General features: G+C 42.2%; 3 protein-coding genes and 1 long non-coding RNA gene across 5 annotated transcripts; 1 reads left to right on the forward strand and 3 right to left on the reverse strand.

Moving 5' to 3' along the window:
• Positions 1 to 5,124: 5,124 nt before the first annotated feature.
• LOC141811224 (uncharacterized) lies at positions 5,125 to 12,171 on the reverse strand. Its single transcript, XM_074699206.1, has 9 exons — positions 12,117 to 12,171; positions 11,997 to 12,073; positions 10,560 to 10,725; positions 8,062 to 8,100; positions 7,667 to 7,746; positions 7,493 to 7,583; positions 7,288 to 7,395; positions 7,047 to 7,214; positions 5,125 to 6,187 (listed from the first exon to the last, which is right to left on the reverse strand). The coding sequence occupies exons 1-9, from the start codon at positions 12,169 to 12,171 to the stop codon at positions 6,051 to 6,053; spliced, it is 921 nt and encodes a 306-aa protein (XP_074555307.1). The 3' UTR covers positions 5,125 to 6,050.
• Positions 12,172 to 14,055: 1,884 nt separating this feature from the next.
• LOC141784363 (uncharacterized) lies at positions 14,056 to 17,781 on the reverse strand. The gene is made up of 3 exons (XR_012597435.1): positions 17,627 to 17,781; positions 15,502 to 15,555; positions 14,056 to 14,934 (listed from the first exon to the last, which is right to left on the reverse strand). It is a non-coding gene; the product is annotated as an uncharacterized LOC141784363 (long non-coding RNA).
• Positions 17,782 to 17,978: 197 nt separating this feature from the next.
• LOC141784575 (FHF complex subunit HOOK-interacting protein 1A-like) lies at positions 17,979 to 34,061 on the reverse strand. 2 transcript variants are annotated; one of them, XM_074662427.1, is made up of 19 exons: positions 33,809 to 34,061; positions 31,941 to 31,957; positions 31,373 to 31,407; positions 30,241 to 30,436; positions 29,496 to 29,694; positions 29,202 to 29,423; positions 28,942 to 29,104; positions 27,747 to 27,858; positions 24,864 to 24,965; positions 23,388 to 23,444; positions 23,226 to 23,312; positions 22,974 to 23,141; positions 22,818 to 22,897; positions 22,553 to 22,725; positions 22,365 to 22,470; positions 20,921 to 22,278; positions 20,649 to 20,827; positions 20,438 to 20,558; positions 17,979 to 19,335 (listed from the first exon to the last, which is right to left on the reverse strand). In XM_074662427.1, exons 4-19 carry the CDS (start codon positions 30,343 to 30,345, stop codon positions 19,103 to 19,105), a joined length of 3,465 nt encoding a protein of 1,154 aa, XP_074518528.1. In that variant the 5' UTR covers positions 30,346 to 30,436; positions 31,373 to 31,407; positions 31,941 to 31,957; positions 33,809 to 34,061; the 3' UTR covers positions 17,979 to 19,102. The 2 variants fall into 2 exon arrangements, with proteins under 2 accessions (XP_074518528.1, XP_074518529.1); XM_074662428.1 differs by lacking the exon at positions 31,941 to 31,957.
• A 1,573-nt stretch (positions 34,062 to 35,634) lies between these two features.
• LOC141784244 (uncharacterized) lies at positions 35,635 to 58,995 on the forward strand. Its single transcript, XM_074662016.1, has 17 exons — positions 35,635 to 36,083; positions 44,501 to 44,537; positions 47,412 to 47,452; positions 47,970 to 48,039; positions 49,634 to 49,769; positions 49,862 to 50,024; positions 50,103 to 51,263; positions 52,090 to 52,161; positions 54,658 to 54,898; positions 54,979 to 55,246; positions 55,366 to 55,566; positions 55,646 to 55,704; positions 55,783 to 56,018; positions 56,499 to 56,530; positions 56,652 to 56,826; positions 56,984 to 57,072; positions 57,151 to 58,995. Exons 1-17 carry the CDS (start codon positions 35,993 to 35,995, stop codon positions 57,256 to 57,258), a joined length of 3,180 nt encoding a protein of 1,059 aa, XP_074518117.1. The 5' UTR covers positions 35,635 to 35,992; the 3' UTR covers positions 57,259 to 58,995.
• The last annotated feature ends 1,953 nt before the right edge of the window (positions 58,996 to 60,948 follow it).

The raw sequence follows: 60,948 nt of genomic DNA on the forward strand, positions 1-60,948 counted from the left end.
CAAAAACTCGAAAATTGTTTTTGCAGATTAAACATTAAACGGTAAAAAAAGACTTAAATGTTTTTCAAACAGGTAAATTCTGTTTGTACAAACAGCATTTTGATTTGATTGATTTTGATTTGATTTGATTTTTATTTAGGTCAATTTGACAATAGAAAAATAAAAACAGAAGAAAGAAAAGTACAAGAACAAAGCAAATAGAAAATAAGGTACCATTCAAACAGGGACTGACCGAAAAGGTGTAGGCTGAAGCAAAGCTTACCTTTCCTACCCTTATCTTGTAAGAGTAAAATAAATAAATAAATAAATAAATATATATATATATATATATATATATATATATATATATATATATATATATATATATATATACTCTCTCTCAATTGTACACAAAACAATATAATACCTTCAATACGAGTATCTAAATAGATTTGTTTAGTTGACATCTATATACACATACATACATCTATATAAGCAAATATACATATTTTTATATAAGTATAAGAAACTAGACTTATGAATATATTCGACACAAGGACAATGGTACACAAGGACAGTGTAATACATTCAGTGTCAGCTGGACATACTTCAAACATACCTAAATATATAATTTTCGATTACATCTATATAAACATCTATACATCTATACAAGCATTTAAATAAACATATATATATATATATATATATATATATATATATATATATATATATATATATATATATATATATATATATATATATATATATATATATATATATGTATATATATGAAACTAGAATTATACACTTTCGTATTCCCAGATATATACTCTCCATATCAAACAATCAGTATGAGGTAAATGTAATTATTGGATGACACTTAGATATTAGGAAAAAATAGATATAGACGCATAATGTGAGCTAAACAAAATCACTACAACACATTTTAGTGTTATTTATATGAATTATATGAATAATGGAATATTTTTGTAATTATGAAACATATTATTGTATAGATTTAATATAGTAATATATAAGTATAGTGTTCATAGTTCAATTTTTACATATTTATATAAATAAATACACACATTTTTATGAGAATAATCATTCACGCAATATATACAGGTAACATGTAGGCATATATGTATAAAATTAATAATTAAATGTATTACTGTATACTTGTATCTCTTTATATACACTCAGTATGGGCTAAACAGTATTATTACATATTACATACGTTTCACCCTGATAGGCTGAATTTGATGGTTTCACTTCGTGGTGGGACACCCCTGCCTTTCCAAAGCCCTCGGTGACAGACTCAGGCGTGTCCCCAGTGGTGGGCTGCATCAGTGCGGCTCACATGACCCCGTGTGTTGATCAGATAAGAAGCACAGAGTGTGAACGGCTGCTGCTGCTTAGGATGTGACAGATATCACTCCACCATGACGATGAGGTAACGTTTTTATAAATTAACCTTTGTTTTCATTTCTGACTGAAACCTGTGGGAGAGGTCAGCTGATCTCTGACCCCCGTTTGAGGGTCAGAGGAACCAGACAAGAAGTCAAGAGACCTCAACTGTTAGGATGTTAATGTACACATGAATAAATGTGTGTGTGTGTGTGTGTGTGTGTGTGTGTGTGTGTGTGTGTGTGTGTGTGTGTGTGTGTGACAGAAAGAAGATGGTCTCCAGGTTCCTGCTGCTCACGGTGCTGATCTGCTCCGTCTGTGGTTAGTTTCTTTTGTGTCTCTCTCTTTATTTCTCCTTTCTTCTAGTTTAAAAATGATGAAATGAAACAAAAAGTAAAGTAAAGTCACATGATCCGGCCGCCTGCGGCACCTTAAACGTTCACCTTATCTCACTCTCACAGCCGACGTGACGCAACTTTGATAACGCTCTTCATCTTTCACAACAACACTCAGCTCACAGTTCATCACAGCCAGGAAAATATATGACAAAAAGATAAATACAACCGAGGCCGAGAGAAAAATACAGAAATGAAGAGTAGAAAAAAAGGAACAAAAGAAGGAAAGAAAACAGCAGATATAAGAAAAAAAAAGGACAGAAGGAGCAGTAAGATGCTTGGAAATCGTCGTAAAGAAAAAAGCTTAAAACTTTGTCTTTCTTGACATATCTTTGTACGATGCATTTTGAGAGGAACTTGCAAAACCTTTATAAAAACCGTGTCCTTGATGACGAGTTTGTAGCAACCACGTGGCAACTGTGTCAATTTGCCCCAGAGCAGAAAAAAATCTCCTTCCTGCTGAGTGTGCATAATACTTTTTTGTTGGTCAACTATTTATTATGGTCCTTGACTGCAGGAAGAGGGCACTGTTGTATTTCGTCCGTTTCTTTTGAACTCTTATCAGAACACCCCAGGATTGCGGAAAAATTCAATAAAATACCAGAATTGACCCCCCAACATCCCATAATATGCTCTCTAGCGCCACCTAGGCTCTAAAACGGCTCTAATGGTGGTAGGAATGTCATAGAGAGATAAAGCCAACATCAACATCGTCTCATTGAGTTGCACTGAAAAAGGTACCGAAGGGAACCACGGCTCTATCTGGCACAGGAAGCCACAATTTGCCTTTCAGCATAAGATTTTACTGCATTTTTACCCTTTCTGCAAAAATGATCTCCTCTTAAACCATAAGTGGTATAGGCTTGAAATTGGGTCACATGACAGACTACACCCTGCTTTACAAATGATGTGCGGGACTTTGACGCTTCGGACCCGGTTTTCAAATGACGAGCCCTTAAAGTTGGTGAACGCACAGAAGCCCTCTCAGCTCCCTCCATTTAAACACATAGGTTTGTACCCTCCACCTGGCGCAGGCTTTCACATTTTGGCCTCTAGACAAAAAAGTAAAAGTCGTAGAGTGGCAGCTCCAATCAAATTCAAAGCTCTTCAGGCTTACAAAACATTGACAATAATGGCTCCTGCCTACCTGGGGTCCCTCATCCAGGTCTACACTCCTTCTGGTCCTCTACGCTCTGCTTGTGAAAGACGCCTGGTGCTCCCAGCCCAGCACGGCTCCAAATCTCTAGCCAGACTCTTCTCCTCTGTTGTTCCCAAATGGTGAATGAATTACCTAACTCTATACAATCCACAGAGTCCCTTTCTACTTTAAGAGATGTCTGAAGACTCATCTGTTCAGGGAACACTTAGACCTTAATCTGACCCTTCTCCTCTCTGTCTCCTCTGCAGGGTTAGAGGTGAACGTGTCCCACAGCTCCTATCAGGCAGAGGAGAAGCAGAGCATCACCCTGGACTGGACCTTCACACCCAAACCTGACCCCTCTCTGGCGTTTCTTTCCATTTTGTGCAGCTTGACCAGAGATACAGATACAGTCCTGTTTCATTTTCAAGCGGGGGTGGAGATCCCGCAGGAGGATGAAGAGTTTTTAGGACGGGTCTGGTGTGACAAAGACCTCCTCAAAGATGGACGGATCAGACTTCATGTGTCCCCTCTCAGGATGAATGATTCAGGCCTGTACTCCTGTGAGGTGCACACAGAGTCTGGTACCGACATGAATGAATGTTATCTCACTGTTTCTGGTGAGTAACGGCTGTAAAAGTCATCACAACATCAGAAAAAGTTTAAAATCTGAAAACCTTAAACACACTTCATTTTTCTCAGCAGCAGCGAGTTGGCCCACATCAAAGGGAGACGACGAGGATATCTGGGTGATAGTCCTGGTCATTGTTTTAGTCCTGCTTTTAGCTGGTATTCTCTATGTCAGGGAACGTGTGTTTGGCCTGCCCCCAAGACGCCCCCTGCTGCGCTGAGGCTCCTCTTCTAACTGTGCCAAAAAATATCCGCACCTTACAGGCTTCAGTCCAACTGACAACAGCGACATCTGGTGGCCGACTGTACCAACAGCAACCCCTCAGGAGCAGGACTGAGGCACTGTCACTGTTTCAACCCGTGTCAGCGATCGAAGTTAAGAAACTGTCAGGTTGTATTAACCTCTTGATTAATTAAAATTACTTAAATTAAATCAATTACATACACTGACATACAACTAATGACTATTACTTCATAATCTACACATACTAAGGATCAAAGTGGCCATAGCCCATTATACTTTTTATACATATGGAATAACTCATTTATTACTGAGGTATGTCTTGTTTTCAATTTTACAATCTCCACTTCACTATCTGTACAAAATGCAAAAACACAAAATATGTATATATAGACAGTAAGGGGTTGATGTGCTTATGTTTTTGTTCATGTAAAGTTATTAATGACATCATTATACATTAAGATCAATTATGCATATTGTTAAACACCTTAAAATAACCATGTGAGTGTTTGTACATCTATCGATCTATCTATCTCTATATATATGTGAATGTCTAAATATCTATATCTATATCTAGATATAGATATGCAATTCCTCAAGTGGCCATAGGCGCTATATTTATATATATATATATATATATATATATATATATATATATATATATATATATATATATATATATATATATATATATATATATGTATATATATACAAGATGGAAATCAGAATTATCTCAATGCCAAAAGTGAGGAAGACAACCACTGACTCCAGCCTTTGTTTGAACCAGCATATCAAAGGACTAGCATTAAAGCGTTGATGGTTTTACCCGATACCTACTTGTATATATATACGTATATATATATATTTTATTTATCATGTAGAATTTCTTTATAACAACACCATTTTATACAAATAAAAAAAATGTTGATCACTAAGAAAAATGAATTACATGAACTCATGAAATCTGAGCTGGGAGTCTGAACAGCTGCTGTCAGCTTACCTGCTCAGGTACGTCAAATGGAAAAAGAAGAGGAGCTGATGTGTTAACGTCTAAGTGAAAGTAAAAGAGATCATTTCTGTGACAGTATCTATTTACAACTTACCTGAAAGCATGAGTCACACAGAATCATTATTTTAAGGTTTATTTCTTACTTTGTATTTTGTACAAAAACAAAACTTGTTTTAGTTAAAAATATGTTCAAAAAATACTTTCCCAATTCTAATACTATCTTACATGAAGACTTTCAAAACCTATAATGATTCTAAAAAATATTTTAAAAAGAATGAAACAGAGCTGAAATGTAAAAAACAGCAGGGTGTTTTGTTTTTTTTTTTGTTTGTTTTTTGTTGTTGTTGTTGTTTTTTAATCAAAGAGACTGAAATGATAGCATAAATGCTCGCTAACCCTCTAGGCTACAACTAAGTATTGGTCGTTGTCTGGCATGCTAGTCTGTTAGCTAACAAACAATAGAGCCATTTCAATTAGGTTAAGCTAATAGAAGCTATTGCTAATAGTTCTGTTGTGTGGTGGGCTACTTTGTTAGCCATCATTGTCTTTTTAAACTATAACATTTGTGCATTAGCCTGTTAGCAACAGAGTCTGGATGAACTGAAAAGGTGATGGTGCTAATAAATGTTTTAACTAATTTCAAGAAGATGCATCAGTATCATAAATGATTGCTTGTGCTAAGATACAAGCTAAAACATTTTTGCCTTGCTAGTTATTTTACTACAACTAGACCCTGCACTCCAAGAGGAGGCAACAGCAGCCAGAGTTTAGTTAGCTTGTTAGCAACATAATCTGTAAGTTTGAGGAACAGCACTTCAGAGTGAGAGCAGCGGGATGTGTTTGAAGCGGAATATGATTATTCTACAAAAGCTAGCTGATGCTCAAGGCTACTTGTTGGTTAGCTAACACATTTGCACAAAAAAATCAAACAGTCGATCATAATATATTAGATTCTTGCACCATCAACAAACGTCAGCTTTCATTCATTTTGAAGAAACTACAAAAGTTTGCCTTCTCTGAGGCTCCTGCTAAAATGTGCTTAGCTTTGTTTGTCTGATTAGCTAGCTAGCACTTGGCAAGAGACATAACAGTGGAGAAGATAGCTGCATCAAAACAACTGCCTTTGAGAGAAAAGTCCTGTTAAGTTTCGTTTGTGTAACGGAGAAAAATTCATTGGCTGAGACTTGTCCATTGGATGTTAAAGACGTAAGAGTCTCTGTTTCCTTGTTGAGTCCAGGCGTCATCAAGACGCTAGGATGAAGAGGACGAGAAGGAGAAAGGAGAGAAGGGAAGGACAGATGATGACGCCTCAGGGGAGGTGAGGAGCTGGTTGCTCAATGCCGGATCCTCAAGGTTTATCTCAACAAACGGGTCGCTGGAACAAACCGCTGAGGACAGAAATCACAACACCAAAAGTGAGAAAGACAACCACTGACTCCAGGCTTTGTTTGGACTAGCTTAGCAAAGCACTAGCATTGAAGTGTTAATGTTTTCCCTGATACCTCAAACACAAAATCTGAACAAGACATCTGGAGGTCGTTTTTAGGGTATCATTTCTAGAAAGAACATATAGCGCTATTATTTTATGGCTGAGTCTAACATCTCCTGTGAAAGACAAATAGAAAATAAATAGATCAAATAAAAGGAAGATCAGAGAAAATTAGAATAAATTAAGTCTGAACTCTGCTGCCTTCAAACAAAACTCATCAAGTCTTCTGAGTGACTGGCTTTTTATGTGAAAGCTAAAATTATTCATTATTATTTTAAACCGTATTTAAATGCAACACAGTGCTCCCCCTAACGTTAGCTCATTTAGCTCCTTAACAGACTCTGTCAGTTGCATAATAATAAAATGTATTTACGTGAAACTGGATGCCATGAGCAATACAACCCAGCAAGAGGTGGACCAAATGGAATAAATGGAGGTTGTTGCTATCAAAAGGATTTTTAGCTAAAGGCTAACAGCTTTTTTTTGTGGTAATATCGACTTAAATTCCTAATATCAGTCTTCACCATTATTTTGTGTATGAACTTGATGGTAATGTTCATCTCAGTCTTGTGATTTTGCCACAATTGGTGTTAATTCCATTTGCATGTTTGTTTATATTTTTGTCTGCATGGGAATTCCTGTGTATGAAGCATTATTGACCACTAGGGGGCAGTATGCATCCAGTCTCTGCCTTAATCACATTGGTAAAGCACTGGACGACAGGAAATCTGGTATTTGGTAAATTAAATTGGTCTTACACGGGTTGTTGTTGTTTTCGTTCTGCTGCTGCTCCTCTCCAACAGCGTCAAAGAAGAAGTTGGTGCTGTTGGTAGAGTGGTTGTCGGCCTGTTCGTCACCCAGTGAAGGACTGGAGTCACTGGAAGGCGGGGTCTCAGAACGGTTTAAGCCTGGTTGATCCTGTGGGGCTGAAGAGTGAAGAGTTGTGTTATAAGTTCTCTGTGACACACTGAGCTAACAAACTTGCACAAGATATCGTACTGTTGTCCCCGTTGGAAATCTTCTCCTCCGTCTGTAAAGTTGTGCCGTTGGCGACTGGTGTTGATGAAATGTCGTCAGTGATGACTTCGTCTTTCGGGGCGGGTTGTTCTGATGGGTACCACACAAACCAAAGCACACACACATGAGGATTCCCTGATTTTTAACCTCATTCTCAATCTACTGATTAAAGCTGGACCCCACGTACCCAGGTCGTCCAGGTAGACTTGTTCAAAGGTACCGGTGGGTTCATTGGGGTTGTTGGTAGGCACAGGACGCTGGAGGTCAAACGTGTACGTCTGAAACAAACAAACAGTGAGTGTTTAGAGATGTAGCCAGGTGTGACAACCTGAGAAACTGTGTAATCTCTGGAGTATCTTACCCTGGAGGCTCTGCGGAGGAGGTAGAGGATGATGCACAGAACAATGATCACCAGGATGATCAGCACCAGGATCACGTAAGCTACAGACACAGGTCCAGAGGGACAACTCAGTTTTTCCTTGTATACATTTTCCTTTCTAACTACTCTTTACTAAATGTTCAGTAACCTCGAGTTCAAAAAAACGTATCGCTAATTTTTTGTGATACATTTGTCCGGCACAGTGTAGACAAGCTAAGCATTCAGATGCTGCGTATCTGACTCATCATTTGACAGCTCAATAATGAGCCAATCTGACAGTCGTTGGCAGAGGTATTGGAGTAGAAATACATAATGAAAATAAAAGGTACTAGCTTGTAATTTTCAGAAATGAATGAACAATGACGCAATATTCTTACCCCAGGAGGAACCACCCGTTGGAGCGGCTTTAGTTGGAGCTGAAAGAGACGAACAGCAGTAGGTCAAGACCTCTCTTTAACTCTTTACCCCAAAAGAAAACTCAAAATCTCAATTTTTGTTTTATCTTGTCCAAACTTGAACCTCTTCCTATGCCTAATGAAGTAAAAACTCAACTCAACTTTATTTATAAAGCACTCTAAAAACAACCACAGCTGAAACAAAGTGCTGTACACAAAAGACGACAGAGGCACAAATAGATTAATAGAACAATGGCACAAGCACTAAAAAGACTTTTAATTTTTTCTTAAAAAACGATTTAAGAATAATAAAACCAACAACTCAAAACTGGAAAAAAACTCTTTCCCTGCTAAGCTTACATAAAAAAGGAGGAATTTTTGACAAACCCTTTTAAAACTGAAACCTTTTGACTCTCTGGTTATGTCTAAGCACCAAAGGTTAGGTCTAGGATGAAATAAGGAGGCTACACACTGACAGTGCCAAGCTCTTTCCGTGTCTCATTTTCATCTCGTAAAACTCAAACTTTTTAAACTTTCTTCACCTGTTTCAGGTCCAAATTAATCCCACTGTTTTCTAAATAACACAAAACCTATTTTGTATGATATCGAATGCTCATTTAATTCTTCAGGAATTTCACATGTAGTTGTAGAAAGCTTTAAAACAGACACAAAGCTTTTCTGTATATCTTTATACGCTGATGATATCGCTTTATACATCAACGCATCATAAACTGTGGTCTTTGGGGATTTTCTATGCAGAATCACATAGTGTGAAAGCTTTCTGCAAAACACAAAACAAAACTAAATACTCTTGCGAAAAAATGTTGTTTTTATGAAAACTAAAGCCCCTCTCTCTGTCTGTTTTGGATAAAAGAAAGAACATTTTCTTTATCATTACAAGAGTTTCAGCTGTTTTTAAGCTTAAATTGAACAAATATTGGTCTTTGCATCATCAAAAATGCATCTTATATCAAGAAAATTTAGGATAAATGAGTAGCATGACAACAACTTTCTGTTACTTACTGATAATTAAGTCATCTATAGACCATCTTCCAGATTACTCAAGTATGTTTTGCATATTAGAAATGCTGAACTGGCTTGTTTTTTTCATAATGAGTGGAAATTATCAAAATGTACAGTTTTACTCTCAGTGGGAAAAAAAAGACTAAGCAACATCGGGCCACATGTCCCCGTCCAGGCATGTTCTGGTGGCCACATGTCCAACAAAATGTGGCTCAGCCAGAAGCCAAAATATTTCAGGCCTGTAGCTCAGAGTAGAATGGCCCCTGGGTGGCGCTATGGAGCTTAATGTTTGAGCAACCAGTGATAGAAATGCACTACGGCTTTGACACTGAACCTCTGTGTGCATTTTCTCCCTGATCTAGCATTCTACAAGAGAACTAATACAATTTTCATGAAGTAGCCAAAATGGTCAACTTTGGCGGTCATTTCTGGCCACACCCATTGGGGTACCAAAAATCCATTTGTAAATTTTCATCATCACTGAGTGTCATATAAACAGGCCATCTTTGGAGTTGATCAGATGAAAAACCTAGGACAAGTTAAATGAAATACGTAGGCCAGAAATTGTGAAAATTTAATGTTTACGTCCAAATTGCAAACTTCCTGTTCATAATCCACTAGGGTCATAAGAGACTTTTTTGTGGATCTAGGCAAGATTGTTGTGCCCCAAAAATTCTAGGTCTGTAGCTTGAAGTAGCCAGAGAGGCTGCATGTTAAACCCCCTGGGTGGCGCTATGGAGCATTAAAGCATGGAGCATCCAATGTTTGAGCAACCAGCAATAGAAATGCACTCAGGCTGTGACACTTAACCTCCATGTGCATTTTGGTCCTAATCCAACATTGTACAAGAGAGCTACTAAGATTTTCATGAAGCAGCCAAAACGGTGAAGTTTGGCGGTCGTTTTTGGCCACACCCATTGAGGTACCAAAAATCCTAATATGATTCTTCATCATCAATGTGAGTAGTATATACATGGCAAGTTTGGAGTTGATCTAAGAAAAAACCTAGGAGTAGTTAGCACACAAAATTTCAGGGCTGGAGCTCAAAGTAGTCTGAGGGGGCTGCAGTTTTAAGGCCCTAGGGGGCGCTATGGAGCATTAACTTTTGGCCAAGCAATGGAATCACACATTTTTCGGCAAGATTAAATTTAGGGGCTGGTTGCGTTTGTGATTTGGGATTGTTTGGGGGAAAACAGCTCTGTGTGTGCGTGCCAGCGTCTTGTGTAAGCTGAAAAGGGAATACCAACCGTTGTATGAGAGCCTGTTTGAGGGTTTCAGTGTGTGTTTCGGTGTGTGTTTCAGTGTGTGTTTCAGTGTGTGTTTCAGTATGTATCAGTGTGTGTGTGCAGCAGCAGCCTGTTAGCGCTTACAGAGAGCATGAGGGCTGTGGTTTGACACACAGGAAGACGAGCGAGGGCGCGCAGCTCGCCATGATGCAGCCTGATATAGTGACTTACCTGAGGGTGATGAGGAGCTGAAGTGTGTCGTGGGAAGCTCTGTCGTCTTGTCCTCGGTTTTGGGCGGACTGACCGGGGTAGAGGTCTCTGCTCCTGCGCTGCTGTTGTCCTTCGTTGAGTTGTCAAAGTCATACGGATCTTCAGGATCGACTACTTCCTCTTCAGCCTGTGAAACGTCACACAGAGGCGTCAGTGTGTCAAAAAGATTCACTCCTTTGAATTTTGTAAACACAGACAATCATTTACATCATTTTATGACATCATCAAACTCTGCTTTCATGGCCTAAAAAGACGTTTTTATATTTACTCTGCATCCAAACACTTTATTAAAAACACAGTTTAAAAAACCTGCCAGATGTTTGGTGTAATTACAGCATCCGACCACTTTCCTCGTGGCGCTCTAACAACTTTTGTCTAAGGTCAAAGTTTCCTCTGTTTTTTCCTGTTTTGGTTCACGCGCTAGCAGCAGGCTCAAGTTGGTCCGTCATGAAACTGTCAAGAGGTTTATGACGAAGGATTTGTGAGCTTTATGGAAGAAAGTCAAGAAGTTTAACGAGAAATACATCAGGAAACAGATTCTTCAACAGCATGTATGCTAGCCCCTCCCATTGGTTGCAAGCAGACAAAATGGTCAGTGCTTCTGTCTTTTCTTTGCATTTGTTTATATGGACATTTGTTATGACCAAAAAATGTGATTTTATAAAGAATGTTTTGATAAAGGAGTCAATAAAGTATTTATTTATTTATTTATTTATTTATTGATTAATAATTAATTAATTCAAAATAATTAATCAGAAATTGATCAAAAATAAGCAATTAAAAATAAATTGATTTTATTTTAATTTAAAATGAATAAGAAGTAATTAATCAATAATTTATTAATCCAATAATAGTTGATTAATTTGAATTAATTAATAATAAATTCTTAATTACTTCATTAGAAATAAGCAATTGATAATAAATTAATTTGAAATAATTTATTAATGATAAACTTATAATAAATCAATTAGAAATAATTAATTAATAATTTATTAATTAGAAGTAATAAATTAATAGGCGATTTCCATTAAAGTCCAAGGTTGTCTGTTTTTATCAGTCAGGAAAGCAAAGTCAAGTGCTTTAGAGGTGCCCTCCCTCAGTCTTTGAAAGTGTGTGTGGGGGGGGGGGGGGGGGGGGGGGGGGCTGACCTGACTTTAAAAGACACTAACTTTAGCTTAGCATAAGGACTTGATGCAGGGGAAAGCAAAACTACCTCATGTCAAAGTTAATCCTGAAAATGTACACAGCGACATTTCAAGCTGTGGATGTCCTTTCTGGACCAATGATTTGATTACTCTGTGCTCCTAAAAGTATTAGAGGCTGGTTTCATCCTGGTGTTGACTGGATCTATAAGGAAAAACGGCTTGGCCCAGGTGTTACCACGAGTACATAATTTACCTCTGTTCCATTTCTGGAAGCGTTGCTCTGAAGAGAAGGCGTGGTCAGCTCAGCTTCTTTCAAAGTATGGTCTAAGTCTGTTTTTGGAGGAGAGACAGAGTTAGTCACAGGTTTTCAGACACTTTAAGACCATCTTGTGTGCGGGGCAGAGACAGGATGTGGGCGCTGTAACCATGGCTATGAGAAAACTCAGATTCTAAGCAGGGGTGCCACAAGACAGCAGAGTTAATAAGCAAAAAAAATGACAGAGCCAAACGAAACAGACTCATAGTTCACTGGACTGTAGCATTGAGATTTAACGGAAAGTAAAACAGAGCATCGTCTGCATATCGATAAACATTTGTTGTGTAGAGCATGAGATATCTTTGCACAGCTTTAGGCTAACGTAGCATTCTAGCTTCAAAGTGGCAAAAATGAAAGAACAAAACAGACAAAACAGCATTTTATAAGCTTTGATAGCCATCAGAAAGACAAGAGACAAGACGTCAGGACTCTCTTTGCTACATAGCTGCACTTGACCCCAATCAAAGATTGAGCAATTGGCACCAAATTCCCTTCAGACATAAAGGAGAGCTTGGATTAAAGCCATGAGACGTGACTTTTTAAGTTTGTCCAGCAGCTAAAGAATGCAAAGAAAGCAGAGAGGAGCAACAAAGAGAAGCATTAAATACCAAAAACTGCAAAGACACAAACTGTCTGTGAAACAAAACATTTGTTCAAATCAACGTACCGACGTTGTCATCAAACGGTGGTTCAGTAGTGATGTTGTCTTGTCCTCTTGAGAAAGCTAAAAGTGCTAAAGCTGAGACAGAAAAAAAAAACAGGATTTAAAAAGTTTCACCAAATGTTTGGGACAAAGAGACGACCTGGGAAGAAAGGAAGTGATGTGATGACGTTAACTTTTCAAACTTTCAAACTTTAACTTTTTTTATGAAGCCTGAGAATCATTTAGCTGTCGTTTCATGCTAACGTTTTGTTGTTAAGCAAACCGTACTGCTTCGATCGGAGGTGTGAAGCTGCATCTAGTTCACAGACGTGTGAAAAAAACAAACCTGGGTGTGAAAATGTGAGCAGATAAAGTTTTTCTTTTTTGAGTTTCATTTTCCAGTTTGTTCTTTTTATCGTAATTCCTCATTTGGGTCTTTTTAAACTTTAGCACACCGTGTTACACACCATGTTACTTCCTGACCACGCCAAGAAAGCTTCTTACTCTTTGGATTATTTATCAAATCAGGCGTCTGGATCTTTGTGTGAATCTAATCCCAGCTCAAGGCCTCGATGTTGTTTCTAAATCTGCGGTAGCTTTTTGATCGACACGATAAAGAGTGAAGCCGTTGAGGCTTTCGCAACCTGTGATTGCAACTGAACAATCTCAACTTGAAGGTTTGAATTTGACACAAAGGCAGGAGCTCTGATTGCCGTTGAAAAGTTTCCTGATCAGTGAAGAGAGTTTTTCTGTGTGTGACTGTAAAAACTGAGGGAAATGTCTCAGCTTGAAATCAGAAAGTTTGAAGTTTGTTGAGTAAAAGTTTGGTAGAAACTCACCGAAGACGCTGACACGACTCCAAGACTTGAACATGGTGATGTGTGTTCCTCTTCTTCTTTCTCTCGCTTTTTTCTAAAAATAACCTCCTAAAAACGGCTGTCCAGGATCCTTTTACTTTCTTTATTTTGTTCCTTTTTTGAGATCGCCTTCCTCTCTCTCTCGACTCTCACTTCTTCTTTGAGATATTTCTGCCTCTTGTTCTCTGTGTCGCTCATTTCCTCCGCCCACTTCCCTCACGCTTCACTGTGTCTTACATCCAACCTGCTGCTTTGGCTCCTTCTGTACTCGGAGTCTTCCAGGAGTTTTTGTGGCTGGATGTGTGAAAAACAAACTTCCAGTTCAGTTATTAGCATTCGGCTTTATTTGCATATAGAGGAGAGTATCATCTGCATACGGTGTAACATTTGTAGATTTGAACTGAAAGTATGTCAATGAAAGAAAAACTGCAAAGGACCAAGAAATGAACCCTGTGGAACTCCGGCTTTCACCTCCTTCTGTTTCTGGGCTTTTTTTACACCTCCTCCTATGATATATATTTTTTCTTGATCCTAACCTTTACCCTCCATTTCTCTACATCTCAACCCTCCATTTCTCTCCGTCCTCCAACCTGCGCCTTTACACCTCTCTGCGCGCTCTTTCAGAATCCGTCAGCGTTCAGGAAGTGAGTCACTGACCACAGAGCTGAGCCCTAGTTCGGCAGGATGCTCGCTCAGTTTTCAGCTTACTCTCCGTGCAACTGCTCAAAGCTGCTCTCTTGTCGTCATTTTATTTCACTCAGACTGTATTAAAAGATTTCATGAAGTCCGTGTGTCCTCATTTTTAAATCTGATTGTTTTTCTTGACTTGAAAACATTTCGTCGTTTGGTCCATTTTTGATCTTTGTTTGGATTTCAAGCCAAACCCAGAAACTGTTTAATCCTCAGATGATTTTTTAATCAATATTTCCAAACCACTTTGAGCCACAATTTATTTCACATGGGAAAATTACAGAGTTGTAACTTCATTTCGCCAGCAGGTGGCAGCATCACCTCACAGCAGAAACACAATGAACAGTTGGAGATAAGCAAAAGTTTAATTCAAAGGTTCAGTTTGGAGTTTTAATAAAAGCAGGAGCAACATTTTAACCACATTCATATTTCCACAAAGCAGATTGATTAAAATGTGAACGATGCATTCTTTGGTTTCTGGCGCCAAAATCTCTGGAAAACAGAAGCAGAAAGATCCAGAACACAGCAGCCGTGACGTGAAGCTTCGCTCTTCAGAGAGCGAGGATGGTCAAAACCAAGAAGGCCTGGCCCACGAGGACAGGGGGGAGGCTGGCAGAGGAGGGGGAACAGCCGTTTTTAGGAGGTTTTGTTGGAGCTGTAGTTGGAGTTGTTTTGTTGTTCGTAGCTGGAGGAAGAAGAGAAACAGGTCAGACTCCATCGCGTGGACTGTCATGTTTGGGGATGGGAACCTAAAGTGGTACTGGTACTCAACGGTACCAATTTTTGGTACTTTTTGGTGTCAATGTGCCAAAAAATATCAATTTGTTCAATAAAAAATGTTTTTTTTAATTTAACATATCTATTCTTTAACATATAACATTATAAAGCTGTGTTCATGTCAAGCGCTGTACTTTCTGGTACTTTTGACAGAATTCAGTCGGTACCTATAAAAGAACCTTATTTGGTACCCATCCCTAGTCATGTTACTAACCTGTTGATAACTAATAATGTTAGTCAGGAGATGATCCTCCAGCTGTTTTTAGCTTCACACAACTTTTTTCCCGGTCCAATCTTTTTCTTACATAATTTGAAATGATATATTTTCCAGTTTTAGCGTCTGAGATTTAAGTAAAGGCTCAAAATGATCTGAAACCATCAAATTCTGAAAAACACAAGTAAGAAAACAGTCTTTGAATAGCTGTGGATAATTTCAGTGTCTAAACGAACACAAACAGGAAGAGGTTGATGTCACCTGGATCTTTGGGCTTGGGTCCAGTATCGCCGTTTGCTAACATCACTGCACACCCTACAGGAAAACAAAGGAGGTATTAAATCCCAATTTAAAGACAAAAACAAAATCAAAAATGCACCAGGAGAGCCACACGTTCCTTCACAAAGGTGTCAGGTATGTGCTTTGTTTGGACTAAAAGGGTTCATGTCCGTGCACCAATATTTTATGGGAATTTTATAGAACGGAAATTAGATGCCACCATAGAAAGTGATATTTCAAGAAACAGTCCATGAGAACAGGAAACACACTGTGACCTGCTTTTTGGGGTTTTTTATGTGACCACATGTTCAAACCTCTGAGAGAGAAGACCACACACACACAGACCTGATTAATGATTGAAGCCGGAGGAAACATTGATTTGTGTGTTTTTTGTGGCCACACAAACTGACAAAGAGCGGGTGTCACCGTCACTGAAATGTTGGTGTCCTGTTAAAAAATATGGAACTTTATTTTCTAGATTAAAAAAAAAAGTAAGAGGTGCTAGAAGTATTTATTTATTTATTTTATTTTATTTTATTTTATTTCATTTTTTTCTATTTATTTATATTTTTATATTTATATTTATATATATATATATATATATATATATATATATATATATATATATATATATATATATATATATATATATATATATATTTTTATTTATTTATTTATCAATTTTTTTTTTTATTTAATTTTTTTATTTTTATTTTTTTTGGGGGGGGGGTATTTTTCTTCTGTCTTTTTTCTTTTTCTTTTCCCATTGTAAATTTTTTTTACTTTTGGTACTTTGACTCAACCTTACACGACTTAGTAAAAAAAAAAAGTTTAAAAATTTAAAAAACACAACAGATTTGCGTAATTCTGTTTCCATAAGGTTGGGAAATAAATATTTTTTGGTTTTTCATGTTTCTTGGGCAGGTCCCAAAAATTGTTTGAATTATCTGACCTGACTTTATGATTTTTAAGTAAAAAGGAAAAAAAAAAAAAAGTTCAAATTTAAAAAAAAAAAAGGGAAAAAATGAACTTTTTCTTTTGAACTTGCCCCAAAACAAAAATGAAAAAGAGAAATAAGTTTTATAAAACCTTTTTTACTGGGCATGGTTCATTTTTTTTCTCCTTTTGTCTCACCTGGAAACAGAGTTCCATAAAAAAAAATATACATAAAAATAAAATAAATATATACATTTTTTGTTTGTTTTTCAATAATGAAGAATAGTCTAGCCAACTAACCACAAGCTACAACAATATACTTCAACCTTCAACAACATCCAGTAATTAGCGCTGAAAATTCACTAAGATCTGGGTCTTAGACCTTCTGGATCATTCTCCCCCTGAGGACAAAGACGAGCAGGCTCAGATTAAGGTCTAAGTGTTCCCTGAACAGATGAGTTTTCAGACGTCTCTTAAAGTAGAAAGGGACTCTGTGGATCGTATAGAGTTAGGTAATTCATTCACCGTTTGGGAACAACAGAGGAGAAGAGTCTGGCTAGAGATTTGGAGCCGCGCTGGGCTGGGAGCACCAGGCGTCTTTCACAAGCAGAATTGTTAAAGATCATAATTAATAGGATGTAATTGAGCACATTTGATTTTAAAGACGATCTTTTTAAAGTATTAACGTTATCTTTATAGCGTTAGCAGGTTGGGAACGAGCTCTCTGAGAACCACGAGGTGTTGCTCTGGGTGTGGGGAAGTGGAGATGGTGCGAACGATGAGGTTTTGCTGCAAGGAGACTTGAGGCTGCAGTCAGCGAGGGGAAGTGGGCGCTGTTAGGGGAACTTAAGGTGACGTCTCCTTCTACTTTTATCCCTTTGTTTTACTAAAGCTCTCAGCGACGCCTCTTGCTCACACAGACGGTCTCTGTGAGGTCTTTGAGTTTGAGCTCATATGGTTAAAGTTAGCGAAGCTGAAGTTAAACAAACATGTCTGAGATTTATCCATGAAAAAAAACAAGACTGTGTGACCAGACATCCAAACTAGACTATATTTTTTAACTTTTAGATTAAGATCTTAAACCTGGCTTAAACTTAAAAACACATATAAAACACACTGCAGCAACATTTATAAGAGAATAAAATTAAAATTTCTGTCATCTTCGACTCACCGACAGCCAGTATCAGCAGGTAGATCTTCATCGTCATCATTTTCTTCGTCTTCACAGTCAAAGTTCCTCACTCGTCTGCCGCTCACAAATGCACGTCTGCACTCTCTGCTCTTTCATCTGCAACTGTCAACCAGCAAAAGCTGCAAAAAGGAGGAACTGCCAACCCACAGGGTGCTCAGGGAGTGTGTCGCATCAGCACCGAGTGTGTTTCCTGATGCTGAGCACACACACGCCCAAACTCATGTAGCTGTGAGATCGTGACATTGATTCACTCAACTGTGAAGAAAAACTTTCCCCTGAAACCCTGACAAAAAACAAAAACAAAAACAAAAACAGACACAGAGAGCGTTCACAAGCAGCAGGGTTTATTCTGACTGTTTACCTGGTGACAAAAACAAAATGTGTCAGGATTTTCATCATTTTGGCAGTTTATCCCCCTAAAGGGACTACAGACAGTTCATCTGATTGACCAGCAGGAGGCAGCACTGCTTTGCCCAGATTTGTTTCCAGTGATGTCCAGAAATTTCCTTTTCTTTTTTTAGTTTAAATATTCAAAAACTCAGCTTGGGAAATATCATATAACCCAGCGTCTTCATGTGACTTGAATGCAGCACAGGTGAACACCAGAGGGCGCCACAGTCAGCGTTTCCAAGTCAAAAAAAAGACGAGAAAGGAAGAAACTTCACGTCACATGAAAATAATGGAATGCACATTAAGAGGAGTGCAAAACAGATAAATCCAGATCATCCTAAAGTTTTTTGCACAAGACGTGATAAAAGACGCATCACTGTGCATCAAAAATCTCTGCAGGTTGAATTAAGGCCTTTTGATTTACATACATGTGTTTTTGTTTGCTTACGAAGACACATCAGGAGAACAGAAAGACACGACTGATCAGCATGTACAAAGAAAAAACACAACAAATACGTCTTTTTACTGCACAGGAGGGACTTCCTGCTTCAGTGGTGGATAACTACAGGTGATACTTCATGATAACAACCGTTAGGACAAAGACACTAAACAAAAACTAAACTCTGTTTTAAAATAAATACATTAAATTAACTCATTTCTGTGGTGGAACAGTGAAAAAGTACATCAGCAGTGCTCAGTGCCGTTTGCATAGTTTAACTCTGGAGCAACTTTTTTCAGAACTTAAGAAACGTTTTGCTCCAATCTCATAAATATAAAGGTAACACTGAGTTACGTTAAAATAATTTCCAATTGTTTTGATGTTTTTATAAATATAGTTATATATTCACATAATAAAAATGTTCAAGTGCTGCCAGGAATATAAACATAAATGCATAATATGTGCATTTTTAGTGCTTTCGATTCGAGGGGTTTTAGAAACAGTTCTGCAGTCGGTCTTTGAGCAGCTTCTTGGATTTCAGCAGTGTTTGTTTTTTTCTCAGTGTTGAACTAATACTAGTTTCTCCATGTTCTGTTCTGGACCGGTTTGCACCGATGACCCTCTCATTACTCCTCCGCGGAGCAGTCCAAAGTGATGCTGTGCTCCTGGGCGATGGCAGCCAGCTCTTTCAGGAACTCGGCGTACAGGACGATCGCAAACACTCTGCTCTTGGCTTGAGGGGGGATTTGGGGGCATGGGGGTAAAACCCCAAGGGGGGGCAGAGTCAGAGTGGTCCTCACTGAACCATTAGGGTGAGAGGGGTCCTGGATACCATTGCCTTCGTGTGACTCGAGGCACTCTGGAAAAGGGGAACAGTCTGTTATACAGTGATGCTGTATGAGAAGGAAGATTTGAATAGAAAGGGTGGTGTGCTGAATCCATGTGTCACAGATCCTGCTGGTTACACAGATCCAATAATCCCCAAACCCAGTGTTACTAAAGTTCAGACTTCCAGGGATCCCATGTTTCCAAGTTCCCAGGAGCCCAATTCCCAAATGTCTTTTGTTCCCAAAGTCTCACATTTCCATGGGTCTGAAGTCCAGTAATGCCTTCAGTTCTAGGGTACTACACCTCAAGAGTCCTACATACCCAGTACCATCAGTTTCTGAAGTCTAGTCGTGGTAATAAGGTAGAACAATTGCATTTTATTCATATTTGGCAAGATCAAGAGTCCATGGAACAGACAAGACCCAAGATCATCAGTCCCATTGGTCCTACACTCTGAGGACCCAGGTTCCTGAGGTCAAGTGCCCCAAGTTCCTTTTTTTTAGAGTCCAGTGACTCAAGAATCCTGAGTTCCTGAGGTTTGATTTTCTAGGTTTCTAATTTTGCAAGTGGTATGAGAGTCCAAAGCCCAATGGTTCATGGTCCCCAAAGACTCAAATTACTGTCCTACTGACTAGGGTTCTATGGTCCCCATGTTCCTCATGTTCCTCATGTTCCAAGGCTCATTGGTTACCAAGGTCTTACACTGTTTAATGTCTCTTTGCAAAGTGCTTATTTCTCCAAGATCTAACAGGGTCCAGGGTCTGACGCTCTAAGGATTCTGTGTTTTTAAGGAACTAAAGTGTCAGATTTTCCCCAAGGGTTTTATGTTCTCAGGATGTAAAGATGTGTCTTTGTATCACAGCCATCACTTTAAGGTAAACTGAGGTTTTCTTTCGAATGCTACACATGCTAACCCGGGATGTTTGACATCAATCAATCAATCAGTCAATCTATAATTACATGGCACCAAATCACAACAAACATAATTTTAAGACACTTTCCAAAGGACATTAACATGTCTAGAAACGTTAATGTTGATAAAAAAAACGTTATTGGACGAAACCCAACGTGAAGACCAGAGAAGGAGTCTCATGAAGTTAGGGTAGTGAATGTTTGTGTGTCTGTTCTCTCACCTCTGAACTTACTGTCCTGGTCTTTAACCAACAGGAACCTCCAGGCCTGGGTGACCAGGGCAGGATAGTCCGGCCTTGCAGCCACGTAGCGCTCGATCTGTGCGTGCACTGACACCAACACCTATAAACACACACACACGTCCTCATTCTCAGAGCTGCAGCACACACAGAAGTTTCACTTCGCTCAGTTTGTAACGGACGTGGTTTTTACCTGGTGCAGGGTTCGAACAGTGGGCTGGGTTTGTGGGTCTGTGGTGAGCAGGAAGGACCTCAGCAGAGGTTGTGGGTACGATGCCAGCTGGGAGAGGATGCCTGTCACCAGCAGGTTGACTGCGATGGAGTTTTCCAGAAGGTTCTCCAGCCTCGACAACAGGACGCTTACAAATGGACCTGGTGCATTATGGGAAAACATGAGGATTGTAAAACACGTCTTCCTCCACCACTGTAACATGTAACCACTCCACCATGTTTAAAAACACAGACCTGTAAACGGGACCTCGCTCTTCGCGTTAACGTCCTTACTGCTGCTTCTGCTCTCTTCCTCCTCCGGCTCCTCCTCCTCTTCCATCTCCACCTCTTCCACCTCTTTCCCTCTCCTCTCCCACAAAGTGCTGAAGGAAAAGTCTTCACAAAGTCCGTCCTCCTCCTCCAGTTTCTGCCTCAGCGCTCTGACTCGCCTCCTGAACACGCCGATGTCATCCGTGACGTTGTTGCAGTCTGGCTCCACCCCCAAAGAGAGCATGAGCTCGTAGTACTGGGTCAGGAAGTCGTTGTTGTTGTTGTTGATGTTGTTGGCGGGAAGGTTTAGAGGTTTGGCATCAGGAACCAAAGAGTCCGGTTCCTCGGGTTCTGGATGGCCGTTGGGTAGAGCGGTTGTTGGGGATTGTGGCGTTGGACGGTGTTTGTTGTGGTGTGTGTGCTGGTGGTGTGTGGTCAGTGTGTGACTGCGAGTAGCCATGGGGTCGCTCAGGTTGAATTTTAGCTTAGAGAGCTTTCCATCTTCATCAGTATCGTTGGATTCGCTGATGATGTCGTCCTTAGCGTCCAAACCGTTTGTGTAACCCAGATGTCCGTTTGGCTCTCCGTGTTCGTCTATCCTCTCCATCTCCTCTTCTCTTTCCTCCCTCCTTCTCCCAGTCTCCTTACCACTGTCCTCACTCCTTCGTTCCTCTCTCCCTCCATCCTCGCTCCGCCTCCTCGTCGACATTATACTGTTAACCGTTTCCAGCACCGTCCTCCCTGTCGTCGTTAGCATAGTTGTTATTTTTGTTGTCGCGCCAACTGTTGGAACTTGCTGTCCATTTGAGATGTTCCCACGCGCCCGTCGATTCGCTGCCATGATTCGCTCCAAAATTGCCGCCTTCGTGTCGTTCTTGGCGACGAGGTCGTAGACGAGGACGTCATCCTGAAACTCGGACTCCTCCACGTACGAGCCGTGCACCAGCCTCGTTGCAGTGCGCCGCAGTTCCTGGATGTGTCCCGGTGGTGACGGCGTGGAAACAGACCGGTCCACCTCCATGGTCGCGCTGCCGTTCATGAGGGGCGTGTTTATGACCCCAGGTGAAGACGGATCCTCTTCTGCAAAGATGTCATCCCACTCCAGCTCCAGAACAGAGCTGGCTCTTCCTGCGTGGTTGCTCGTGGAGACCGTGTCAGAGGAGGACAGGGTTGGGGAGAGGACTAAGGCCTGGGTGGTGGTTTCCAAAGAGCAGATGGAGTCGCTCTTTGCTCGCCTGATGATCTCTGCCTCACTCTCTCTGTCATTCGCTGGCGTGCTGGACCGGTATTCCTGAGGTAGAGGGTTGATGCCATCATACGGAGCTGACCAGAACCGGCACGCCCTGCAAGAAGAACCACGGCACTCATCAGAAACCCTTCGTACTCCTCACGGGTTTGTGTCAGGCTACTTTTGTTTGACTGGACCAACCTGTGGGACGTTGAGATGGCCTGACGGGCATCCCAGAGGTAATGAAGATAGTTCACATCCATCAGGAAGTCGGAGCCGCGGCAGTAACCAACGCTGTCTGACAGATCTGAAAGAGACAGAACCGTCACTCACGATGGAGCAGATCTTGTTATTCTTCAGCTTTCTGGACCTTTATCGATGGTACTGACCTGCTCCTTTAGGCCAGTGGATGTGCTCCGAGTGCCTGTTTGTGTTTTTGAAGCTGCCGGGGCACCAGGAGGGCATGAGGAGCAGGAAGGAGGCAGCGCTGGAGGAGTAGCAGTCCCTCTGCTTCAAGGACCACTGCTGCCTCCTGCTGAGGTGACTGCAGGGGATCAGGTACCTGAGGACACATGGGTGGACGGACTCCCTGATCAACCACGTCCATAATCAAGGATCTTCCTCACAAAGATCTGGTGAACCTGTGAGACTGACCTGAACACCAGCTGCAGCATGACGTCTTCACAGAAGAGACCAATCAGAGTCCTGAACAGAGCCAGCGACACCGTCCCCAACTGATGGACAGACACAGTCATCTTCAGCACATGGCAGAAGAGTGCATGAACAGGGGATTGTGGGTAAATGTGTTACCTGGAAAGGTGTATTGACCCTGCTGACCAGCGTGTCCAGAATGTGCACGTTATCATGCGTGTGCAGCAGGATGAAGGACAGGAACGTCTGGAGGAGGGCGGGCTCAGAGATGGAGCGCAGGAAGAGGTCCAGGTACGCCGTGGTGGTCATGACCTCCTCGATCGTCAGCTGCAAACATAGTAACGTGGACGGACAAGATCAGCTTCAGAGATACTGGGACACAGAATCAAAAAGGGGGGTTCTGTTTGGTACCTTGTGTAGAGCAGGAGCCAGAACTGGCACCAAGAAGCCGTTGTAGATGTAGTTCAGCAGCTGAGACCGGATGGATGGATGAGCGACCTGGAACAGAGACAGATACAGTTATTTGAAGCACTTTTTTGTTGCACTTGTGCTTTTTTTGTGTGTTGGTGTTACCTTTGCAACGGCACTGCAGAACTCCAGGGAGTGCAGGAAGTGGACCAGAGCTGGAACCTGTGGACGAAGCATCAGGAAAGATTTACAACAACCAATCAGACTTTTCACCGAACATGTCCTTACGCTGTCGATCGACTACTTTGCCATGAATGAAACACGGCTGTTTTTTCATAAATACCCAAGCTCCCTTAAGCATTACGTGACTGTCCTGATCCCTGATTTCTTCTCCAGCACATCCATGAGCTTTACTTTTGTTTTTGAGACGAATATCTCAACACTCGTCCACTGGATTTTAAAAAACTGTGGCTCCAGTATTCACTGATTGCCCGAATATCAATACCCAGAATTAATCAAGCATCAGTGTTGCGCCATAAACCATGTGTTTCCCTTCAGTTTCTTCTCATTTTACCCATCAGTTCAGGGCTTTTACACCTGAAAGACTCCTCATTGTCACTTTTATCTCCTCGCACATGGTAAGAAGACGCTGAACTACTTGGGGGGGGCTGATCAAGCTGCCATTTAGGAAAAAGACCTTAAAGGAAAATATTTTTCATACAAAACTGTACAGAAACTTTCCATCTTTGTGTGGACAGAAGTGGACACAAGCAACAAGATGTGCCTCTGTTGAGTTTCTCTTCCTTCTCCTACAGGCGCCCTATAGCTGTATTCGAAGCCCTTGTCACTTCCAATATGGCCGCTATAGCCGATCTGCTTCATTTCCTGTTTCAGAAACAGACTGGTGACGTCAGGGAGACTACGTCCATGTTTTATACAGTCTATGATCAGATCAAGTGTTACAGCCTACGTCCACCGGTGGTGTTCTTTGCACCAGTTGCCAGTTTGACCAGTTGCAGCCGTTGACGAAACAAAAGCCGTGTTTCCGCCAAGCAGACCGGCGCCAAGCAGACCGGTTCAGTTCGTCTCAGTACGGCGTGCATTTTGTGAGCTGGCCTACTTTTTGGGATCCCTTCGTATGGGAGCCAGACTGAACCGATCCGCTCTCGGAAGAGATGCAGATCGCTGCATGTCTTCATCGTTGCTCTTTGTTTACTGTGTCTTCTTTGTTGGATTTATAAGCGGGGTAAACTGTGTCGCGCTGCTACGGCATCACACTATTATTTCACAGCTGTGTCTTTCAGCATCTAGCTTACACACCGCCCACCACGAGAGGGCGCAGTTTACTGTGGAAACACAAACGGGATCAGGCTTAACTGTACCGAACAGGACTGAACCGACTCGGACTGCTTGGTGGAAACACGGCTAACAAGTCAAAATCATGGACTGGACAAAACATGAACGTAGTCTCCATGACGTCGCCCATTGGTGTCTGAAGCTTATTGATGGAAGTTGCTTTATCCAAAACACTGACTCAGCATAACTTCCTGTCAACCCAAGAAGGTGGATAATTGGAACTGGAGTTGGGATCACTCCTTTGAGAAAACCACCATCAGAAGAGGAGACCGAGGACCACGTTACCTGCTGCCAGTCCGCCGTGTCCAGACAGTGCCAGTCTTCGCTGTAGACCTGCAGCCTGGCCGGAAGAGACGAGTACAGACCGGACAGACCTGTGGCCAGCACCTGTAATCACACAAACACAAGCAGAGGTTTTTCTGCAAATTAAAATCCCAGAGTGGATTAGTGGCTTGTTTTATAAATAGCTGAAAACGAGGTCAGATATGAACTGAAACGAGGGAGAGGAGGAGAAAATGTGCTGAACATTATCGACTGAAAGGCTGATCGAGGGAAAAGTTTTCACCTTATTTGACTTTAATCTAAAGAGCAACGGTACACCTTATAGTAACTCTGAATTTAGTTTTCCTAGAGAGTCAGGAGCATGCAGTTAGCTCTCCTCTTTATGCTAAGCTAAGCTAACTGGCTGCCTTTGATAGTCTTATATATAAAAGACAGGAGCAGAGGAGTGTCACTCCTTTGACTCGTTAACGATAAGACGTGTTTTTCTCCAATATCTTGATCATTTCAGTAACGACAGAGTAAAAATGAAGGACAGAGGGAGGGAAACTGTCAACGTAAACAACAACAACAACAATGTAAACAGCTGCATCCATCATCTAACAAACAGGCGTCCGTCCAATCCTCAGCTGATATACTAATCCCTCTCCGCATACCAGCCAATCTCACGCTGCTTTACTAATCTGCTCCTGACATAAAGATTGAGGTCAGGGTGCAGTTACATGGGCTTAAATCTGACGCACACACACACACACACACACACACACACACACACACACTCACACACACACACACACACACACACACACACACAGGCAGCACGTGCTTCAGTTTTTCTGCCTGCATCTCTCTTCTCTCTCACAAACAGTCAAAGCAGACACAAGCAGTGATGTCATCAAACTGTTCGACACAGGAAGTACGAATCCCCCCAAAAATGTAAACAAAGCCAACCTTCATTATTATCTTTAAACAACATCTGTGACACTTTCAATAACTCCGAAAACTTGATTAGTTTAATCATGATAAAGAACCTTTCTTTGGTTGTTAGCAATGTTAGCGGCTAGTCCCCAACTTTGGCAAACACAGAAATATCTCAACAAGCTGTGAACATTTTTTGGTCTATATAAAAAACATATAAAAACATTAGCATGCTAAGGCTATCCTGAGTCGGATCGAGTGTTAAAGCCTTTGTCCACCATTGGTGTTTTTTGCACCAGCTGCCAGTTTGACCAGTTGTGGCCATTGACAAAACAAGTAAGGAAGTACGTATCACGCCAGAACCATGGACTGGACAAAACATGAACAGAGTCGCCATGACGTCAACCGTTGGTGTCTGACAAGATATATGAAGTAGTGAGAGTGCCAAATTACAAAAATAAATCTATAAAAGAAGAAAATAAATAAATGAATTGATAAATAAGATATATAAGAATCTATAGGAGAATAAAAAATGTAATAAAAAAAATATAATAATCTATAAAAGAAAAATTTAAAAAATAAATAAATAAATTATATAAGAATCTATAAACAAAATAAATGATGAATTAATAAATAAATTATATAAGAATGCATAAAAGAAAAGGCTAATAAAAGTATTAGTATTTATAATGCTTTTACTTTTCTTATAATACTTTTCTTTTGTGGATTCTTATTCTTTCATAGATTCTTATATATTTTTTATTTATTTATTTATTATTTCATACATTCATATATAATTTATTAATTAATAAATTAATTAATTTATTTATTCTTTTATAGATTTATTTTTGTAATTTGGCAATCTCACTACTCCATCAAGATGAGTCAAGCTGTACATTCCCACATACAAGGAATTTGTCTTATATAAATAATGAAAATGCAGATAGAATATAGAAAAAGTTAAGATATAAAATATACAAATATAAAGAAATATACATAAGAAAAAAATAATAAAAAAAAGGAATAAAAATAAAAAAATAAAATAAATAAAAAAAATTCAAAAAATTGAAACATTTACAAAAAACAAAAAAAATAATAATTATAATGAGAAACAGATGACACATCACTGTAGCTCGTACTGTGTGGGTTTAACTCTCAGGCACTTTTTGGTTTTCATTCTGTTTCTGTTTCCTGCAGAGAACAACAGTCCAATCGGAGTTCCTGTCTTAAACTCCACTGGCCGTGGTTTTAAACTTTGAACATTTCTAACTCAGTCTTGTTTGATCCACTGCGTTCGCCTCTCTGACTCTGTCATCCCCCTTTCTCTGTTTCTGCTGTCACACTCTGTCACATTCCCCGAGGAGGCAGACTGAGCTTGTTAGTTTATTACGTAACCTGTGATAATGAGATTACAATGCATGGTGGAGATGAATGGGGGAAAGGACTCATCCACTGCGCTGAAAAACCAAACGTCCACTCAGTTTAACAGCTTTTCATTCATGAATCATCTGTGTCTGTGAATTTCTGATTGGACTTTGTTTTTTTAACAGTTTTAAAGTCTTTTACAGCACAGCTCTGGATCACTGAGTTCATCTAACGAGTCAAAACAAACCTGAAAAACTGTCTTTGACGTTCTGCATCATCAGCTTCCTGGTTTTGTTGGGTTTGATTTTAATTACAGGAAAGAGGGGAGCAGTGAAGAGGACTTATCCTGTGGGTTTATCTGTGTAATCTACTGAGTGACGCTGATCCTCAACAAATCCTTGACAACTCTACGACTAGACAACGCTCCAGCAGACACAACACCACCATGAAACTTGCCAGAAAACAAAGTTAAAAAAAAAAAACGCTGTCTCAGAGGAGTCTGAGAGGAAGTCGTCAAGGTTTGGTGTTACAGAATCCAAACTCGCCATCTTTAAAGAAACATTAACAGCAGCAGAAGCTTGGGATTGTGGGTATTTTCACACTTACGGGACAGAAGTACGTGTTCTCTGCGATGTGCTGGGCGACTCGAGGATCAGCGGCCGACAAAGACATGATGAGCAGCAGAGCGTCTCTGGCCTGCTGACCAACACAGCCCTGCCTGAAGAGAGAGATGGGAGAAAGTTACGAATCCATCTAAAATAATACACCTTTAAAATAACGTGTGTATACCTGTGTGCACCTCAGTATGTTTGTGTCACTTATCAAAAATGAGTTTTTCTGTGTTAACACGTGATTGTATGTTTGTGTATCCCTACCTGTGTGTATGGTGTATAACTACTTGTGTGTATACCATTGTGTATCTTTACAAGTGTGTGTATACCTTTGTCCATCCCTGTTACCTGAGAGTTTTTATTTATGTATATGCTTTTGAATACATCCTCATATGTGTATATAAAGTTGTGTACCACCACCATTCAAGTCTGCCTGTGTATACCTTTGTGTATCCCTACCAGTGTGTGCACTTTTGCATGTATGTAGTTGTGTATCCCTAGCTGTGTATACCAACCTGTGGGTAAATACACTTGTGTATTCCTACCTGTGTGTGTACCTTCCTGTGTGTGTATACCATTGTGCATCTCTACCTGTGTGTGTACCTGTGTCTATAACAACCTGTGTTTTTATCGTCCTGTGTGTATATACCATTATGTATCTCTACCTGTGTGTATACCAACCTGTGTGTTAACCTTCCTCTGGGTATATACCATTGTGTATCCTTACCTCTGTGTATGCCTACCTGTGTGTGTGCCTTTGTGTATACCAAGCTGTCTTTACTCTCCTGTGATTGTATATCTTTGTGTATCCTTGCCTGTGTGTGTGTAAATATCATTGTGTAACCCTATCGTGTGTACCTTTGTGTATCCCTCACTGTGTGTTTACCTCTGTGTGTATATACCTTTGTTTATCCTTACCTGTGTGTATCCCTATGTGTGTGTACCTTTGTGTATCCCTCACCCTGTGTGTACCTGAGTGTATACCAACCTGTGTGTTTACTTTCCTGTGTGTTTACTTTCCTGTGTGTATACCTTTGCATATCTTTGCCTGTGTGTGTAAATACCATTGTGTATCCCTATCTGTGTGTACCTTTGTGAAACCCTCACTGTGTGTGTACCATTGTGTATCTCTACCTGTGTGTGTACCAGTGTGTATCCCTCACTGTGTGTGTACCTTTGTGTATACCAACCTGTGTGTGTATGGTATGAGCAGGGAGAAGAGCAGGAAGTTGGCGGCCCCCTGGTCCTCGCTGGTGTGGAAGAACAGTTCCAGCACTGAGGGGTCTTTGACCAGAGCCACGCAGAGCTGGTTCAACAGGTGAACCAGTTCAGCCTCCACAGCACCCCCGCTGTCTGGAGGAGGAAATGCAGATGATTTAAAACCCAGGTTTTTGTTTTTTGCAGGAGTCACTCTCAGTCAAACCTCCTCTCCTGGTGAACCTGGACTCACCTGTGGCGGCTCCAGCGCAGGAGGCCAGCAGCATCATGAGCGGTCGTAGGACTGGTTTGTGGTGCAGCAGAGGCTGCCGGGCCTGGGACAGAAGCATCTGGTACATCCTGAGCTGCTCCAGCTTCATGTCCTCAGTGAACTGTCTCCTCAGGCTCCACAGGAACAGCCTCTCCATCACGCCCTCCAGGACCACGAACTCCAGGATGGGGCCCATGGCTCCTCCTGGGGGCAGACGTCACAGGTGTGAGAACCAAACCGAGAAACGTCTCTGACGTGTTCTGGTCATCCCCTCACCTTGCCCCGCCTCTTCCTCCATCAGCAGGAACAGCATGTGCTCCACGTAGTTCTGAACCGCGCTGGCTTCGTCGGCTGGGATGGGGCCGAGGCGTAACGCCCCTGAGCCGCCGTTATCGCTCTTACTGTGACCGGAGAGGAAACTCAGCGCGCTGGTGCTGCTGCGACCCGGCTCGTGTTTCTCCAGGATCTTCACGACCTGCAGAGACACAGAGTGCAGGTCAAACCTTCACTCCAACGAGGCCGGAGCAGATTTCTCTGAAATCCAGTTCAGCAGCAGAATCTGCAGGTTTATGAGAATCAGGTCAAACAGCTTTAATCCTATTACCTCAGTTTCTGCTGCTAACAACTAAATCATTGGAAAAACACAAAAACAGGGAATCAGATTCAGCTTTTTGGAGAATAATGTTATTCACTGTCTGGACTTGTGTTAACCTTTGACCCCGGCTGCTTCAGACAACGACCACACACACAAACACACAATACACTGCCACACAGACGTGGAGTGTGTGTGTGGGGACTTTCTTGGCGGGTGTAGAGTCCTAAATGGATCCTGTGTTTAAGGGCCAAAGTCTGGGTGAGTAACACACACACACACACACACACACACACACACACACACACACACACACACACACACACACACACACACACTGAGCACGGCGTCAGCCAACCATTCAGAAGCAGAGTGGGGAGTGTGTGACAGCACACAGCAGAACAGGACGGGGGTTGATGGGTTTGTTACCTGGGCCCAGTGGTTCTTGAACACGATCATGCAGGTCTCAGGGTCCACCCCCCTCAGCGTGAGGGCCTTCCTGTGAAGGCCCCCCATGATCACAGAGGCCATCATCCTGACAGGCGGTCAGGTGCCTACAGCATGGTCCAGGTTCCCGAGGCCCAGGATCAGGCTCTGCTCCTGGGCTGGACACTCAGCTGGTGGTCTGCAGGAGAGATGACGGTTTTGTTTTTAAGGATCCGACAAAACTGTTGTGAGCTCCTCAGAAACTTTCACGAGATCCCCAAAAAGTTTTGCAAGGACTATGGAAAGATCCATGAAAATGCTTAAATCACAAAAGTTTATTTCAGTAGGTCCTGAGGAAATTTGAGTAATTTTTGCAAGATCCTTTACTATTTTTGGAAAATCCAGATTTTTGTTTTAAAAGACCCTGAGAGTCTTTTTCAAGATCCCAAATATTTTCAAGACCTTGGGAACCTTTTTTGACCAAACGTATCATATATGATGCATATGTTTTTAAAGACCTGGTGAAAAACTGGTCTGTTGGTTTTGTGAATATGAGGCTGATAATAATCCACCTCAAAGAATTAATTAACCAGTTTACTAATTATTTCAGGATTATTCCTTTAAAAAAAGCAGCTTTTGGTTTTTGAAGCAGAGTTTTGAAACTGTACGTAGCCTGACCTTGGCTGACCTGACCTCGGGCTAAGAGGACGTTTTCAAGCCGAGCTTTGAGCCTGGTGAACGTGTTTATTTCTGCTGTAAAGATCGTTTTTTAAAGAGGTGGTTTGTGCTTTCAGAGCAGGCCTCAAGTGGACACTTTTGGAACTGCAGGAACTGCTAAGTGATGAGAAAATATCAACAGAAAGTCGTGATGTGAAAATAACCCACTCATGTTGAGACAGGACCCTGGATTCTATTTCCCATCATGCCCTGCTCACTGCAACCCCCCCCCTCCCTCCGGCCGAGAGGCTCCTCTGCCTTTAAGGCCGCAGCAGGAAGTGAGGGTCATCAGAGGCAAAAAGCAACACAGGAAAATCCGGAATGTGTCCGGGTACCACCCTGGGTGTTCCGGAACATTCCGAGAGTTCCGGAACTCCTTCAAGAAAAACTGAAAAAAAAAAAAAAAAGAGCAACATACCTCTGTGCTGAGACATGGACGAGCGAGCCTGCTGCCTGTTGGTATGAGAGAGAGAGAGAGAGGTCAGGCTCACACACACACACACACACACACACACACACACACACACACACACACACACACACACAATTTAAAAAATCCATCCCATCACCATCTGGGTCTCTAATCTCTGTGTGTGTGTGTGTGTGTGTGTGTGTGTGTGTGTGTGTGTGTGTGTGTGTGTGTGTGGTAATCTGAGATGAGACAGTGATGTTAAATCCCAAACCACCACAGCGTGAGTGTGTGTGTGTGTGTGTGTGTGTGTGTTGAACTCAGACGGTCACATGCCATCACACAAACCAGGGATTAGACACACACACACACACACACACACACACAAACACACACACACACATATTTCAGGTCATATTTTTGACCTGTTTTCATGAAACAGGCCTTTAGTTGATTACTTTTAAATGAATTTTAATAATTAATCCTCTCGGGAATTGAACCTGCAACCCCTCAGAGCCAGGGCGCTGTGTGTGTGTGTGTGTGTGTGTGTGTGTGTGTGTGTGTGAACAGTCGTCACCTTCACACTGAAAGTTTCTGTGGTTTGGAGTCGAAGCAGGAGGAAAACATGGAAGAAACAAAATGAGTACAATGAGTATCAGGGTTTTTCTCCTGAATCACGCCGCCCTAAATTCACAAACCAGGTCACACATTCACACACACACACACACACACACACACACACACACACACACACACACTCACACACAGCTGCACACGTGTTAATCTCCTTCATGGACAGCAGCGGTTGCTCTCCCAGCTGTTTGATTCTCACAGAAAGCTGCAGCTCAGAGTCCGAACACCAAAAACACACAAACTGTTTCTGCTCCAGGAGAGATTTTTTTTAATTAACGAAAGTTTCTCAAATGAGAAACTTATTTTGGTTGTTTTGGTTCCTATCTTTCATAAGTTTGGCTTCGAATTTTGTCGCTGCTGTTTGTCAAAACAAATGAATCAGAAAACAACAATCTCTCAAGATCCATGAGAAACATCTGCAGCAGTCCTGTGAAAATAATCACAAGATCCTGAGTTTAAATTTGTAAGATCTAGAGAAATTCTTTCAAGAGCAAAAGAAAAATGTGTAGTGTTTAAAAAAAAACGTTCACATAATCATTAAACTTTAATAACTTTAGTTAGATTTCTGGGAATGTTTTTCAAGTTCCAAAAAAGTTTTACAAGATCTTCAGAAACTTTATGAAAGTCGCCCCTCAAAAATCAAGGATTCTTCTGAACCCTTAAGTCCTTAGAAACGATTGCAAATTTTGCAAGATCCTGAAAACTATTTTCAAGATTCCCCAAAAGTTATGCTAGCTCTTAGGAAACCTTTAGAAAGATAATTAAAATGTTTAAAGATTAAAAAAATAAAACTTTTGCATGTTCTTGAGGAACTTTTACAAGATTACGTGTAATTTTTGATAGATCCCCAGAAACTAAAGTAAGCCCCTTGAAATATTTTTCAAGAAAAAGAGACTTTTCTAAGATCCTGAAAACATCTGGAAGATCTGGAGAAACTTTTTCCACATAACAAGAAACTTCAATGAGATTTCTCAAAACGTTAAAGAAATTGACAAGCTGGAATGTTGGAGGACTCAAGATCTGAGTTTTCTATGTGTGTGTGTGTGTGTGTGTGTGTGTGTGTGTGTGTGTGTGTGTGTGTGTGTGTGCAGGTCAATGAAGTTCAGTGACATGTAAGCGAGAGCACGTGCAGACTTCACCTTCTTAAGACTACTTACATCACACACACACACACACACACACACACACCTGAGTGAATTACCGGCATTACTCAGCAGATATCACTTTCTCTCTCTCTCTCTCTCTCTCTCTCACACACACACACACACACACACACACACACACACACATATGATAATATGTTATAAATAATTATAAATATTTCTTTTTGTATTTACTAAAACACTGAATTCTCTTTTCATTTTATTTCAACTTTATTTTTATCCCAATCTAGTTTAACAAAAACCTCTTTTACAATATTTACGGTAGCTCTTTTCCCTTTGTTTTTGTTTTGTTTTTTATTCTTATTTTATTTCACAATTTATCTCGTTTTTTGTTTGTTTTGTTTGTTTTTGTCTTCACACACTGTAACTCTCAACTTTTATTTCCTTTTTGCTCTTTTGTTCAGAGCTCTTTCTTCCTACCTATGAACATGTCTGCTGTTTCATCTCTGTTGATGTTATTGTTTGCTTCCTTTGAACATTTAATCTTATCTTTTAGTGTTTCTGATTTTGAATAAACATCATAATGAACGTTATAAAAACAAACCCGGTAAAACATAAAACACGTTATTACCGTAAAACACCTAACACTCCACACAGTTCACTGAGAGGGATAAAGAGCACCTGTAGAAAACCAAAACATGGAGCTTACCTCCGGTCTGTCCCAGATGAAGGAGTGTGAGTCCGAAAACAAAAGTAAGGAACCGTAAAGTTCTGTCGGAGTCCAGAACCAGAACCTCTGGTAAATCCTGTGGTTCCGTGTTTCAAACCGCGGTTCTGTGCGGTTTCCTGAGCCGCTGCTCTGCTGCTGAGCTTTAATCCACTCAACCGTCAATCACCCTGCTGCTGGCTGCTAGGTAACACTGGGGCCCCGCCCACCAGGAGGGAGGCCACGCCCACTGGAGAGGGTGTTTACACAGACCATGAAGGAGCACTCCTATTTATTTCATTCATTAATTACACATTTGTGAGAAACAAAAGTCTTCTAAGATGATCATTCTGTATTTATGTAAATTTGGTAAAAGAATTTTAATCAAATAAGAACTCTAGATTTTTCTTCTTGTTGATTTATCATATAAAAATGTTCTTTTATGGTCCATAAACTGGCCTTTAATTTAAAAAATAAAACAAAACAGCAGAGAATTAAAACTACTACATGAATTACTGGAGAATTGTCTAATCTTTTAAATGTTAATATTTGTTTTGAAGAGGTTAGTCCATTCTAACTGTTTCAATAAAGGTGTCAGTGCTGCACTCTGCTGGCAGTTCACTGAAACTACAACAGGTTACAACCAAACTGTCAGCAGGGGTGATGAAACTATTGAAAAACATTTACAGTGCAACAACAAAAAGGATGCAACTCCGGCTTCTGATTTTTATCATTTAGCTTAAAAAAAAAAACAGCTCCCAGCAACTCTGAGATACAAGAAAAAAGGAGGAGTGTGTGGGGAGTGATTTATAATTTATCAATTAAAAAATAATGCTAGACAATTTAAATATTTTTAGAAGAAGACATTTAAAGATGTTATTTATAATTTTATGTAAGAGAATAAAAAGTTAATGTTTGGTTAAATTCTACAAGAACTACAGCAACATCTACAGGAATAATTTTTTTGTTTTTGTTTTTCTGTCAGACTTTTGCAAAATCCTGATGAAGTTTTAGAAGATCCGAATTGAATTGAACTGAACTGGACTGAATTGAACTATACTGAATTGAAGGTACTTTGTTAATCCTCAAAGGAAAATAAAGGTGTTTGAGCCCAGAAGAATTTTTTAATTTTCAATTTTAAAATAAAAAAATAAAACTAGTCACACATGTTTTTTCCAAGGGAACATGTCAACTCTGATGTCAACAGGTGCTTGTCTTAAGTTGCTGTTTACATTCTTTGTCAACTCTTTTGTTCTGAGTTAGTCCGTGTGTCTGTCAAGCTCTACATGATTTTTTTTTTATTTATGGTTGCTTTATTTTTTCCATTTAGTTCACTTTTCTTGTCTCTAGAGGAAGTTCTGTGCTATAACTGTTGTTAACATACCTGTAAAACTTGTGTTTTAGCTCTAATTCACTACAACTGTGTCTATTTATTTATAGTATTTATTGACTGTATTCACTGTGTTACTCGATTTGTAAAATTGTATCTGTATTCTGTATAACTCATTGTACTGTAATACCTGACCAGGGACAAGGACTGCAAATTAGCAGAAGCCAGACGTCTTATATATGTTCACATTTTCCCATTGTGGCAACTTGGTATGTATCGTCCCTGTCACATTAATACATGAAAAATAAATAAATAAAAACCTTTTGGAATGCAGACATATTCTATCGTCAACTATTGTTGTAAAAAAAAATAAAAGTATACAAAGCCAAAAAATATAATTCTGACAGCTGAACAAAATGATCAAATCCCAAAAAAGAGACGGACTTCCCATCACTATAACTCGCGTTCCCATGCCTTTTTTTTCAGTTGGTGACGTCACATGCCCGAAGCTCGTGCTGCACTGTATCAGGAGCTCGCGACCGGTGGCGAAAACTCTTCAACCCAAACACTGAGCTCCAACTGCGGGGGGATCCACGCAGTTTCCCGGGCTGCTCACCTCCCGGATGCGGTTAGGAACCGAGCCGGAGCGTTTTGAACCGCGAAACCTGTCCCAGGCGATAAAGTTGACGGTGTTTGGGTGAAGTTGTCCCGTGTTGTTGTGGTGGATGCCATCGACGACGCAACAGGAGGTGGAATAATGTTGCTGCTGCTGCTGTCTCTGCCCTGACCCAGCTCCATTTCCTCCACACAGACAGAGAAAAAGGAGAAAAAGGAGAAAAAGACGGATAAGAGGAGACATGGCTGAGGCACGGTCTGAGGAAGAGGAGGAAAACATGATGAGGGACACCCGGGAACAAGTGGTTCGACGACAGCCCAACAGCTCCGGAGGTAAAACCGCGAAAACACCGAAAAATCCGGTCGTTATCAAACCAGACCCACCTGTTATCGGTTAATAATCAGGATTTCTACCGGAAAAATGAGCTGTCACATCAAAAACAGGTCACAACGACACGGCAACGTCAAATATCTGATGATAGACACCAGCAAGATAGCATTAACACTGTTTAATCAGATATTGCAACTTTTGATTATTACACAACTCTTAGTAAAACATCATATAAAGAGTATTTGTAAAAAGTCATAAACTTAAATATTTTAGTCTGCAAAATATTAAAGTTTAAGGTAAAAATAAGAGTATATGTCAAGTATGATGTAAAAAAATAAAGTAGGATGTTTGCGTATACATCCCAAAATGTTATGCTAGTTCAGTTAAATGTTTTTGGATGAAATAGAGGAGTTGTTTTGCCATCTACTTGATCATTTTTACACTTTTTAAAGCGAAAGTGCAGGAAAACTATAGGTTACACCGTTTAAAATATGCAAACATGAAAACTTTCACTTATTTTTGGCACATTTAGCAAAACAAAGTTTCTCTTTTGTGATATTTTACATGTCAACAGTATGTTTCCCTCGTTAGTCTAAGTCGTGTTGCAGAATGTGTCTGTATCTTAACTCTTTTACACACACACACACACACACACACACACACACACACACACACACTCTGAAGAATGCTTGAACATCTGATAACACGTGAGAAATGGAGGCGAAACTAACTGTAGGAGTCTGGGTGTAGCCCGCTTGAACCCAGAGCCATAAATCTTGGATCAACACGCATGTCGCCATTTGGGTCAAAGTTTTCACATGCAGGCGTAAATCTGCAGACGCTCACAGAAACATTCCCAGCTGATTGTTGTGGTGCGGGCCTGTGCCAGGACTCAGTGCAGCGAGTTTAATCTGTGTCTGTATCACACCTTTACAGCTGCACAAGCTATAATTTAACACGACTCTGTCTTCGAGTAAGAGAAGTAGACGATGTCGTCACGTTAACCCTGTGGCTAAAACTGGGTGTGACTTTCAGGTGATTGTGACACCTTTCTGAAATGAAACTGAAGCACAGAAACAAAAACAACAGTCAGGTTTTAACTCCAGAGTCATTAACTTTGATCTTTGTGCTTCAGGATGTGATGGGAGTAAAGAGTTGGTTAACAGGGAAGTTGAGTGACAGGTGTTTTCAGCGGGCAGCTGATCAAACAGGGAAATGCTCTGAAATGACGGCTGTAAAAGCTGAACAGGGAAGACGAAGGCAGTTGGAGTCCTTCTCACTATCTAAAAATTAGCATACCGGGTTAGCGATGACTAGCTGGTTTTGTTGTTTGTAATGTTGAGCTTTGGCACACCTGAGGCAAGAAGAGGCTGATATTTAGTGAGCAAAGAAACAACTGAAATCACTGTTGTTTACACACTAAAAAACACAAAGCCAGGAGCTGGAGCTGGAGCTCTCTGTGGAAACAGCCTTTTTGTTAATGAAGCACTTTAAATAATGCGGGAAAAATGACTGTATCTTATAATAGAATAGAATAGAACTTTATTGTCATTGTAACAAGTACAACAAAATTGAAGTCACAGCAGCAATCAAGAAAACAAAATTAAGAAAGTGTATAGAAAGTGTAAAAAGCTCCATAAGAAAATAGATGCTGACAGCTTGTCCATCATTGTCCAGTCAGCCAGCCTCCACCTCCACAGGGTCCAGGACTGAGCTTCTTCAGCAGTCTGTTCAGTCGTCCATCTTATTGGAGATAGATCTTACGTTCCCAATAACGATGGATGGAAGGACAGGTCCATGTCGTCACTTCTTAGCTCACACCTGAGAACCAACACGTCGTCCTCACCTCCTTCTCCTCACCTTGTGGGTAAACATCTGGCCTAGCACCAGTTAGCATTGACATGCTACAGGCTGCTAACAGCTGAGTTCACATGTAAACAATGCAGCCATTGTTACATGTAGGATCTCCAGACAAACACAGGAGAAAAAGTAGTACAAATATCACTGAAGATAAAAACAGTTTGGTGTCCATGACCAACAAATGAGACACACAAAGTAATGATCCAAAAATACAAGAAACGGACAAAGAAGAGAGAGCTGCTGCAAAAGGCAGCCATAGCCAACAGGGCGGCGCCTAGCAAGTGAGACACAGCGCTGTTTGTAGTTTTGCAAAAAACATTTCGCCCTCTGCTGGAGAAAATTGGTAACATTTTTTCCAATCCATTTTATAAACAAAAACTAAAATTAGGGATGCATGGATATAAAATTTTTTTGCCAGTAGTGATATCCGATATTATTATTGCTGTTCTGGCCGATAACCGATATTTACTGATATCAATATTGGTAAAAAAAAAAAAAAAATCTGAGATGATCAAATTTTAATCATACTGAAAATCTTACAAAATGAACTTTCAGTATCTCTCTTTATTTTTAAATTTGTTTTCCTTGTCCGCTCTTCTTAGCTAGTTTTGGTGTTTACGTAGTCAGAGAAAACAATATTATTAAGGTCTTGAAAGATCGTTCAAGATGCTTTAAAAATGGCCGGCAGCTAATGAGTAAATATCAGACGATACCAATATTAATACCAACATATCATGCATCTCTAACTGAAATGAAGAATCTGAAAAAAAAGATTTTTTTTTTACAAAAAATCCTGATAGATATTGTATAACATTGTTTGTTCCAACCCTTAATATAAACAGCTACTTTTACAAATAATTGAAGATAGTTAAACTAAGTTGAGGATTAGTAACATCATGTTACCAGATAGTCGAAGAAATCGTTTCACCCCCTGCTGGAGAAAGTGATAACTAATCTCCAAACCATCTCATAAACAAAGACTGGAATATAGGGTTTAAATTTGGAACATTTTTTTTAACCAAAAATCAAAATGTAAAAAATTGTATAAAAAAAATTCCCGATACCTACATCAAACAATTTTTCCCCACCCCTACCACAAACTCTCAGAGGAAACTGGTCCTTTTCACCAAACAGTCCACCACTTTCACTCTAGGTTTGACTAATAGGAGTGAAGTCGAAACATCTAGAGCTCCCTCTAGTGGCTGGCTGCAGTATAGGTCTTTTTCCTCCTTAATGGAAACAGATGCTTAACAGACACAAGTTAAAATGCTTCAGACATCAGCGCCCAAGGAAGGTTTGGTTTCACTTTTATACGAGAGGTAGAGGTGAAGACGCGTCCTCCATCTTTGTATGGGTCAAAAAGACTTTCTTTGACATATTTGGGATTTCTGATTCGACACGTGTTTCAGATCATCTTCAGATCTGATGGGATATAACTGCACACACGCTGGGTGTGTCGAGGCCTTACTTTCTGCTAATGTCAGCTTTATTTCCTGCTTTCCAAACCAAAAAACACCGAGCTGGACCTGCTGGTGCTGTTCAGTCTCTAAACTTTGCTCCTCCAGGTAGGAAAAAGCCCAGGAGTTGTGCAAGCAGACTTGGATGTGGGAGCTTGTGTGTCTCAGAGCGCAGGTCAGCTGCTCGTTGTGTAACGGAGCCCCAGCATGTGATGGTGACGAGCTGAGCTCATCCACAATCTGCTGCTCGTCTAAATGTTTGCAGCTTCAGAAAACACTGAGAGGAGCTGCACAAACAGCTTGCAACATGGAGGGAGTGTTTTGGTGAGTTGTGTAAAAGTTCTTGGGTAGAAACCAGACTGCTGGTGACACACCTCCGGCCCAGCTCAGGGGGCTCGGTCTGGAGGAAGATGTGTTTGTGTGTTTGTGTGTTTGCGTGCAGAGCTCCACCTCCCTGGATCTGGAGACAATCTGTGGTTAATTTTTCTGGCATCTGCACTTTGCTGTTTCCACATGCTTTGTTTTCAAGCCCCTCTCTACAGTTAAGAAAGCAGCTTCATCAAATCACCACAACTCCCCATCCTCCAAGTCCAACCAAAGAAGCCCTGGACCAGTCCGAGTGTGAGGGGAACACTGGGAGCTGACATCACCCACTAATTGCTCGTTAGGAAATCAAAGCTTTCCAGGCGACTTCAGAAGAATGAGCCACAAATTGACCCACTTCTCTTTTCCACAGAGGCTCATCTGTGATTGTGACAGTCCACATTAGTCCCGTATTAGTGCCCGGCTTTAATTAAACACATTCCACCAGGGCCCCTGATGTGGCCAACATGGAGGACATGCCTGAAGCATCACTTTGTGTCCATTCTGTGCAGATTTTAAAACCACTTCCTGTTCATATGTGGAAGAAATTCTTAAATCTGTCTGTGAAGCTAGCTTGAAATTTTTGTGGGATCTGCACGAGACTTGCTGAGATGATTTCATCATCTCATAAGAATGACATGTTGAAGGAAGAGGGCCTCAACCAACAAGGACACCCCTAGCTTCACCCCCTTCAGGGCTGGCCAGACAGGACAGGTCCCCAAACTACCGACCCGTACCGTGCCACTTTTTGGGACCTTTTTTGGGACCCTTTTGGGGGACTCTTATTGGGACCCTTTTTGGGACCCTTTTTGGGACTCTTTTTGGGGACACTTTTTGGTGGAAAGAATAGTCACTTCCTGTCACTCCCAGCTGCTGTATTTCTCCTGGCGGCACACAGTCTCTGAAACAAAGCTTGATTGTTCTTTGTAACAAGAGCCAAATGCCGATAAAGAAGACAAATTGCTGGATGTCTTCATTGTTGATCTTTGTTCACTGTGTCACGTTTTTCTTCTTTGGTGGATTTATTATCGGGGTACACTCTGTCGCGCTGCTGTGGCGTCAAGGTATTATGCAGCTGACACGGCTTTCAGCATCTGGCTTACACGCCGCCTACCAAGAAGGACACGGTTGGTTGTGGACACACAAACAGGATCGGGGTTTACTGATCCGTACCGTACCAAACTGGACTGATCCGTACCGTACCAGATTGGACTGTTCCGTACCGTACCAAACTGGACTGATCCGTACCGGACTAAACTGGACTGATCCGTACCGGACCAAACTGGCCTGATCCGTACCGTACCAGATTGGACTGTTCCGTACCGTACCAAACTGGACTGATCCGTACCGGACTAAACTGGACTGATCCGTACCGGACTAAACTGGACTGATCCGTACCGTACCAGACTGGACGGATCCGTACCAGACCACCTGGTGGAAACAGGCTTTATAGAGACAAAGGCTGGAACAAGGGTTTTCTAAAACAGCAGGGAGAAAAATATGTAAACATCTAAAGCTACTTAGGGGTAGGGATGGGTACCTTCACATCTGAAACAATACGGTACCAATGTACCGTATCTGGCAATCAGTACCGGTACTCATCGGTACCAATTTTTTGCAATTTTTTGTGTTCGTTGTGTAGAAAATATTAGTATATTCTTTTTATATTAACATTTATTCTTCATTATTTAACCTTATCATACTGTGTTCATATCCAGCATGGAAAATCACCTACTCTTCCACTCCCTCATAGTCGCAATGATGCGTTCAGGGACCTAAAAATGGTACCTTTGATTTACATAATTCGATACTCTGTAGTTTTGACAGAATTTAGTCGGCACCTTTTAAAGTACCGAACTTAGTACCCATCCCTACTAAGGGGGCACCAAAGAGACAAAATAGAGACTAGAAAAAGTTGAATACCCCCTCTTTAATGAATTACTGTGGGTAAGACTTGAAAAAAAAGTCCTACCTTAGCGTATTATTAAGCTCAAAACAAAACAAAAACCATCCCTAAACTTATTGTTGACTCCGATAATAGCTGTCGTTACCATTTCCTGTCTGTCAACAGACCAATACACATTAACTCATCATCATTTTTGCTCCGTTTTGGTCTCCACCAACCTCTCAAATCTTAATGTTTTCCCCCTGAAAGCGTCTGAAACTTCAACAGTTCATCTTTGCAGGCTATAAACCCAAAACAATGAGCTTAGAGGTTTTAAGTGTCCCGTTGGTCCGGCTCCTCTGAGATAAACCAGAAACCCAGCTGATGACTCAGGCTCTGGAAAAATCTGCTGCGCTGGGCGTTTGCGTGTTGAGACGCACCTCCAGCTCAGAGCTCGGCCTCCCTGCTGCAACATGAACATCTGGAAGTGTTAAAGCTCCTGATGACTCCAGCAGAATACCACTACAGCCAATCACTGCCCCACTTCCTGGATCCTCTCTGCCAATCAGGAAGCAGGCCAGAGCAGACAGGGAGTCCAGTCATAGCTTCAGGGAGTCGAGGGGAGAGGAAAAGAAGAAGACAGCACAGAGGTTTGGGAGAGTCTTTAAAGTATCACAGAGGAAAAGACAGAGGAGCTTTGGTCTTTGTGGATTATTCAACACAACAGTCAACGTTTGGCTTCACTGGAGGCTCTGAGGAGCAGAGCTGAGCTGGTTTTCAGAGGAGAGGAGGTAGGAAATGGAAAAAATGCTCACACATGCAGAAAACTCACAGCCCAGGGCTACTTCAGAGAGAAACTTCTTTCTGCTTCCGTTTGTCTTTCTGTTTCCTTCAGCTTTGACCTGTGGACGGGGAGGTCAGGTGAGGACACGTAGGTCCTTACCCTCCTCCATTAGTGCGCTCTTTCTCCTCCTGTTTACACTGCTGAGCCCCACAGCTGTCAGTCAGTGGAGGAGGGGGAGTGAAGCGTCTGTAGGTGGAGCTGTTTCTGTGCGTCCTCTAAACTTTCACCTGACTTCCTGTTGTCTTCAAATCGAATATCTCTGACACAGGGTCACCACAAGCTCCAAGAAGCTGATCTATGTCTAGGTTGAAGGTTTGATTCCTTCATCATACACAGTTTGATCCATGAGCAACAGCCTGATAAGATGTAAACCTCTCTTAAACCAAACTGAGCATCAAAGAGCAGCCAGGTTGTCTCAGAACGACCAAAAACTGCAAAAGAAATGATAATAGACGACCAAAACTACAAATCGAAGTCTGACTCAAGCCTAAAACTTGGCGTTTAGTCCAGTCCGTTGGCTGCTCAGATGTTTTCTGTTCTGGTTCAGACTGCCAAACCCCTCTTAGATGGCTGTGGTGACAGTTCATTGCTTCAAATTGTCTTAACTAGCCAAAAACTACAAAAACATTTAATTAGCTAAAACTTAAGCCAAGACCTGGGGATAGACCCAAGTCTGTTGGACTGTTGAACTGATTCTTTATCAGGATGTGCTGACGACTCGTCTTAACAACCTCAGGACAATAAAAACCACGTAATTACCATATTTTCTGGACTATAAGTCACACTTTTTTCATAGTAAGGCTGGTCCTGTGTCTTATAGTCAGATGAGGTCTAACAGGCAACACTCAGACAAAGGGGAATGAGTGAGAGGAGCACAGAGAGAAAAGAAAGTGAAACTTAACTATGGTCACAGACACAAGGCGCTGTCGGAACAATATTTAAACCTCCTAATGTACAAATACTGATCAAAGTTAATGTGAAAAGTTCTCTCTGGAAATACTGGAAACAAAACAAGTCATTCTAAATAAATGTGACTCATAGTCCAGTGGGACTTGTAGTTTTTCCCTCTTCTAATGGGACTATAGGCCCATTTCTCCAACGTTGTTGCTGCCACTGCCTACATACTTCCATACGTCCTTTGCGTTGTCATTGCAGTTAACCAATACATCCACCAGAGGGGGTCAGCCCAGAGCCAAAAGTTGATGACAACGAAACTCACAAACATGACAACTGCAAAGGTGGAATTAATGATGTACCATTTGCATAAAAGACAAAAACAGAGGCAGCATTGTAGCAGGCAGTGGTCGGTGAGGCTGATAAATACATCGCAAAAGTTCTGCCATTGTTATTTCTTCTTCCTGTTTCACTAAAGCCTTGTAAAGGGTAGTGACAGCAACACTGCCCCCACGATTTCCTGGTACTGCTCTGTTTTGGCCTTTATACTCTAGGGGGGCTCATAGTCTGGAGAATACGGTAACTGTTGGCTGCTCAGTTTGATGAACCACTTTTAAAGCCAGGTTGTTGTGCAGTTACGTGGCTCCAGATCATCTCTAAACCACCAAACACCACTGAACAGCTCGTCATTAATATGTAGAAACAGACTGATTGAAGTCTGTTATTGCTCAGACACTTTCTGCTCCGGTCACGCCTGCAGGGTACGACTGTACGGTAGCCTAGCTAGCAGAACCAACTGAAACTGAAACACTGAGTTGAAGAAACTCAACTTGATCGACCCCAATCATCACCACACAACAGAAGAAAACTTGGGACCACCTGTACCTGGGGGTGGAACTGAAGTTAGACTCATGTTGGGTGCTCTGACAGTCTCTGCTCTGGTTGTGACTGTTAAACCACTTTCAAGCCGGATGGTTGTGTTGTCACATGGCTTTGAAATCATCTCATGTGATCTCAGAAGTGCCTAAAAACACGCTGCTCAGACGCTCCCTGCTCGTCCGGAGCTGTTTTCAGGCTCTAAGACTTTCATGGTTTCTTCTGTTTTTGTCTTCCCAGGTCGTCCTGACAGACGTAAGCCGGAGCACCGTCACAGGTAACTCACTCTGCTCCACTTACCTCCTCTTTGTCTCAGCTGGCGCTCCAACAAAGACCGTTTCTGTTGCTCAGAGAACTCGTGCGTGTAATGCGACCCACATGAAGGGAGAAAGTTAAAGCCAGAGAGGCTCGTTTGATGTTCAGGTGACTCATAAAACTTTCAGCTCTTTGAGGAGCTTCAGAAGAAATCAGAGAGAGCGTCAGGAACATTCCTGCTCTTTGGGACTACTTTCTGCAGGATCTACTTTCCTCCCCTTTGGTCTCTGGGTCTGACACACTCCTGAAAGTATTTGGGCTTTAGGCCGGTTGGCATGGCAGCTAGCTGGGGAAGTCACAGGGTTTAAAGAGTGTGTGTGTGTGTGTGTGTGTGTTTATGAGAAAAACAGAGTCCTGGTTTGAGTGTGTTTCATTGTAGAAGACACAGAGCTGATTGGGAAAGTCCTTAACGCGTAAACAAACAACAGACGGGGCAGAAAAGGAGCTCCAGGATCACAGTGATGTCATTTTAGAGGCTGAAGTTAGCTCAGAGGAGAGCGTAGCTTAGCTTTCTTCATACTTACACTTACAGCAGTCACACACTTCCTGAATGGTGTCACTGGTCAAGAGGAGAAACAGTTTAAAGACAATGAAACTTCATCAGAAAGAGGGTCGAGTTTATAATGTATCTCTGGTCCAACGTTTTGGAATAAACAGGAAAAGTAGAAAAAGTTTTTCCACCACTGAGAGCAAAGTTTGGAGTGTGTGTTTGGGGCAGTGTCAGGGGTGAGTCATGTGTGTGTGTTCATGGTTAGCAGCTCTGTGGCACAAAGAGAGTCAGTTAGAGACAAAGAGAGTCAGGGAAACAGACTTGAAGAAAAGACGGGGAGAGAAAGAGATCCTGAAAGACGTCTGACCTCCTTCTGTCGTCTGGGTGAGTCTGGCTCTGTTGATCCCTAACCTGCCTGGCAGTCGCTGCTTCTGTTTGGCTCAGTCTCTGGTTATGCTGCAGCTGTTAAATACCTCTGAATGATTTCCACAGGATGTTCAGACAGGTGAAGTTTCCTGCTTTGGGGTTTTTCCGAAAGTCTCTCCCTTTCTCTGGAAATTTGACAAAAAGTTTTACCTGTAAATGCTTTTCTCTGAGGACCCTCAGTGGCGTCAGTCAAACCAAAGAACGAGTAACTGTAACAAAGTGTGTACTTCCTTTGGGCAGAGATCAACTTGAGACTGTTTTGTCCTTAAACTTGACATGTGAGTGTAAAAAGAAGCAGAAATTTGGCGATCAATGACTCAGATCCTGTTTGCGTGTCCAAACTTTTCCAACAGCAGCAAGAAATCGACTTGGTTTAGAGACTAGAAATGTTTTTGTCATTTCATGTGTGCCCTGGAAATCCTCTGTGAAATACATATCAACACATAGGTTAACAGTTAATCATTGACTATCAGCATAACTGTTTAAGTTTAAGATTGAAAATGTTATTTTCCTTTAAATCTCATCTTCTTTAGTGTCATTTTTGTAAGCTAGCTCATCTTTTGGAAGATATCGTGAAGAGCCGTTTGGGAGCCGAAAGAGTCATCTCTTTCTGAGCTGAGCTAAAAGGTCCAATCACTAAAAGATCCTAAATTCTCATCCAAAAGATGTGAAATTTCATGGTGAGCCATTTCAGATCCAAAAGAGTTATCTCCTTCTAAGCTAAGCCAAAAAATCCGATCACTAAAAAGAACCTGAACTCCCATCATTAAGATGTGACATATCATGTTGAGCTGTTTCAGAGCTGAAAGAGTCGACTCTTCTTGAGCTGAGCCAAATGATCCGATCTCTAAAAAGAACTACATTTCCCATCATTAAGACGTGAATTATCATGGAGAGCCGTTTGAAATGTGAAATATCTGGGTGAGCCATTTTGGAGCCAAAAGAGTTGTCGCCTTCTAAGCTAAACCAAAAGATATGATCACTAAAAAGAGTGACAGTTACCATCATTAAGATGAAAAATATCATGGTGAGCTGTTTCGGAGCTGAAAGAGTCGACTCTTCTTGATCTGAGCCAAAAGATCCGATCACTAAAAAGAACTGAATTTCCCATCATTAAGATCTGAAGTATCATTGAGAGACGTTTGGGAGCTAAAAGAGTTGTCTCTTTCTGAGCCAAACTAAAAGAACTGATCATTAAAAGAGCCTAAATTAAAAAGAGCCTAAATTTCTATCATGAAGATGTATGATATCACGGAGAGCCATTTGGGAGCTGAAAGAGTCTGATCATTTTGAGCTGACCCAAAAGATGTGATCTCTAAAAAGAACCGTAGTTCCCATCGTTAAGATGTAAGATATCACGAAGATCGGTTAGGGTGCCAAAAGAGTCAGATCTTCTTGAGCTAAGCCAAAAGATCTGGTCACTAAAAAGATCCGTAATTCCCATAATCAAAATAAAAAATGCTGAGGTTGTTTACTTGATAAAGGAGGAGTTTCTAGATCCTGTTGTTGCGTGGTGAAAGAGGACGCAAAAAACTTGAGCGAATAAGATTGTTTGACCTGTGATAAGCTGAAGTAATCCACAGGAAGTTGTTGATATCATGTGTTGGGGTTAATTGAGTGATCTCTACGACATATAGCGCTGAGTCATCTGCGTATAAAGATATCTGTGATGAAGTTCATTTAACTCCCATGTTCACTTTTGTTGTTTTTGAAACTGAATTAGTAAATTAATATTTTCCTCACTGTTAAATGAGTCTCGTGGAGGTTTTAGCCTACAGTCCAGCAGCTTTAAGGGAAAACTGAGCTCAGTCTGAGAGCTTTACAGGAGCCTGAAGAAGGCGAGGAGCAGCCAGCAGAGGTGAAATAATGTGACTCATGTTTTCCCTTCTCCTCTTATCCCTACGTTTTCTCTCTCTGCAGTCAGGGGCCTCTGTCGTCCATCAGAGCAGCCATCAAGAGAAGTGAGTGACCACCTTTGACCTCCTCATTTCAAGTGTGTGTCTGAATAATCTGGTTATGATGGGCTAAACACAAACAAAGAGACGTGGGGATTTCTTAAACAGAGCTTTAGTGAAGTCTGAGGTTCGTTTGAAGCGTGGCCTGGAAAAAGCGTCTGTTTAAGCCGGAAAATCTGCGTTTTGACCTCGTTTTGGAGCAATAAAATCCAACTCCCAACACTGGACTGTCCCTGCTCACCACACGCTTTAACCACTTCCTCTTCTGCTCCTGTAAAACTTTGAAGATTATATTTTTTTCTGTAGTTTGTAGTTTGCAATTTCCCAACGATATCAAACGTAACAACCGTCTGATTAACGTCAGGATTCTGTTTTTGTTTTCACTGAAGCTGAGTTGAACTCAAAGCTCGTTTTTCCTGCATGCCTTTGTGATTACCGACGCTGGAGGGACTGAAAACACTCCTTTTTTACTAACAGATGTGTTTCATCTGGTATTTCTGTTAAACTCTGCTCTCTGTCTCAGCCTCCAACAGGTCCACGTCTCTGTCCGAGTCGTCCAGAGACAGAGAGCGGGACAGGGACAGGGAGCGGAGGTAAGACCCTGCTGAGTTTACACACTTCAGTGTTTGTGCTGCGTTTGACAAAACGTGTGGAGTCAGGGATAATAAAGGACACATTTTCAGTCAACAGACGAACAGGGACCAGGTTTGTTTACTGTAAATCAACGTCATCAAAGGATTTTTAGTGGAAACATTCCAGTTTTTGTGTCAGCACACTGAAGTGTTCTGTTAATTTACAGCAAAGTAATTTTTGTTGTGATGGTGTTTTGTAACTGTGAATGAGGAGGGAACCCAGTGGATATGACACCGTGCTGCACGTTGAGATGTTAGACTCTGGAGCTGTCTGTGCTCTAATTAAAATATTATCCTGAGAGTGGGAGTTTACAGTGAGAAAGAATAAAACTTCATTACGCTTCATTTTAAATTTGAACAACCAAGCAAAGCCCATCAACACATCCAAAAACATTAAACACGCTGTAAACTATTGGATACATGGTCCATGCCATGTGGAGCACAGACAGCCAGTACATGCCACATTGAGCAAAGATAGCTGGTATATGCCACGTCAAGCACAGACAGCTAATACATGCCATGTGGAGCACAGATGGCCAGTAGGTGCAATGTGGCACACAGACAGCTGATATGTCACGTGGAGTGGTACATGCCACGTGGAGCACAGACAGCTGGTATAAGCCATATGTATTACAGATATCCGGTATGTGCCAATTGGAGCAAAGACAGCTGGTACATGCCACTTACAGCTTAGACAGCCAGTATATGCCATGTTGAGCACAGACAGCCCGTACATGCCACGTGAAACACAGATAGCAGAAACATGCCATGTGGCAAACAGACAGCTGATATGTCATGTGGAGCAAAGACAGCTAATACGTGCCACTAAGAGCTTAGACAGCCGGTAAATAACATGTACAGTGCAGACAGCCTGTACATGCCACGTGGAACACAGATAGCGGATACATGCCATGATGTACACAGACGGTTGATATGTCACGTGGAGTGGTACATGCCATGTGGAGCAAAGACAGCTGGTATAAGCCAAATGTTTCACAGATAGCCAGTATGTGCCATGTACAGCAAAGACAGCTGGTACATGACACTTACAGCTTAGACAGCCAGTACATGCCACATAAAGCACAGATAGTGGATACATTCAATGTGGCGCACAGACAGCTGATATGTCAAGTGGAGTGGTACATGCCATGTGGAGCAAAGACAGCGGCTATATGCCATGTGAAGCACAGGACGCCTGTACCCCCTGTACAACATCTGTGCAGCAGGAAACACAACAGGAATTTTGCTGTTATTTGTTTACAGTGTGGACATACTTGTGTAGTTTGAATAATTAAAATCAACAGCTGAAGTTGTGTGTTTCACTGAGAGGAGATGATGGTGTATGGAGCAGGAAACTGGTTGAAAAAGGTTTGAGATCAGATCAAGGAAAAGGCTGCTCACTTTCTGTACAGCTCTCCCTGTGGAAACTTTCATCTGTCGTGTTTTTTCTTTAAAAGTGGAAAATCCTCTCCAGCTGTTTTGAAAACATGCCCCGTGTGTGTCCGTACATGTGTTCCTCTGTCACTGACTTCCTGTTGTCCCGCCCTGTTGCCAGGCGACCAGAGATCACCATCCTGTCAGCGGAGCCGCTGGCCTCTACATCCTGGTTCCCCGGAGCGTCAGGAGGATTCCCGCCTCCTCCTCCTCCTGCTGCACAGATCTGGGGACCCACCATCCCTCCAGCCCTACAGGTGAGAGTCTTTAGGTAGACGCCATTTTATTCGCCAAAGCAGCAGGAAATCAACGTTTCACCTCCTGCGTCTCTGCTCCTTCTGCTCCTCAGCCTCCTCCGTCCTACGAGGAGGTGATCAGGGAGAAGACGCAGGAGCAGGTTCTCCTTCCTTCACCCTCCTCCAGCACCTCCTCCTTATCCCGTCCAGTTTCTTCAACAACCATTGCCACGCAGACTGACCCTGGATCCGTCCCCGATCACCAGGACCTGCAGGGTCAGACTCCGGTCTTTGTGAGTCTTCACTCTGAAGCTCGTTCTGTTTGTTGATGATGTCATAAATGTGTTTGTGCAGCGAGGAGACCGGTGAGACCTCCCCGGCCGCGCCTCCCCTACGCTTCAAAACCACCCAACGCCGATGACATCACCTCCACAGGCAGCCAATCCACGTGCGCCTCCCTCGAGCGTCCGAACCAGACAGCGATCGCCGTCGCGTCCACTCAGTGCTGCGACCTCCTCCCCGAGCTCTGCTCACCTTTGACCTCAAACTCCAGCGCCCAGATCGACCAATGGGATCACTCCTTTGCTGCTCTTGACGTGGCGGTTCCTCCCGCTCCTTCCTCTGAGCGCCCCAGGCCCCGCCCACGCACCCGGCTCAGTGCTCCTCCAATCAGCAACGAGGTGAAAGTCCAGACGCTGGTGAAGCTGCGCGAGGACGGGTTAGCCACGCTAGCTGCTCGCTCGGGCGCCAAGCAGGAGGTGAGTCAGGGGAAGTACCTCCAGGAGCTGCTCGAGGCCTTCAGCGCCGACGACTGGGGCTTCCCCGAGCGCCGCCGCAGCAGCAGCAGCGGGAACAGCCAATCAGAGAGCGAGGAGGGAGAGGAGGAAGAGGAGGACATGGCGACGCTGAAGGCGAGGATCCAGGCCTTCGAGCAGCAGCAGCAGCAGGTCGCTGAGGGGAGCTGTGGGGACGCCGACAAAGACTGTACCGCCAAGAAACCTGAACCTCGACCCCGCCCTCGTCTGCAACCCACCAAGTCTGCCCCCCCAACTGTCGCCCCCAAACCCAAAACCTTCTCACAAGCCCCCAAACCTTCCACCAAAGTGTTCTGGGAGGACCCTGTCCCAGACTCATGTAGCTCCGAGTCATCGAAAACAACTGAGACCCCCTCAAAAGATCCCGAACCTAAAACTGCTGAACCTGGTCCAGCTTTGGTCCCCCAGCCCCCCAAAAACACTGAAAAACCTCTAATCACCCCCAAACCCCAGGCTGTAGCAGAGTCTGGAACCCCTGTCCCTGCTCCGAGACCCCCTCCCCCCAAACTCACCCCCTCAGACCAACAGGCCAAACCCCCTCCCAGACCCCCAGTGGCTCCCAGGGCCAGCCTCGGTGCACTGAGCCAGGACAAGGGACCCACGGCCGGGCACACCACTCCGAGTCTGCCCCCCAGACCCTGCAGTGGAGGAGTGACGGAGACAGGAAGTGAGGAGACGCAGGAGGTTACCAACCAATCCGGTGAGTCATTACGGGCGTAGACACTGACCCCTGCAGGCTGGAAGACCCAACTACAACACACGCTGGGTTTGATTTACACCTCTGATCAGAGGAGTTTCAGCTCCAGGGTCAAAAAAACAAGTAAACAACAGTTTTAGAAAGAATGTAAAGTTTTAGTAAGTCAATAAAGTTTTATATTTGTCTTCAACTTTTAAACTGACACGCCAGAAACTCCCGGGCTCACGCTTAGATCGTGTTTTCGCTGGTTCCTTAGTCGCCTTCCACGGTAAAAATGACGTCTTTTGTCTGACAGGTTTATTAATGTACGAGTCATTTCATTTCAACATTTAACTGAAGATTATAAAAGTGAAAACAGAAAACCAAATGTTATCACTCGTCCTTGAGAGAGGACTCACTGCTGAAAATTGGTGATTTTGTTGTTAACAGTTTTAGGACAAATTTGGTGAAAAAAGGTAAACTCTTGGACCTTTGACCTGACACACAGAATTCTAGAACATTGAGATTTAAAAAGGGGAGTTCTAGAATTCTGCCTGGAGATGAGATTCTAGAATTCTGACGCAGAAGTTAGAAGTTAGAATCCTGCTGTGTGAGTCAGCGCGTCACCGTGTGTGTGTGTGTGTGAAAGATGATATGAATGAGAAATGTTGATGCTGACACTTCAAACACTGTGTTTACCCTGAAACCTCTCAGTGTGACCCAGTTTCATCCTAAACAAAGAGCAAACAACCTCGTCACGCTGATGGAGGTCAGAGGAAACCAGACGAGCTGAAGTTTCTTCCTGAAGTTCAGTTTCTGACTCAGCGTCTGTTTTTCTGTCGTCGCTCAGGAAGGACGGTGAGCAGCCGTCCTGGTATCCCCACCAAACCAGCCGCGCTGACCTCACTGCGGAGATCCAGTGGTAAGAGAGACCGTGTGTGTGTGTGTGTGTGTGTGTGTGTGTGTATGTGTGTGTGTGTGTGTGTGTGTGTGTGTGTGTGTGTGTGTGTGTGTGTGTGTGTGTGTGTGTGTGTGTGTTTAGGAACACTGGCTCAACACAGCTCTGACACAATGGAGTGTTTGAGAGCTCAGAGACACAAATCTCTGCTCGCTCATTATGCTGCAGAAATATGCAAACATGAGTAGAGATTTATTTCATGCACTGTGTGTGTGTGTGTGTTTGTGCAGTGTTTGTAAGTGTGTTTAATGCAGAAAGGGGGCAGGGCTTACTTTCTTCAATCTGAACCTTGTGAAAGAAAAATGCTGCGATTGTGTGAGAGGAGAAAAAAGACTTCACTGTTGTTGACGCTGCCTCAGTTTGATGTGTGTGTACTGTACGAGTGTGTGTGTGTTCGTGTGTGTGTGTGTTTCATCCAAGCCATGTGATGTGTCAACCTGTCAGTCACATTACGCTGCTAGCTTAGCATTTTTATCCTCAGAGTCAGAGAAGAGCTGAAGGAGAAACTGTGACACCACCATCACTGCTTACCTTGACTTTGTTCTTACCTGTATTACCCACATCACACCACTCACCCAAAACAAGAGGGCGCTATCCAAGTAGGTCATCAGGTCAGCAGCCCTGCTTCTGTTACATCAGAGGGAGGTCACGAAATTCCTCCAGGAATCAAAACTGTGACATGAAGTGTGTTTTACAGCGTGTTGTCACCACTGAAGAGAGCACTAAGTTCTGCATCATTTCCAGGGACTTTAGCCCCAATTTTTGTCGCCTAAGGGGGAAGTTTGTCATGTTTTATCTGATAAAGAGAACTTTACCATGTGTTTTTGCTCTATAGGGCACATCAGCATGTGTTTTAGCTCTTGGGATGGCACTTTAGCATGTGTTTTAGCTCTCTAGAGTGCACTTTAGCATGTGTTTTAGCTCTCTAGACAGCACTTTAGCATGTGTTTTAACTCTAGAGTGCACTTTAGCATGTGTTTTAGCTCTCTAGACAGCACTTTAGCGCGTGTTTTAGCTAATAGAACTTTACTGTAGCATGTGTTTTAGCTCTAGAGGGCACTTTAGCATGTGTTTTAGCTCTCTAGACAGCACTTTAGCATGTGTTTATGCTCTCTAGACAGCACTTTAGCATGTGTTGTAGCTCTCTAGACAGCACTTTAGCATGTGTTTTAACTCTAGAGTGCACTGTAGCATGTGTTTTAGCGCTTGGGATGGCACTTTAGCATGTGTTTTAGCTCTCTAGACAGCACTTTAGCATGTGTTTTAGCTCTCTAGACAGCACTTTAGCATGTGTTTTAGCTCTTGGGATGGCACTTTAGCGCGTGTTTTAGCCATATCAGGCACTTAAGTGTGGTTTAGCTTTCTGGACAGCACTTTAGCATGTGTTTTAGCTAACAGAACCGTACTGTAGCATGTGTTTTAGCTCTAGAGGGCACTTTAGCATGTTTTTTAGCTCTTTCGACAGCACTTTAGCATGTGTTTTAGCCCTTGGGACTGCAGTTTAGTCTGTGTATTAGCTCTATAGGGCACTAAGCAGGTGTTTTAGCTTTGGGGACAGCACTTAAGCATTTGTTTTAGCTCTTGAGAGAACACTTAAGCAGGTGTTTCAGCTATTAGGATGGCACATTGGTGCTCCAAGAGTGCACTGGCTAACATTAGGGCACTTTAGCATTGTTTAACTCTTTTGAGGGCAGATTAGCGTACATTTTGGCCCCTAAGAGGACGCTAAAGCACATTTTCGTTTCTAAAAGGGCATTTTAATGTGCTTTTTAGCCCTTCAGAGGGTCTCCAAGAGAGCCCTTTAGCCAGTCTTTCAACAACTGGGCCGTTTTTTGCACTTCTACTTCTACTTGCACTTCACTTCCACTTTGGTTGCTTTCCCTGTGTTTGTGTTTAAAGAGGGGGTATTATGCTTTTTTAAGTCTTTTTTTGTCCCTCTGGTGACCTGATAGTATCTTTACATAATTTACAGCCGTAAATAAATCCCTGTTTTTTCTCTCTGTGTTTCAGAAAACTCTTTCTCAGCCTGAAACATTTTGTTTTAGCTGCTGTCGCTTTAAGACACACCCCCCCTTTATTCTGATTGGGCAGCTGTTCAACATCTGAACATGAATAGGTTTGAAAACCTGCACATGCTCAGTCTGAGGTTTGATGATCCATGTTTAGAGAAAGGACAGCAGGATACCCCTCTTTAAACTTGTATTTTCAGGCGTTTTTGCCTTGGTTGATGGAGCGACAGCTGACTCAGTAATGACAGGGAGTTACCGCCCACTCAGTGAACCTGAAATGTTAAAAATGTTGGTTTTGGCCTCAGACTGAGGGATCAGCTGCGTACAGTGAAGGTTTGGGGATTCTGCACCAACAGTTTGGCCGTGTCAGCTTCCTGAAGACGTCGATTTCTGGAGCCTTGTTTTGAAAACGTGAGATGAGTAATGACCCATGTGTCCTCTTCCCCTCCAGCTCCAAATCTGGCCCCAAAACCCACAACCGGAGCCTCGCCAGCGCCTCCTGATCCAGCCCCACCCAAACCCACAGCTGCACCAGCCATCGCCCCAAAACCTCAGGGACCAGCTCCCAGCACCAGACCTCAGACCACAGCTCCGAGTCCAGCTCTGAGGAAAGGCTCCCTGACCCAGACCAAACCAGAGGGTCCCCCCCTCACTGTGAGCCCCGGCTCCTCAGACCCTCCTCTGCCCCCAAGGTAAGACCTGAGAGGATCTTTGGTAAAAACTCTCACCATGAAAAAAAAAAGTCACATGACCTGTCCTTGTCTGTTCCCAGGCCTTCAGGTGTCAAGCTCCTCCCACTCCGTCCTCCACCAATCAAATCCATCCCTGGTCGACCTCCTCCTCCCTCCGTCAACTCTCAGCTGGCTCCGCCCTCATCCAGAAATAGCCCCGCTTCCTCCGTCTCTACACCCAGCCAATCATCCTCCTCGTCCCCACCTGAGTCCTCCGTATCGACCAATCAGATTCAAAAGGTCTCCAAGAGAGGACCGCCCCTTCCTCCTCGCCCCAAACCAGGACACCCGCTCTACAACAGCTACATGGTACACACACACACACACACACACACACACACACACACACACACACACACACACACACACACACACACACACACACACACACACACACACACACTGAGCACTAACGTGTTTCTCCTCAGAAACAGGAAGTCCTCATCGTCCTGGACGACGCGGCGCCTCCTGAGCCTCCATCAGGAGGAGGGAGGAGTCAGAGCGACGTCACGCCGATCATCAGCCAATCACAGTGTCTCCTGGACCTGGACGACCAACCAGAGCCTCTCCCAGATAAGGACAGCCAATCAAAGCCTGCGCTGGAGGAGCTCGGCCAATCAGACTCACAGGTGTGTAAACCTCCTGTTTAGAGCTCGCTCTCGTCACTTCCTGTCTGTGACACGTGACGAGTCTTTCTTCCTCCTCCAGTCCATCATCCCCGTGGAGCCGTCTGAGCAGAAAGAGCAGCCGCACCCTCCCCCCGTCAGGTCAGAAACGCCTCAAACGCCACGTTTAAAGAAATGACGACATGACCCTGATGTTTTATCCTCTCTGTGATGTCACAGCGGGCCTCGCTGCGTCGCTTTGTTCGACTACGAAGGAGAAGAGGAAGACGAGCTCACCTTCTCCCAGGGTGATGTCATCGCTCTCCTGGAGCTGATTGGACAGGAATGGGGGCGGGGCCAGATCCACGGGCGAACTGGAATTTTCCCGCTGAGCTTCACCGAGGTCATCGAGCCGCCGCAGAGAGAGGAAACGACCAAAGAGACGCCGGCGAAAGAGACGACTGTGGAGAGAAAAGGTTTTTAACGATCCCCAGAGTTTGTTTTATGGTTTTCACTTTTTTCTTTTACACAAATCTGCTCCTAAATCCATGAAAATCTGTTTTTTCCTGATCCCACATTTTCCTCTTTTACTGAAAAATTTTTCACTTTTTTATTCCAACAGATCTGATTCTTTTCTTCCGTTAATTTCCTTTTGTCCCCACAAAGATTTGTGTTTTCCCCCAAATGTTGTTTCTTTAAAGCAGACAAATCCACAACAGAAATCTTTAACATTTTCTATCTTCTTCTTCCCTTTTCGATATATACTAATTTTCCTTTCCTGTCCCAAGATTGTTTTTTTTTAAGAAACAAATTCACTTTTCCCCCCCCCACAAAAATTTGAGACTTGTTTTAAAAATTAGCAAATTAGAATCTAAAAAATCTTCTTCCTGTTTCTCAAAAAAGCAGCTTTTCCCACATATTTGGAAAGATTAACGGCTGTTTTCTTGTTTTTACAGAGGAAGTGACCTCAGAGAAATCCCACTCAGAGGTGAGTGTGTGTTAATGTGCTGGTTAAATGTGTGTGTGTTGGTGTGTTTTCATGTGTTTCAGTGTGTGTGTGTGTGTGTGTGTGTGTGTGTGTGTGTGTGTGTGTGTGTGTGTGTGTTCAGGTCTCAGAGTGGGCTGTGGCTCTCTTCGACTTCCCCGGTCAGACTGCAGAGGACCTGTCCTTCCACAAGGGGGCGCTGATCCAGGTGATGGAGCACGTTGATGCTGAGTGGAGGAGAGGACGGGTGGAGGGGAGGGAGGGGCTTTACCCTGCTGCCTTCACACAGAGCTGCCAGGGTAACACACACACACACACACACACACACACACACACACACACATACATACACACACACACACACACACACACACACACACACACACACACACACACACATTCAGAGTATAATTATGTTCAAAAAGTTTTCTCACTGACTTCTCCTCTCTGTTCCAGCTCAGCCAATCACAGCCCAGCAGTCAGCTCAAAGGGGCGTGGCCAAGTTTGACTTCACCGCAGAGAGTGAGGATGAGCTCACAGTGAAGGTGTGTGTGTGTGTGTGTGTTAAATGTGACTTCCTGTTGAAGAGGTGAGTCATGTTTCCCTCCGTTTCCCTCCTGCAGGTCGGTGACATCATCACTCAGGTGGAGGCCGTGGATGAGCAGTGGATTCTGGGAGTTGCAGGCGGGAAGCGAGGGATCGTGCCTAAGAACTACATTTCCCTCCTCTGACGGAGACAGACACGTGACTGTGTCTTTAAGAGAGCGCCGTGCACACCTGGACGAGCACACCTGGACGGGTCCAGTGTTTCAGAGACTCCGTGAAAAAACCTCCTGGAGCTTTTTAAAGACGTATTTTTAGGAACTCTTTGCTGCCTGATGAGTGACAGAAACTGATCCTGTCCTGATTCAGACCCTCTTTGTTCCTCTGAACCACTTTGACCTGGACCGGCTCGGTCTGGGTTAGTTCTGACCCGCCTGTGAGCGGTCTCTGAGCTGGAGCTCTGGAGCTCCTGCAGCCTTTAGGAAGTTTCGAACCATAAGCTGTTTTTTTCTGTTTCTTTGTTTTTCCCGCCTCACACAGCCAGCTTTGGACTTCAGGATCCGTACCACAGGTCACCAGCAGAGGGCGCTCAGAGTGTGCTCCACACCTGGATCAGCTGATGTGAATCAGAGATTGTTTGGATGTGAACAGATGTCTCACTTTGACTGAAAACTGAAACAGACGAGCTGAGATCACTGAGACGTGTCAGGTCGTTTCTGATTGGCTGTTAACCGTGAGGAGCGCGGTCCACTACGAGACGGAAACGAACGCTGCTCTGCTCGTCTCAGTGACCGTAGAACCGTTAAAATAGATGCTGCCACAGGAAGCAAAACCTCTACAATGCTCTGAGTTAGCCCACAGCTCATTTTGTTAGCTTACAGCAGTGTTAGCATCTTGTGCGAACATTTCAAGTGAAAATACGACTGATGGACGCCCCCTGCTGGTCACAGAAAGACATGATCAGCCCCGTCTTTGGGTCTATGCTTGTTTTCCACAAACCTGCAGCTATCTCTTTATTCTTCTTCCTTTGCTGTTCAACACCGTTAGAAAACAGTTTTGGATGCACTACTGCCACCCTCTGGTGGGAGTACTGTATTACACCCAGTTTTTTTTGTTTTTTATTTTAGTTTTATTCTTGGGCTTTTTGTGCCTTTGCTTGGAGAGAACAGGACAATGGACAGAGAAGGAACCAGGCCGTCCGTTTGAAGGCTAACCGCTAGCTAAGCTAAACTAAACTGGTTCCCACATGTGACGGTGTGTTTTCATTCGCTAGGAGGGGGAAACATGGAGGTTTTCAGCTGTGGAGCTTTCACCAGGTGTGAACGAGAAGCTGACATTAAGTTTTTTTTTTTTTTGATAAACATATTTTCACCGACGTTTAAAGAACGCTCACTTTGGAAAGGAAACTAGGACGTAGGAATCTGTCACGATGCTTTTTGAACACTGTGGGCACCTGTAGCTTTTTTTTATGCGAGTTTATTTCTGTTTCACACTTTTGTTGATAAAAATTCATTGAGAAAGAGTTTGTTTAGAAATGTTTTACATTCCTATAAATCTAAAGAGCATCGAGTCATTTTTGCGCGGGGAACATCAGGAGGATTTTTGGAGTCGTTTCTCGGAGCTCGGCTCAAAGTGAAACTGAAACTTCTCACAACAAAAACAAAGAAGCTGTTTCACTCTCATGTTCATGTTTTCTGAGGTCAAACAGTATTTTTCACCACGATTCACTTTTAAGGTTAAAAACATTTCATCTGTAGATTTTAAAAGTTATTTCATGAGTTTTTATTTTGTAAGTCATCTTTAAACAGCATCTCACACTACACGACTGAACTGACTCTAACACTAATCTGTGTTTGAAGGAGAAACAGGAAATGCTTTTAAGAGAGATTTTATATTTAACCAGACATTCCCACTTTTTAATAAACTTTAAGCTGTTTCTGAAAACACTGATCACTCGTTTTTTGTGCCAAAGAAAACAGAAAAAAATCACACAGCAGGTTTAACGTGACGCCACTGCGTCCGTTTTTATTTTCACAGTTGATTTTTCTCAGAGTTTCACGTTTCCTGATCCTGACAAACATACGTTTCATTTTAACACACGTCACATTACACGTCATCGTTAAAACATGTCTACAACATGTTTCCAAAACACTGTTTGTTCCCAAACCTCCCTCCACGTCAACACCGGGCCACGTTTCAGGAAAAACAGCCCAGGTTGTTTCTAAATTTCTTATTTTACTACTGCACGGATTTAAAGAAGTCTAAAATGAGGCATGATGTGAAATGATGACACACACACACACACACACACACACACACACACACACACACACACACACACACACTGACACTGCATCGGATAAACACACAAAGGGCCTCAAACCAGCGTCCACACACTGGGTCACGTCACTGAGGAGCTGGATTGTCTTTAAAATACAATACGATAAGTTGGGAAGTAAAAAGGTACGGAAGCCCAAATCTGCCAGTAACTAAAATTAAATAAAAAAGTCATAATTGTGAAACAAATAATCAAAACTGTGATATAAAAAGGCATAACTACTATCTTGAAATTACGACTTTGTATCTCACAATTTTGATATTTTTTTTAAATTATTTTGAGTTTTTTTAACAGGGCTTCCATAAAAAAATCAAGACAAAATCAGAATTAAATTAGGGAAAAGATCAATCAGTCACCTAATTAAACAACATGACTTTTAGAATAGAGGTATAAGGAAAGGTATAAAAACACTGCAAAAAAAATGAAATCCTATCAAGTGTTTTTCTCTTATTTTCAGTAGAAAATGATTTTTTAGACTTAAACTAGCCAAATTCACCTGACTTATCCAGAAAAAATGTCTTGTTTCAAGTTATTTAACGACAAAAATGAGGTCTGAATTGCTCAAAAAGAAAAAAAAAATCTGCCAATGGAACAAAAGCAACTTTTCTTGTAATTTTTCCTTCTTCCATTGGCAGATTTTTTTTTTACTTGCTTCAAACTTATTTTGTCTTCAAATAACTTGAGACAATACATTTTTGTGGCTAGTTTTAAGTCTAAAAAGACATTTTCTACTGAAAATAAGACAAAAACACTTGATAAGATTTCTATTTTTTTGCAGTGAATACCTCGATTTGTGGTCCCAAAAACATTTACGCAACACTGACTAAAAATGTCAGAATAAAAAAAAAAAAAAAAAAAAAAAAAGCTTCGCCATGTATTAAAAATTAATGTTACGAGTTGGTCCAAACATAGGGAAGATTATTAGCGCCACTAAAAATAAAATAAAAAAAAAAAAAAAGTCAGAATAGTAGTGACAAAAAAATTTGGACCTTGTTTATTTTTTATTTTTTTAACCTGTTGTCGTAATCCTCTTTCCTCTGTTTCAGAAAGTGCTTCATAAACAGAAAAATATCCAAAAAAATCACCACTAACACAAAAAAAGGTTAAAAAAAAAAAAAAAAGAAATTATAATAATGAAATTAATAATACTAATTAAGGATGGAGATCTCAGTGGTTGGTTGACCCAGGTGTGGCCGCTGCGCTAACGTCACGCTAACAGAAGGCTCCTTTCGGTTTGGTTTAAAGCAAAGAGAAAAGAATTAAGACCACTGGGTTCAGAGCAGGCATAGAAGGTCAGAGGTCGAGCCACTGGGTGAAGAGTTTGGCTTTCGTTTGGACGGCGAGGTGAATGTGAAGAACTGGACCTGGTGGGATGACTTGATATGCTAATGATACTCTGATGTTACCACGGTAACTACATCGAAGACTTTACGATGATGCTTTTCTTATCTGACCCTAATCAAGTGTCAAGCTAGCTATAAACAACGTCTTTCCAAGTATGGTGCGCTGTCTACAGTCCAATCAGCAACTAAGGAAGTGA

This window comes from Halichoeres trimaculatus, unplaced genomic scaffold (genome assembly GCF_033239565.1).
Source record: "Halichoeres trimaculatus isolate MK-OKI-2021-1 unplaced genomic scaffold, fHalTri1.1 fHalTri1_scaffold_22, whole genome shotgun sequence".
Classification (NCBI taxonomy): Eukaryota; Metazoa; Chordata; class Actinopteri; order Labriformes; family Labridae; genus Halichoeres; species Halichoeres trimaculatus.

Bases quoted from the DNA above. Each gene is read 5' to 3' on its own strand.
- LOC141784575 (XM_074662428.1), bottom strand. From the start codon at position 30,345: ATGATGGCCTCTGTGATCATGGGGGGCCTTCACAGGAAGGCCCTCACG. The intron at 22,279-22,364 runs GTTGGTCCAGTC...TTCTTCTTGCAG, and splicing joins GCCATCTCAACGTCCCACAG to GGCGTGCCGGTTCTGGTCAG. The intron at 20,828-20,920 runs GTCTGTGTTTTT...ATAATGCACCAG, and splicing joins GAGCGAGGTCCCGTTTACAG to GTCCATTTGTAAGCGTCCTG.
- LOC141811224 (XM_074699206.1), bottom strand. From the start codon at position 12,171: ATGGTTACAGCGCCCACATCCTGTCTCTGCCCCGCACACAAGATGGTC. The intron at 12,074-12,116 runs GTCTGAAAACCT...CTCCAAAAACAG, and splicing joins ACACAAGATGGTCTTAAAGT to ACTTAGACCATACTTTGAAA. The intron at 7,747-8,061 runs GTAAGAATATTG...CTGTGTCTGTAG, and splicing joins AACGGGTGGTTCCTCCTGGG to CTTACGTGATCCTGGTGCTG.
- LOC141784244 (XM_074662016.1), top strand. From the start codon at position 35,993: ATGGCTGAGGCACGGTCTGAGGAAGAGGAGGAAAACATGATGAGGGAC. The intron at 47,453-47,969 runs GTGAGTGACCAC...TCTCTGTCTCAG, and splicing joins CAGAGCAGCCATCAAGAGAA to CCTCCAACAGGTCCACGTCT. The intron at 56,019-56,498 runs GTTTTTAACGAT...TTGTTTTTACAG, and splicing joins GACGACTGTGGAGAGAAAAG to AGGAAGTGACCTCAGAGAAA.